General features: G+C 46.3%; 4 protein-coding genes, 1 non-coding gene and 1 pseudogene across 8 annotated transcripts; 5 read left to right on the forward strand and 1 right to left on the reverse strand.

Moving 5' to 3' along the window:
• Positions 1-13522: 13522 nt before the first annotated feature.
• Positions 13523-13593, reverse strand: TRNAG-GCC (transfer RNA glycine (anticodon GCC)). Its single transcript has one exon. It is a non-coding gene; the product is annotated as a tRNA-Gly (tRNA).
• A 655-nt stretch (positions 13594-14248) lies between these two features.
• LOC136468722 (ABC transporter A family member 10-like) lies at positions 14249-37448 on the forward strand (annotated as a pseudogene).
• LOC136476010 (sterol 3-beta-glucosyltransferase UGT80B1-like) lies at positions 17073-23101 on the forward strand. Of its 3 annotated transcripts, none has more exons than XM_066473673.1 (15): positions 17073-17226; positions 17402-17473; positions 17683-17776; positions 17868-18028; positions 18322-18392; positions 18561-18642; positions 19149-19250; positions 19345-19400; positions 19619-19653; positions 19760-19970; positions 20569-20790; positions 20864-20923; positions 22274-22313; positions 22566-22787; positions 22912-23101. In XM_066473673.1, exons 1-15 carry the CDS (start codon positions 17143-17145, stop codon positions 22972-22974), a joined length of 1575 nt encoding a protein of 524 aa, XP_066329770.1. In that variant the 5' UTR covers positions 17073-17142; the 3' UTR covers positions 22975-23101. The 3 variants fall into 3 exon arrangements, with proteins under 3 accessions (XP_066329770.1, XP_066329772.1, XP_066329773.1); XM_066473675.1 differs by having other exon boundaries at positions 20879-20923; XM_066473676.1 differs by lacking the exon at positions 20569-20790.
• On the forward strand, positions 23918-24407 carry LOC136476013 (uncharacterized). The gene has a single exon (XM_066473680.1). The coding sequence runs from the start codon at positions 23953-23955 to the stop codon at positions 24361-24363; it is 411 nt and encodes a 136-aa protein (XP_066329777.1). The 5' UTR covers positions 23918-23952; the 3' UTR covers positions 24364-24407.
• Positions 37449-37847: 399 nt separating the features above from the next.
• On the forward strand, positions 37848-49584 carry LOC136476011 (ABC transporter A family member 8-like). 2 transcript variants are annotated; one of them, XM_066473677.1, is made up of 18 exons: positions 37848-38030; positions 38212-38593; positions 38843-38922; positions 39613-39754; positions 40686-40814; positions 40907-41007; positions 41312-41470; positions 42679-42841; positions 45195-45320; positions 45422-45505; positions 45585-45943; positions 46478-46678; positions 46786-46895; positions 47053-47137; positions 48237-48365; positions 48494-48599; positions 48728-48816; positions 48918-49584. In XM_066473677.1, exons 1-18 carry the CDS (start codon positions 37944-37946, stop codon positions 49188-49190), a joined length of 2805 nt encoding a protein of 934 aa, XP_066329774.1. In that variant the 5' UTR covers positions 37848-37943; the 3' UTR covers positions 49191-49584. The 2 variants fall into 2 exon arrangements, with proteins under 2 accessions (XP_066329774.1, XP_066329775.1); XM_066473678.1 differs by lacking the exon at positions 41312-41470.
• Positions 49585-54005: 4421 nt separating this feature from the next.
• On the forward strand, positions 54006-59559 carry LOC136476012 (ABC transporter A family member 8-like). The gene is made up of 13 exons (XM_066473679.1): positions 54006-54144; positions 54309-54687; positions 54769-54848; positions 54939-55092; positions 55458-55571; positions 55653-55801; positions 56770-56970; positions 57241-57350; positions 57497-57581; positions 58449-58577; positions 58744-58849; positions 58969-59057; positions 59158-59559. Exons 1-13 carry the CDS (start codon positions 54085-54087, stop codon positions 59449-59451), a joined length of 1950 nt encoding a protein of 649 aa, XP_066329776.1. The 5' UTR covers positions 54006-54084; the 3' UTR covers positions 59452-59559.
• The last annotated feature ends 10946 nt before the right edge of the window (positions 59560-70505 follow it).

A 70505-nucleotide genomic window follows, 5' to 3' on the forward strand; every position in this document is an offset into this window, starting at 1 on the left:
GGGCGTTGATTGAGGCGGAGTCTCGCCTTTAGCCATCGGGCGAGGCGGAGCCCATCCCCGGACATTGGGCGAGGCAGAGCCCATCCCCGGACATCGGGCGAGGCGAAGCCCGCCCTTAGCCATCGAACGAGGTGGGGCCTAGCCCTCAGATGTTGGGCGAGGCGGAGCTCGCCCTTGGATGTTGGGCGAGGCAGAGCCCGCCCTCGGATGTCGGGCGAGGTGGAGCCTAGCCCTTGGGGGTCGGGCGAGACGGAGTCTAGCCCTTAGCCATTGGGCAAGGTGGAGCCTGCCCTTAGCCATCGGGCGAGATAGAGTCTAGCCCTCGGCGGTCGGGTGAGGTAGAGCCCGCCCTTGAACATCAGGCGAGACGGAGTCTAGCCCTCGATGGTCGGGCGAGGAGGAACCAGTCTTCTGTCATTCGGGCAAGAAGCGCAGTAGTGCTCTTGTCTAACCGGAAGTGTCAACGTTCGATGGTTATTAGTTCCACCTCATTGGGTACCCCGGTATTAGGTCCCCAACAGTAGCCCTCGAGCCCCCGGGTGATTCGGACAGAATCGCCCGGGGGTGTTTTGACCTGCCAAAGTTAACTCGCCAGAGGGTACACGCGAGCACACCTGACGGGTGTAGCCCCCGAGCCCCCGGATGATTTGGGCAGGATCGCCCGTGGGGTATTTCAATTTGCTAGAGGGTGCGCGCGAGCGCACCCGTCGGGTGTAGCCCCCGAGCCCCCAGGTGATTCGAGCAGAATCGCCCGGGGGTAATTTTGGACCCTTCACGGGTAAGGCTGTAAGATTCAGTTTTTATCAACTGGATAGTTTTTAGGGGAACCCTGGTATCCCGTTCATGGGGATTTCATCCAAGGTCAGTCTAGCTAGGGCTCGACTGCGGATCGAGGCCCCACTAATGCTCGTGTTCCTGCGTCTTAGTCGCTCGTGGGCCCGTCCCTCGTTGGGATGGCCATCAAGACTGTCGGGCTGACCCTTGGACTTTTTGGGACCAAATGTGTTGGAGAAGAACATTTCTAACTCGTATCTCCTCTGTGGGAGAAGAGTCCGATCCGCTTGGGAAGGTAAACCGTCTGGCGTGATTTTGGTGGGAAAGGATAGGGATCGCGGGCACGTATCCCGGGATGTGACGCGGCGGTGTGTCATGGTAGGCTCAGAGATCGAGGCGGATGGTTGCTCTTCTCACATCTATCGCCCCTATAAAACCACAAGGTTCGCCCCCAGGGTTCCGTTCTTTGCCTTTTCGCCTTCGCATCATCAACCTCCGCCGCCAATCGCCAGAGCATCCCGCATTCGCATCGCGGCCACCATCAAGCTCATAGCCACCGTTTGAACTCACATCCGCCCCCTCCCAATCATTTTAATGGAGCTATGGTGCGGATCCAGCATCACCCCTCATCGCCTAGAGGGCCTCATTCGCCGTGGCCTCCTTCACCCACTGACCTCCTCTGAGGAGTGGTGGCTGCCCGGTACTAAGGACGTGTCGTCGCCGCCTGAAGGGTATGTTGTGTCCTTCGCTCACTTCCATGAGCGGGGATTCGCCATACCTGCTCACAAGTTCCTTTGGGGTTTGTTGGATTACTACCAGGTGGAGCGGCAGCACCTTACCCCCAACGGGATCCAGCACATGGCGGCGTTCGTCGCCCTGTGTGAGGGGTTCTTGGGGATTGATCCTGACTTTGACTTGTGGCGGCATCTCTTCGTCGTCAATCTTCTGAAGAAGCGGGTCGGGAAGCAAGAGCTGCATGCGCGCGGTGGGATGCACCGGCATTCACCTCCACAACAACTGGGCAGAAGCGTACTCGTTAATGCGTCTATCGACCTCCAACAAGGGGTGGCATTCGCAATGGTTCTATGTCAATGATGACGCCACCGCCCCCTACCAGTTTTCTCTGGGTGCGTCATCGAGGAGGCCCCGGGGTCATGGAAGTGGGATGTCCCGGTCAAGGAAAAGAAGAACATCAACGACCTTCTCGCTGCCCTCCAAACTCTGAAAGACTGGGGCATGAAGGGATCGGGGATCATCGGCACCTACCACGTGAGGAGGGTGGCGACGCTGATGGCGCGCGCGCTTCCCCTGTACTAGATGGCGCTCGGAGCATCGTTTGAAGGGACAGTGCTTGACGATGAAGCGCTCCCTCCCTCTGAAGTGGCGCAGCGCATCAAGGAGGCGATGGAGCCTTCAAAGGACACTGCTGGCATCATCCTTGATTTTGTGTTTTCGGTGATGGGGCATCCCCTGATGTGGCCGAAACTGGGGTTTATTGACTTCGTAAGTTTTTATTTCTCTGTACTCCTTTTTTACTTGAATTTCCAACCCCTTGAAGCTAACCTCAGGATGGCGGGACCAGCCGAGGGTACTATCCTTCAAGGAAAGCCCAACTCCGTTGCCGAAGGATCGGACCCTGGCGAAAGCGAACCGTATCGTGGTCGAGTGGGACAAAAGGACGACGGAGCTCAAGAAGAAGAAGCTGCTATGGAAGCAGTAAGCACATGATTGAGGAGAGGAAATAGGCAGTGATGACAACGACGACGACGAGGTAGCTGCCGACATGGATTGGGATGTATTGGAGGATGAGGATACGCTGACAGACGCCCACCGGTCAATGCAGGGATCCTTCCCATTCCACGTGGAGGGAAGCGAGTTCGTGAGGTCGGCAGAGGTGGGCCGAACCATCGGCCTGTCCTCGGGGTCGATGGGAGCCAGAGAATCCACCGCTTCACCTAGGGTGGCGATGGAGGATCGGTGGATGGGGGAGGTGGATCTGCCGCCCCCCCCCCCCCCCGAGGTGCTAATGGAGGGGGTGGCTTTGCTGTCGTGCCCCATGAGCTGACGGGGGTGGGTGGATCCGTCGCCATGCCTGAGGCATCGACGTATAGGGGCGCCCCATTGCCGCACCCTCAGAGATAAGGGAGATGAGCCCCTCTACCTGGGAGCAGGGGGTAGGCTCGAAGCAGTCCCGCCCAGACGAGTCGGAGAAGGGGTCTAGGGGTTCCTCCCCAAAACATTCCCACCGCCCAAAGGTGCCAGAGTAGGGCACTGATTCCCCTATTTCCCCCCTTTTTATTTTTCTATTTTGACCTTATGCCTTTTAACTCTTGCAGATTCTTACGACGGGGCTGCTCTCTAGGGCTGGCGCCCAAGAAGAGCCTTGCCCTTTAGGTAGGACGGACACCGCTGTCCGATGTTGCTCCTATTTTGGGTAGGAGCGACGCTGATGTTGCGGCCTTGTCGGCCGATCTGGCGGTGTCCATGGTGGCGCCCGTGCCCTCGGAGGTTGCTGAGCAGGCGGCGGCGGCGGTGACTCCACCATCCTCGTCAGAGCGAACAGAGCCGCTGCCCATGATGGTGGTGCCTTCTGTGGCGGGCATGGCACCGCAAGCCGAGGGTCCAGCGTCATCGGTGGAGGTGGCTGCGACCGCGCTAAGCCAGGAGCAGCCGGATGTAGCCACGGTGGTGTCTGAGGGGGCGGCACAATCTGTGCTTCCAGCGGCCCAAGCGACAGCGCCCAACATGGGCCGGACGGAGGAGGACATGGCCAGAGGGTCCCCAACCTCGATGAGCCAGGTGCAGCCGGACGCAGCCGTGGTGGCGTCTGAGGGAGCAGTGCAGTCTGTGCCACCGGAGGCCTAGCGTGACCGCGACCATGACAAGCCCAGCGCAGCTGGATGTTGCCACGGTGGTGTCCAAGGGGGCGGTGCAATTCATGACACCGATGGCCCAGGCAGCAGCGCCCGAGGCAGGCCGGATGGAGGAGGACATGGTCGAAGGGACTGCGGGCATCATGGCGGTGGTGGAGAGGACCAGTGGGGGGCAACTGCTCGCCCGCGCGGGGTGAGCCGTCGCTCCACTGGATGGATCCCCAAGACCCAACGTCGACTCTCTTCTCGCTTGACTATGCTACTGAGAGCATAGAGTGGGGGAGTCTTGACGAAGGGATCTCAGCGATGATGGGTGTCCTGGATCAGGCCCGGGTCGTCCTGCGCGACGTCATTGTTCCCAATGGCCGGGTATCCGCTTGATCTTTCGTCTCGCTTTCTTCTCATCATCATGTATTTTTTTATTTTTGACAATAGTCTTCTTTTCAGTCCCTCATTGCTCGCAGCTGGGAGAAATCTCGGTTCCTCTATGAGCAGAAGGTGGAATGGGACTACCTCACCGAGGAGGCCCGGCTGCACAGAGATTTGAGTGCCTAGCTCGCCGCCGTCCAGCAGCAGGAAACCAAAGCATGTCGGGACGCAGAGGAGATCCATGGGATGTTTGAGGACCTGTCAGCGAGGGTGAAGCAGGATGAGGAGGCAGCCACCAGGGTCCAAAAGGAGCGAGACGAGCTGCTCCAGAAGGATGCCGATGCTAGCCAGCAGGCCATCAAGCTCCTGGCGGAGCTAGAGATGGAGCGGGATCTCAAGCTGAAAGCTAAGGACAGGTCCGCGGCGCTATAGCAGAGAGCGAACCAAGATGCCGATGTGATCGCTCGGCTGCACAGGAAGGAGGGACGAGCTACGCCGGACCGAAGAACGACTTCGCTCGGAGCATAGCACGGCCCGCAAGGAGCACGATCGGGCCGTCTGAGAGTGCGATGAGGCATGTTGGGAGGCCAGGGCCCTCCGGACGGATCTTGGAGATGTGGTGGCTCAAAGGCTAAAGGCCAAGGAAATTTCCACCAGGCTGGGCACGGAACTCGCCGAGGTGCGGGGGATGCTTCAGGTCGAAAGCGATCAACACGATCTTCTGTGCTCTGCCATCGTGGTGGTCTACGATGACCTATAGGTGGCGCAAGAGGAGGGGACCAGCTCCCTTACGACTCGTGCCACTGGTATCACGGCGCGGGTGGGCCAGCTTGAGGAGGACGCCTTTCACACCGGGATCACCCACGCCTTCACTGTTACCCGTTCTCATTATGATCGGGAGATCAACTTGGAGGTAATGAACCAAGGCTTCACGCTCGGCTATGAAGACTCCGAGCTAGATGAGATTGAGAAGGCGATGACTCCCATTGCGTGGAACCTGGCGAACAGGCTGAAAGACATGGTTCTTCCTTCGAGGAAGTAGTTAGTTAGATAAGTTTGATAAACATTTATCTGTAATATGTGGACAAGTGTTGGTACTTTAGTGTCCAAAAATAGATCCGTGACTTTGTTTCATAATTTCATTTTGTTTGTTTGATCTTACCTTCTTCCCTTTTTGCAATGAAAAAAGATTTATGTGATCCGACCCTTCCGTTTGTTAAGACTGTAGGGCCCGAGGTGTTTAGGGGAAATTTCGATTATACTGGTGAGCAAAATTACCGTAGCTGTCTAGGCGTGGGCTTTTTGCGGTCTAACCTACATGTTCCCCGAACCTTGCCGCCAGTCCCAACGTGAGAAAAAGGTCTGATGTAATGTCTGTTTCGAAAAAAGAAAGGAAGTACTCGTACCTTTATCAGCCCCCGAGTGAGATCCGACCCCTTGCAGTCGCTGGGGCCGGATGTTCCTAGAGATCAGAGAGAGGGTAGCAAACTTACTCTTGCATTCACACATACCCCTTACTTAGGATTTTGGCAATCGCAGCATGACTGTGCGTTTGGTATTATCACTGGCCCGGCCTTCCCTGAGCCCCCGCACGTGGTGGGGATTCGGTCAAGGGTCGGCTCGTTTTGTGACTGTCGTCCCATTCGCGGTTTCTGTAACTAGAGGGGTTAAGGCGATGTCACTTGTCTCGATGGCTTGAGTGACGTGCTTTATGAGCTTGCGAACAGGGATGTTTGAACGGAATCAGATCCCGTTGCTTTGCGACAGGGTCGACAAAGCCCTCAGGTGGCGTTCCGTTGCTCCTTGACTCACCTTCCAACAGATTCCCCCTCAATGGAAATTCTATGGGCTCGGCTAGAGGCTGGATTGAACTAGAAGTTTGAGATGACCCTATCCGCCTCAATGCGGGTCGGGCAAAGGCCGCTGAGGCACATCCACGTTTTCTCCCCTAGCTCTTGTTCAACGCGAGGCGGCCCTGGACCCTTCGCAGGTCGGCCTTTGAACCTCGGTCTCTCGATCTTGGATCGAGCAGCTCGAGCCCCTGAGCCCCTTAGGGTCTGATAGGGGTCGGCCATGTTTCGCGCGTCACCCCATCCTCGGTTTCCGCAACTGGAGGGGCTGAGTTGACGACACTTGCCTCGATGGCTCAAGTGTCATGCTCAACGGGCTCGCTAACGGGTATGTTCGTGTGAAATCCGGGTCCATCATTCGCTAACGGGGTTGGCAGAGCCCTCATGTGGCATTTCACTACTTCTTAACCCACCTCTCGGTAGATGCCTGAGCCATTCGGTAGGGTCAGGTGGCCCGTTGGCCTTTCCTCGGTGGAGATTCTATGGGTTTGGCTCGAGGTTAGAATCGAAGGAGAAAGGTCGAGATGTCCCTGTCCGCTTCTGAGCGGGGTCGGGCAGGGCCGTTGGGGCTCATCTCGGTTTTTCTCCCCTGGCTCTTTTTGATGCGAGGTGGCCTCGAGCCCTTTGCGGGCCAGCCTTCGAACCTCGGTCAGTTGCCACTCATATTGAATGAGGCAGCTGCCGCTTCGTGACGTGACACGAAGCGTTTGGGATGCAGCGATTTGCATATGCAACGTTTGGATCTATGGATTCAATGTATAACTTAATTGAAACAAAAGCGAGGGGTCGATAACGTTACCCTAGTGGTGTGAGCAACAGGAAGCTCTTACCAAACATGTCCATGCGGGGTTCGGGTCCGACGTTTGCGACGAGGTCGGTGTAACCTACATGAGCATCACCATTTTTTGTTTCTGTCTCTCGGTGGTGATCTGAGCCATTCGATTGATTTAGGCGATCTGATAGCTTCTCCTCGAAGGAGATTCTATAGGAGGACCCCTCCAAACCCTTCTCGGGAAGGCGGGAGCTAAGGCTCGTGGTGCGGGGAACTATGAATTCAATTATGCTGGTGAACAAAAACACTGTAGCCGTCGGGGTGTAGGGTCTGGCGGTTCGTCCAGTTGTATTCAAAGTTTCATACCCACACACTATGCTTCCAGTTTTAAATGTAAGGATGGGTCGGGCGAAGAGGATGTCTAAATAGGTAGACACTCTCGGCAGCCCCTGAGCGATGTCCGTGCCCCTACCGTTGCTGGGGTCGGAAACTCGGTAATGAAATTAACATGCAAAGTAAGAAGGCAGAGGTGCTTATCTTTCAGTGGTCATTCGTTCGTTGTTTTACCTAGGCCGTCTGATCGACCTAGGAGGCCCATTGGGCCCCCCTAGATGGGGGTTCCGTTGTCGGGTCGTTTCATGGTCTTGCCTGGGGAAGCAGAGAGTCGCCTACATGCGGGTGCGCCCTGATTCTCACGCCCTATGCGTGGTAGTGGTGGGCCATGCCCAAGCAACATCCTATTTTGACTAGGCGATGTCTCATTGATCAGAGCACGTCCCGTCGGTCTAGGCGCGTCCCCTTGAATTCCCGTCAGCATTGGTTTCCCATCTGCATTGAATAGGGGAAGGCAGAGAGTTTTTCGTCCCAACCTTTCGTCTTTCCTCAGCTGTTGCGCCTCTTCCTTAAATAGGGAGGGGGAGGGGAGTTCTCGTCCCACTCCTTCACCTGCCTGAGCCGCTACCTCTTCTCCTTCCTTTCCACTGAATGCGTTCGTGCGTTGCGGCGGGTCCTTAGTGAGAGAGGGTAATGCTAGGGAGAGAAAAACTCATAGATTCGCTCATGAATCCAGAGCGCGATGTCGAGCTGGAGGTCATCCAATGTAGATGAGATGGTGCAGGCCGCCTTTGTTGACAAGGGGCCACTGCTGTCGAAGGAGGAAGGGCACTGGAGGGTGTCAAGCGTCGTCGGCTTTGCCATCGTTCATTGCGGCCTTTCTTCGGCAGGAGACGCCCCTCGCCTAGACACCGTTGTTAGGGTTGTGGCTGAGGACTATGGCGTGGTCCCTGGATGCCCTGGCGGAGGCGTCGTTGTCGGGGTTGCGGCTGATCACGATGGCGCAGTCCCTGGATGCCCCGACGGAGGTGCCATTGTCAGGGTTGTGGCTGATGATGATGGCATAGTCCCTGGATGCCCTAGCGGAGGCACCGTTGTCGGGGTTGCGGCTAATCACAATGGCGCAGTCCCTGGACGCCCCGGGGAGGGCACCATAGTCACTGACGTGGTGCTCGACGTTGCAGATGACGGTGCCTTCGAGGATCCCATGGAGCAGTAGGGCGTCGCCAATGGAGAGTGTGGCGCGGCGACCGTAGCAGTACTCGTAGTAGGGATGGTCAGAAATGCTCAATGTTCCAAGCATTGGTGAAGACCTCGCCGTCGATGGTTTTTAACTTGTAGGCGCCTGGCCGGAGTACTTTCGCGATTATGTATGGCCCCTCCCAGGGTGGGGACAGCTTGTGGCAGTCCTTGTTGCTCTGCACGAGGCGGAGAACAAGGTCCCCGACGTTAAAGGCCTGGTCCCGCACCCGTCGGCCATGGTACCATCGCAACGCCTACTAGTACTTGGCCGAATGGAGGAGGGTGATGTCGCGAGCTTCGTCTAGTTCGTCCATGGCATCTTTGTGGGATGCCTCGGCTCCCTGTTCGTCGTATGCTCTGATTCTTGGCGCTCCATAGTCGAGGTCCGTTGGGAGGACGACCTCAGAACTGTAGACCATGAAGAAAGGTGTGTAGCAAGTGGCCCGGCTGGGAGTTGTCCTTAGGCTCTAGAGCACCGCAAGGAGCTCGGTGACCTAGCGTGTGCCAAACTTTTTCAACCGGTTGAAGATCCTAGGCTTGAGGCCTTATAGGAGCATGCCGTTTGCGCGCTCGACCTGCCCGTTTGTTCGGGGGTGCGCGACGGCAGCCCAATCGACTCGGATGTGTTGTTCATCGCAGAATCGAATGAATTTCTTACCGGTGAACTACGTGCCGTTATCTGTGATGATGGAGTTCGGTACTCCAAAGCGATGGATGATGTTAAGGACGAACAACACAGCTTGCTTGGACTTGATCGCAGAGATCGGCTGAGCTTCGATCCATTTTGTGAACTTGTCTATGGTGACAAGCAAGTGGGTGTAGCCCCCGGGTGCCTTTTTGAGAGGCCCAACCAAATTGAGCCCCTAGACCATGAAGGGCCACGTGATGGGGATCATCTGGAGTGCCTAGGCCAGGAGGTGAGTTTACCGAGCATAGTACTGACACCCTTCGTAGGTGCGTACGATTTGCTCGGCGTCAGCTACTGCAGTGGGCCAGTAGAAGCCATGTCGGAATGCGTTCCCAACCAAGGTTCTAGGCACGGTGTGGTGACCGTAGACCCCACCGTGGATATTGCTTAGTAGAAGCTTCCCCTGTTCGATAGGGCTACAGAGTTGCAGGATCCCGGTGTGGCTTCGTTTATAGAGTTCACCCTCTACAAGAACGAAGGATTTGGCACGACGTGCGAGCCGTCGAGCCTCCGTCTTGTTCGTCAGTAGCATGTCGCGGAGGAGGTAGTCGAGGTAGAGTGTTCTCCAGTCATCCAGAGGGTCGGGCTCTGTCGCTGGATCCTCTTCAATCTCTATGACATTGGGGCCGGGCGGAGCCATCGATTGGTCAGCCCTCGGGGCTGGATCAGATGGGCCATCATTGGCCCGCTCTAAGCCTTTGTAGCACAACGAGGGTTTGTGTTGGTCGCTAGCAAAGATGCTCGTTGGCACCGGTTCTCATCCGGACACCGCCTTCGCAAGTGCATCGATCGCCTCATTGAGGCACCTTGGAATGTGATTGAGTTCGAGGCTGTTGAACTTGTCTTCCAGTCATCAGACTTCTTGGCAGTACGCAGCCATCTTGGCATCATGGAATCTTGACTCCTTCATGACTTGGTTAACGACCAGCTGAGAGTCACCCTAAATGTCGAGGCGTCGGATGCCCAACTCGATGGCAATGCGTAGGCCATTGACGAGTGCTTCATATTCGGCCACATTATTTGATGAGGGGAAATGGAGCCGAACCATGTACCTCATGCGAACCCTGAGGGGTGATACGAAGACCAGCCCCGTGCCGGTGCCCTTTTTCATTAGCGATCCGTCGAAGTACATCATCTAGTACTCTTGATCGACGACCGCTGGTGGTGTCTGGACCTCGGTCTATTCGACGATGAAGTCAACCAATACCTAGGATTTGATCATCGTTCGGGAGGCATATATGATGCCTTGATCCATTAGCTCGAGTGCCCACTTTGTAGTTCTTCCTGCGGCATCCTGGCTCTAGACGACCTCACCGAGGGGGAATAACGTCACAACCGTCACGGGATGTGACTCGAAGTAGTGGTGCAGCTTCCTCTTGGTGATGAGGACAATGTAAAGGAGCTTCTGGATTTGGGAGTAGTGGGTTTTAGAGTCGGATAGTACCTTGCTGATGAAGTACACATGGCGCTAGACCTTGAGGGCATGCCCCTCTTCCTCCTGCTCTACTACCAGGGCAGCGCGGACCACTTGCGTGGTGGCCGCTATGTATAGCAGGAGGGATTCTCCGTCGCTTGGAGGAACTAGGATCGGGGACCTTGTCAGAAGTAGTTTAACCATGTCAAGCGCCTCCTGGGCCTCGGATGTCCACTTGAAGTGGTCGGCTTTCTTCAGGAGCCGATAAAGGGGGAGTCCTCATTCGCCGAGGCGCGAGATGAATTGACTGAGGGCGGTGAGGCACCCTGTGATTCGCTGAACCCCCTTTATGTTCTGAATCGGGCCCATCCTTGTGATGGCTGAGATTTTCTCTGGGTTGGCTTTGATGCCATGCTCAGAGATGATGAAGCCGAGCAGCATACCCCTCAGGACCCCGAAAACACATTTCTCGGGATTGAGTTTGATGCCATTCGCTCGGAGTTTCGCAAAGGTGTGCACAAGATTGGCAACGAGGTGGTTAGCCCATTTGGACTTAACTATGATGTCGTCAATGTAGGCCTCAACGGTCCGCCCGATGAGGTCCCCGAAGCATCTGAGCATACATCGCTGGTATGTTGCCCCAGCGTTCTTCAGTCCAAATGGCATCGAAACGTAGCAGAACGATCCGAAGGGGGTGATGAAAGACATCGCGAGTTGGTCGGACTTTTTCATCGCAATTTGATGGTAGTCGGAGTACGCATCATGGAAGTAGAGGGTTTCGCACTCTGAGGTAGAGTCGACTATTTGGTCTATGTGTGGCAAAGGAAACGGATCCTTTGGGCACGCCTTGTTGAGGCCCGTATAGTCAACACACATCCTCCATTTCCTGCTCTTCTTTCGTACAAGGACGGGATTGGCTAACCACTCTAGGTGGTGTACTTCCCTGATGAATCTGGCGGCCAACAGTTTTGCTATCTCCTCACCGATGGCCCTGCGCTTTTCCTCATCGAAGCGGCACAGGCGTTGCTTCACCGGCTTGGAGCCTGGATGAATTTTCAAGGTATGCTCGGCGACCTCCCTCGGAATGTCTGGCATATTTGAGGGTTTCCATGTAAAGATGTCTTTGTTGTTACGTTGGAAGTCGACGAGCGCGCTTTCTTATTCTAAGGAGAGTGTGGTACCAATGCATACCGTTTTACCCTCGGAGCTGCTGGGATCTATGAGGACCTCCTTGGAGCCTTCTGCCGATTCGAATGACCCAATCGACTTCTTTGCATCGGGCGCTCCTTCGGCGACCTCGTCCTTGATGGCGATGAGTTCCCCAAAGGCAACGATTGCCGTGGCATGGCCACAACACTTGACCTCGCACTCGTAGGCGCGCTGGAAGGAGGTGCCGACGGTGATGACCCCATGGGGGCCCGACATCTTCAGCTTGAGGTACTTGTAGTTGGGGATGGCCATGAACTTCGCGTAGCATGGACGTCCTAGGATGGCGTGGGAGGTTTCGGGGAACCCAACCACCTTGAAGGTGAGGGTCTCGGTCCTGTAATTAAACTGATCCCCAAAGGTAATGGGTAGATCGATCTATCTGAGTGGCATGGCCTGCTTCCTGGGCACGACGCCGTGGAAAGGCGCTCAGATTGGGCGGAGGTGCGCTCGGTCGACGCCCATTACATCGAGCATCTTTGCGTACATGATGTTGAGGCCACTGCCTCTGTCCATCAGAACTTTGGTGAGGCAGTGCCGCACTGCGGTAGTGCCTCTCTACAAGTGCGGCGGTGCCGCACCACGCAAGACAACAAGGGTAACAATAAAGTGTAGACTGTCTTGGCTGTGAATCTGAGGATGCATGTGTATGTTTTAACACTTGGTAGCACATATTAGCTTAAGCATTGTGTCTCCCTTTATAGTACAACTTTTTCTATATTCAAATTCAAAATATAAAAGAATTTAAATCTTCTTTGAGTTTGAGGCCATCTACATTTGTAATTAGGGGCTTCTCTATTTCATGTAGCATCATTGAACATGAATTCTCTGCTTGTCATCTCGATAAATCTCATTAATTTTCTAATTACGTGATCATTATCACCAAAACCCACAATTAGGACTTGAATGCACTTTCACTTTTATTTTTAGTTAAATGATTTTTTTAATGTTTTTTAGTTTTAGTTTTCAGTCAAGTTTTTTTTAATGTTTTTTAGTTTTAGTTTTCAGTCTCTCTTTTAGGTTTGAATGCTTCCTAAATCCAACATGTTAGTTGTATAATAACTTACCCTCTAAGTTAGCACATTATGCAATGCTTCTTCAAATAGTTTGCTCCTCAGGGTGCATCTTGTTTTATTTTAGGTCGCTACTCTTGTCTTTTTAATAAATGTCTTTCCAATTGTCAGCTAGTCATGTTTCTCGGCTTATATAATGGGTTTTATAATAACTTGTCCCTCTACTTGGCAGCTTATGCAATGCTTGTTTTAATAATTTTCTCTCCAAGTTGCAGCTTGTCTTGTTTTGTATCGCTATCCCTATTTTTTAATAAATGCCCCAAGTTGGAAGCAAGTCATGTTTTCCTGACTTTTTTGTAACGTGTTGTATATTGACTTGCCCGTCTAATTGGTAGCTTATACAATGTTTATTTTAATAATTTACCTCTCCATGTTGTAAACTATTTTGTTTTTGGCCCGTTACTCTTTTAGGGGTTAGTACCCTTACGTAAATATTATATACAAATTTATTATATTTTTATGGTAAGAATCAATGCACATACCATGTAAAAACTTTAGTATATATTTGGAGTAGCAAGTTTAGTATTTCATGGTAGCAACTCATTAAAAAAATCTCCTAGCACGTTTTTACACATAAATTGCTACTAAAATAAAAAATTTTGAAACATAGGTAAGTGAGGTCTAGTTTTGTTCGGCTCGTCACATAAAATATTTCGGTGCAAATTAAATTAAAAACAGATATATCATTCAATAGTTATAGCAATGTAAATAAACTTTTTTGTTTTTTTTATTTCCGTGCCTCCTTGACCACAAGCGATGAGCAGCAGGCTTGTCGCGGGCGCATGCGGCATGCAGTAGACTGCAGGCTTTGTCGGGGCGCGGGGCGCATGCAGCACATGTGGAAGTGGGTCAGGCGTGGGGGGTCGCGCAGCGCAATATCGGTGCCCGTCCAAAAATCCAGTGCGCACAAAAAAAAAAAGGCAACAGATGCACCAGCCGGGAATCGAACCCGGGTCTGTACCGTGGCAGGGTACTATTCTACCACTAGACCACTGGTGCTTTGATGGTTAAAACTAATAATAAGCGCGTGTTTAGTTCCCTAAATTTAGGGATTTGGGCTACTGTAGCGCTTTCGTTTTTATTTGACAAATAGTGTTCAATCATGGACTAATTATGCTCAAAACGTTCGTCTCGTAATTTTCAACCAAACTGTGTAATTAGTTTTTTTTTTCGTCTACATTTAATGCTCCATGCATGTATCGCAAGATTCGATGTGATGGCTACTGTAGCACTTTTTAGAAATTTAGGGCGGGAACTAAACACGCGCTAAATTGTTATTTTTTTGTATTCAACATGGCTTCTCTTCTTGTAACACACATTTCATTAAACAGAAGTAATCCATAGAAAAAAAGGCGTTTGTTCCTTTCCGTTCAGCGGATGACGAACAATGCTTGTTTACTTTACCACGCCGTCCAAATTTGCTGCCGATTACATCATCTATGTAGCATCGAAATGCCAAAGCATCTGAGCTCTCAGATCGTTGTACGGGCACGGCTCGAATTCTCAACGTACAAGTAGTAGCGGCAAGCATGTCGCTACCTCGCCACTGGTTGCACTTGCACTGCACGATCGTGTTCGTGTCTGGTGCCTGGGCACTCGGCACTCGGCACTCGGCACTCGGCAGGCCACGAACGTTCCTCGCCGACGTGCGGACATGGAGCTAGAAAGGCGCGTCTTTCAGTTTCAGGCATTTTTTTTTGCCACGTCTGTACCACTATGCCGGCTCAAACGAATAATAAACAAGCAACAATTCCAATGTAACCAACACTGTTTCTCTAGCTAGAACGATCAGCAATCTCCACCGCAATCCAAGTTCTACGGTAGCACAAGACGAAGAAGAAATCGATCGACGGCGGATGCCCGCGAAACGCCGACGATCTACCGTCTCAAGCTGAGGAGGTGGAGGTTGACGAGGACGGGGAGCACGACGACGGCCACAAGCACAGCGCCGGCGACGACGGCGACGCACGCCCACTTGCGCCCGCTCCTCTGGTACTCCCTTGCGGCCTCGAGCTCGACGGCGCCGCGGAGCACGAAGGAGCTGGCCCGCGCCACGTGGCTCTCGATGTCGTTCAGCTGGTGGCCCTGCGCCTCCACCAGCGCCGCCATGTCCAGGAACACCTGGTGCAGCTCCCTCAGGCTGCGCTCCAGCTCCACCACCGCGTCGTGCCGCTCCTGGATCTCCGACACCGTGTCCAGCACCTGCCCGCGCCCCGCCGCCGCGGCCGCCTGCTCTTGAATCGCCTTCTGCAGGAACGTCTCGCTTTGCCCCGACGCGATCAGCGCCTCCACCGTCCCCTCCGCCGCCTCCTCCCCCGTCACCGTGTAGTACCGCCGCGCCACCGTCTCCTTGTACTCCGCCGCCATCCGCGTCCGCAGGCCCTGCACTCAGTTTCAGTTCAGAGACGCGCGCGTCGCCGCTTTAGATCCACGACTCGCCGTGACCGAGGAAAAGAGCGAGCCGGCTACCTACCTGGAAGTCGTCCATGAGGTCCTTGAGCTTCTTGCCGAGCCCGGTGACGACGGAGGTGCGGGTGCGGTCGGTGGAGGACCCCGGCCCGCAGCCGGGGAGCCTGCGGTTGGCGGCGTTGGCGCGGTCGAGCGCCTCCAGCCTGGCCTTCACGGCCTTGGCGCGGCGGAGCACCTGGTCGACGTCGGCGTCCATGCGGGCGCGGAGGGCCTTGACGGCGCGGGCGTCGTGCGCGGTCTTGCTCTCCTCGTGCGCCGACTGCAGCCGCCGGTGCAGCGCCTCCAGCCCGCGCAGGTCCTCCTTCACGCCCTCCACGTCCTCGAAGAACCGGTCCAGGCACGCGGCCGCCTCCGCCTCGATGCTGCCTCCGCCGGACTCCAGGTCGTCCAGCACCACCTGATGCTTCAGGTCGGCGTACTTCTTGAACGAGGCCGACGTGAAGAGGTCATTCATCTTGAAAATGAAGCGGCAGGGCTACTGGATGCTAACGAAGCACGGCGCGAGCAAGACGACGATGATGGCCGCAGCTGGCTGTGTGCGAGCTTCGAGCTTCAATGGCCGCTTCTAATTGATTGCCAACTGTGACACCGGCAGGGCAGGCACCGAGCCACCAATGCACGCAGCAGCAAGGGCAACAAAAATGTCGCGAGTAACTTCCGGAGCGAGATGTCTTGTTTCTTGGCAATGGCGCAGAGGGAGGGAGGGAAGGACGCCAATTGGCGGGGCAAGAAGGAGTCCACAATTCCCTTCGATTCCTAGAAGAGCTGGCATCCAGCAGACGAAATGGACGTGCCCACGCCGCGTCCCGTACTCTGTTCTGTCTCTCCACTCCACGTTCGAGTTCCAACATGTGTGGTGTGCACGCTGCTTCCACGGGCGATCGCCGATCGAATCTGTGGGTTTTTAGCGATGCGCGTGTTAGACGATGATGTTGTTTGTTTGTTCTTTCTGGCCGCTTGATATATTTTTCAAACCATCGTGGAGACATGCATGGCCCGCATGGGCAAGTGACTTAATCACCAAATACCTCTAATCTCCACAGACCACATAGGATGATTAACCGAACAAGCCACACTTTCTACTTTAAGAATTCCATTTTCACTATCCTGCAGATAAATTTCAATTTCTGTATGTGTACTTAGTCCCTTACACAAAAAATTGGCTCCTTCAACCCGATATAAATTATTTGATGAATTTCCAAGATTTACCCAAGAATATTTTTTTGTCTTCTCTTGTCTTGTATAAGGTGTGTTTAGTTTATGTTTTGCGGTGCATAACAAAAGTTATGTATTTAGAAAAGCCAAAGCGTCTTATAATTAAAACGGATGGAGTATATTTTTGCCATCATACTCATTTTACCTTTGATATTCAAAAAACTATAAGAACAATTCGTTATAAATTCTTAAAGTATTCTTTAATATTGTTTATAATTTCACTTGAGGCAATTACACCAAGTTTACATACTTTGGGAAGTGAAACGATGTAGAACACACAGATGCTTGTGTTGTGAAGTGCTGTAAAGGTTGTTGAATTCATTCCATAAATAATAGGAAATAGAACAGTAATCTATCAACACATACGCTCAATATGTTTTCATTTCTCTCTGATTAATATGGTACTTATTTGCTTTGAGCTTCTCATGTTAGCAAAATCTCTCATAGTTGCGAGAGAAGGGAGTGTAAGGAGAGGTGGGAGATGTGCGCCTAGCCGCCTAGTCCACCTATAAGCATGGAAGGAAAATAGAATAGTGCATGTCTATTGTTTAGGGACATATGTCGATCCTCCCACGTGGATGACTCCTTGCATTTTTCGCAGCAGTAGTAAAGATTGTTGTTATTGTGTAATGCGTGATTTTTTTCACCTTCTATATTTCAGTCAAGCATTTGCAGTTTTGCACACGGCTCAGCAAAAGGCCAATTAAGGTTTTTGGTTGGGTTTTTTATTTAATGAAAAAAAATCAAATTCAGCTGAAAGGTGAATCGGCCCATCAGTAGCCCACAGACAGCGCTCGCCTACGGCCTATCCGCGTCAGCCCGCCGGCGAGGCACGTAGGAGACCCCCAAATTCGCGAGGCGACGATGGCAGGCCGCGCCGGCGGCGGCCGCCGGCCTCGCGCCGTCTTCATGGCCTTCGGCACTCAAGGCGACGTCTTCCCCATCGCAGTATGCTTCTCTTCCTTCACCTCCCCCTCTCGCAGCTGACTTCTGGAGACGATTTTGCTTCCTTTTGCTCCACCTGTTACTGAGCCGTCAGGATACATCGGGATTAAGCTCATGAACTCGATTTAGTTTGGAGGGCTGTGCTTTCAATTTGATTCCATCCGTATTCGTTCTGTAGGCGCTTGCTGCAGCTTTTGCGCGTGGCCAGCAGGAGTATGCTGTGGTGTTCATCACTCATTCCGCGCACCGGGTAAGAAGGCTTGCTAAGGGCTCGTTCGTTTAAGGTGGTTCTGGACAGGAATAGATCCTGGTTGAGATCAGTGTATATAAATTAGATAAGTGTTCCTGGCCGAAACAGTTCCTGACCTCAGAACCCCAGGAACCGAACAGGCCCTAAAGGGGAACAGTTTTCATACTCAGGTTTACTTCATGTGCCATAATGTAATGAACTTGGTGCAGAGTTTGTCAGCACATCTAGCGGCCAGCAATGTGAGATACATGCCTGTGTCAAGCCCGCCTGTCCTCGCTGCCGAACAGGTAGAGAATATCTCAAGTAAGTGCCACTGCCAGGAGGCTAATTGAATCACATGTGGTCCAGTTATTTCCTGGAAAAAAACGATTATTCATGCAACTATCTTTCTTAGGCGATTCTATTCAATCAAATCATGAGCGTGAGTCCTTTTCAATGCGGAAAAAAGCCATTCAGATGGAGCACAGGAAAGAATGCGTGTCTTCTATTGAAGAAGTTTTTGGAAACAATCCAAGCATCAGTGGGGATTTTATTGTGATCAATTTCTTTGCTTTGGTAAGTAACTAAGTAATATCTTTGTTCATGTATAAGTTAGAACTTGGTTTTATTATTTTCTTCAAAATATTCTGTTCAGTTATTAAAAGTGGCGGTAATGACATGAAAACCCTGATTCACAACACATATTGAAAATTGAAATCATGGATTTTATCACACATGACAGAGGACATATCCACGATATTTTTAACCAATCAGTTCTATATTTAGGAAATCAGAATCATTTCTAATAACCTAATTCAGCAACAAAATGCTTTTTATGCTATCATAATATGGGTCATCTCATGATTTAGGAAGGTTGGCACCTCGCAGAACTATTCCAAGTAAAGTGTGTCATTGCTGCTCCCTATTTTGTTCCATATAGGTACTTGGGCTATATTGATTTCGATTTCACATATGCATTTTAAATTATTTCATTAGGGGGTTATCTAATCTTCTACAGTATTACTCTATTAGATATGTATCAGTAATTTTAGTGTGTTTATGCTTCATTTTCAATAATTTAATATTCTAGCACTTGTTTTTTTTTCAGTGCTCCTACATCATTTGAACGTCAATTTAAACAAAATTTTCCTCTACTGTACAAGTACTTCCAAGAAGCTCCTGCAAACACGGTACAGAATAATGCCTCATAACAATGTTTTCTCTCTCAAATCTTCTTTGTCATTGGATTTATCAGTTTCGGATTGGCAAACAAATCTTTTTAAGTTGCTACTCTATTTAACTTATCGGCATGGTGTGCAGATAAATTGGGTCGTCTTCTAGAGACATAGTCTCATGACTATTACCATTTTATGTATTTCACACAGTGCCCATTATTATTATTATATAAGAGGAAACAATAGAGCACTTCATTCTGTAGACACCAAGCCCTGTAGAGCAGTTGGGATATCTGTTAGATCCTTGAGGCTGAACACTTTTACCATTCTATGTAATTATCAGGTTTGCCATAGTGCCATACACCATACTTATGTTATGTGATTTTTATTCTATCTCTACCTCTGTGACATAGACATTGCAGATTCTCATATGTTAGCATCTGAAATGTATGAGAAATGTTGTATGCCTCTTAAGCATTGAGGGGGAAAAATGCTACATTAATGTTGTAAAGCAATGGTAGGTCTGCTGGACTGACATTATCGACTGGATGTGGGCACTCTTCACGGAAAGTTGGGGATCATGGAGAAATGATTGTCTGAATCTTAGCCCTATTCCTTTCACAGTGGGTATTATCTATAATTGTTTTTGTTTGTATGTTTGCAGTCCTGTTTAAGCTGTTGGAACATTACTGAGGTCAGGTTTTCTGATAACTGCAGGATCCAGTAACCAATCTTCCTTTGTGGCATGTGCGAGAGGAGTCACCTTTATTACTGTTAGTATCATGCCTTTGATATATGAAGCCTATGCCTTATATGAGAACAATCAAGTTAATACACCTTCATATTCTATATTCTGTGAGCTAGTGCTTTGACAACGGGAAACTTAGGAAATGAAATATTGTGATTGATTGATGGTACTTAATTGTACAATGATAAACCACCCTTGTATTAGTTTATACTGGATAAATGATTATTAGTTTTGTTTTTCCAGGTATGGTTTCAGCAAAGAAATTGTGGAGTGCCCAGGTGAGCTCTGGTGCCCCCACATCTTTTTAAAATCATTTTAGATGTTTATATTTCTTCAAATTTCATGTACCTAATTTCAGTAATACTTTACATAACATCATGGTAGGATATTGGCCATTCAATGCTCATGCCTGTGGCTTTTGGTTTCTTCCTATGGCTTGGCAATTTTCTTGTGACAAATGCATGGAGTTGTCTGGAAATACCAATTCTTCATCTGGCGGTATGTTGTGTGCAAACCATTTTTCCCTGGAACACTTCCTCACAAGGAATGCTTATTCATCAAGACCTATATTTGTAGGATTAAGTTCCATTGGTAGGTGTGTTTCTCATCCAATATTACTCGCATTGTTATTTTTACTCTTTCTATCCTGGTGCTTGTGCATTGCAATGGATCTCCAACAAATATTGAAATTATGTCTCTACTCATCGAGCTATTCATCGTTCACAAATATTATTTTTTAACCTTGAAGCTACATAGATTTTCTGACCTATCATTAATCCATAACCTCAAAGAAATTCAGTACAGCTGTGCACAAAGGATTCACTGAGCATACACATACGCATGAACAAATCAATGCACAAAAGTCCTCGGAGTTAAGGCATAGTAGAACTTTAGAACTAACCACCACCACCAACTAATCTTTTTAAGTAGTGTATATCAGAGTATGTAGATCGTAGAACCTAAGTTGATCAGCTCTCATTGCCTTATTTTGCTCTAAATGTAGGTGTTAGTAGAAAGTTATGGACATGGCTTTGCACTTTGCAAAACATTCTACGTTCTAGGTCTAGCTTCATTTTACATATCTATGTTCTATGTTTTTAGGAGTTTTTTTTCCTCTTGTCATTCCAAATCTTCTTAGAAATTTCCTAGATTTTTTTTCTTACATATTTTCTTTTATGACCAATCTGGTACAGAATGGGCTTTCTTAGAAATCCTAAAGCATTTTTAATGGTGCTTAAGGCTGCCATAGAGTCATCAGACTATAGATTCATCCTTTTTTCATCTGGATACAAGCCATTGGATTCTGCAATCCAATCCATTGCTTCATCAGAAAATGAATCAAGAGGCGTGGAGTCACCTTCTCTTGGTGGTGACAGCACTCTCCTTTTTAATGGCCGTCTTTTCTGCTTTTTAGGGTGAGTACTAGATTGATGTTATATGCTTGTCCTGCCATGTGGAATTGGTTGTGAGTAATATTACAATTTTCAGATCAATACCGTACAGTTGGCTTTTTCCTAGATGTGCAGCTGCTATTCACCATGCTGGCAGGTAAGAGAGCACTCAATTTTTCTCTCATTGGCAAGTGTCTGATTCATTGTTTTTGAGGCGCCGCGGCGAGGCGCGGCGCCCGACCCCCTTCACAACGCCTAGGCGTTTGTGGCGGACGCCTAGGCGACGCCATACGCATATTGTAAGGCGTTGTAAGCTAGAATTTTATATACTAGTGCAGCACATACATACCTCGTTTGTTGCCAATTCTAGAGCCCATGTTCCTTTCTTTCCTTTCCAAAAGCTCTTCTCCCATGCAGTGCAGAGAGTATAGCATATTCGGAGCAGACAGAGCAGAGCATAGCATAGCATAGCATATTCAGATTCAGATTCAGAGCAGAGCTTGAGGAGGCAAAGCAGAGAGTATAGAGCAGCAGTACAAGCACTCAAGCAGAGCAGAGCAGAGCAGACAGAAGAGTGGGTGTCCAAGAAGCCTGCCTCCGCCACTGCAGCTGCCTCCCGCGGCCCGCTCCACGCCTCCGTCGACGCCAAGCTCCAGACACTCTGCCAGAACATCGCCGCGTCCAAGAAGAAGGGCGCCAAGAAGCCCGCCTCCGCCATTGCAGCTGCTACCACGTCGTCGTCCACCCCCACCAGCAACTGCTCCTCTTCGCCGTCCTCCGACTACGCGTCCTCGTCCTGCCGCGAGTCCGCAGCTGAGTCCCCGTCGCCGTCCGCCTCCCCCGAATCGTCGACGGTGCCGGAGATTTGGAAAAGCAGAGTGGAGGCGGGGGGGCATACCAGGCGGAAAAGCAGAGTGGAGGCGGGGGGCATACCAGGCGGAAGGGGACCCAACGGAGGCGCAGTCAACAGGCGGGCCGACGGAGGAAGATGCAGGCCGGCTCCGCGGCAGGGGCGGCCGGCCGGTGGACACGAGCAGAGTAGCAGCCCAGCGGAGGTCGAGGTCCGTCCGCCGCCTTCTTTCTTCCTCTCCCCTCGCCCGCACTCGCGGTCAATGACTCGCGCGGTCGATTTCCCACGCGAAGAGGCGCACGCGCGGTCGATTTCCCGCGTCTCTTCCGTTTCCCGCGGGCGTGCGGTCGATTCCCCGCGCGGCCGCGCTCTTTTTGGCGCCCTTCCCCTACGACCAGCATCCGGCGTCCGCGGCGCGGTGGTAGGCGTCCGCCCGACGCCATTCGCGCCTAGGCGACGCCTAATCCTATGAGGCGGACGCCATACACGCTGAGGTCGTGGCGACCCCGACGCCCAGGCCCTCGACCACGCCTTGTCGCCTAGGCGACGCCTAGGCGACGACTAGGCGACGCCTCAAAAACAATGGTCTGATTCATAATCTTGCATGATACTGGTACTTCCGCAAACGATTTTATGTTTTTACTGCTTTGATAACAGTGGATCTACAGCTGCAGCACTACTTGCTGGAATCCCTCAGGTGACAGCACTTTCTATAGCTTCATCATGTTTGAGGCTGTCTTTCTGCTGCTCTTTTCTTGTCCTTTACTAAACTTGTGATACTTGGATGTGTAAGAAGCATCAAGCCTAGTAATTCTATAACAAAAAATTGAAGTTCTGATGCTGATTCAAACAAATACGTCATCTTCAAGATTCTGCATTTTCTTGACCATTTAATGATATAGCTACCTGCTTTGGGATGGACCCATTGTACTAAAATCTTTTCATGCAGGTAACATGTCCTTTCCTGCTGGACCAATTTTACTGGGCAGAGAGGCTACATTGGTTAGGAGTGGCGCCTGAACCCCTACAAAGACAAAATCTAGTCCCAGATAATGATGATGCCTTGAGCATCCACAATGCTGCCGATGTGCTAGTTGGAGCTATCAGATCAGCTTTATCACCGGAAATCAAAACTCAGGCGGCCAGAATTGCTGATAGGCTTTCTTTTGAGGTGCGTTGTCTCGATGGAACTCTACAATCATTGTATCAAGGGCATAGCCATATAGACCAATGCTTATTATTTTCAAAAAAAGATTGAAAACTTACTACTTTTCACTTTGTTATATTGTGCACAGGATGGGATTGGAGAAGCCCTCAGGATCTTGAAGGAGAGAGTGTTGACTCAGAACAAAACCTGAGCCATGATATCTGTGTGGCACTATAAATCAGGACCAGAAACATCTAAAATTACTGATCATAATACTCTTAGAAAACAATGCACGCAATTATTGTGTCAGTTTTTGTGTGTGTTTGTGTGTTGGGGTTGAGGGGTGCGGGGTGCGGGGTGGGGGGTTGAGTTGCTTTGTTTCTTGATTGGAAGACGGAATAAAAGGCTGATGCCTCGCCAATAGAGATTGTAAAAAGAAAAAAAAATGCAATTCTCAATTCCGGAAGAGAGAAACAATTTTAACTTTGATCACCTCTATAGGAAAAAAAGTATTAATCAAATATGTATCGTTATATTGATTATGAAATATATTTTCATAGTAAAACTATTTGGAGACATAAATATTGATTTTTTTTTCTATAAAATAAGTCAAACTTGAGAAAATTGCATTGTTTTTGGGCCAGAGGGAGTAGTAGCATAATTGGCAACATATTGTTTTATCTCGTCAGGTAAAGTGACCCAAACTGAGATATTTTCCATCCTTACATATCACAAACAAAAACATAATAAATACTGATTTGAGCAATATGTCTGTTAGAAGCTGCAGTCATTTTTTTTTGGCCTTTTAAAGCTTCAAACTACTACTTTAAAATAGCTGAATTTTGGAAAGGTTCGAAACATAATGGTTCAGTTAGCACTCAAGAGTCAATGCCTGGGCAAGTTGGAACATGCAGAGCTAGCAAACCACTCTCCAGTCTTGGCTCCACCACCAGCTCCATGCAGCTCTTTCACAGGCAGAGCAAGCAAACTACTCCACGCACGAAAAAGCACGGCAGATCTGGCTTCGGTGGCTTGCCGCTATAAATTCATAAAATCCAGCGCGCTCCAACGCCGCAGGATTCAGCCATTCACCATCTAAGGAGCCAGCACACCCACCTGACCGAGTGACCGCTCAGCTCAGAGTCAGAGAAAACACTTCTGGGATTCCACTCCAGAAATTAAAGCAAGCATGCCGCGCCACCTCGCGCTCCACGCGATCGCCGCCGCGCTGCCGGCGGCGTCAGGGCCAGGCAGCCACCTCGGCCCCGCGGTGGCCGCCGCGGCAGCTTTCCTGGCCGTGTGCGCGCTGGCGCTGGCGCTGTGCGCGTCGCACTCGTCGCCGGGGCCAGCTGGGCGGCTGCGGCGCGCCCTGGCCAGCGTGAGCCGGCGGCGGACAGAGCCGGTCATCGCGGCCATGCACCAGGTGCAGCCCGGCGGCGGGGAGGCGTCGCCGTGCGTCTGGCAGAAGGGCATCCTCATGGGCGGCAAGTGCCAGCTCCCCGACTTCTCCGGCGTCATCAACTACGACCCCGCCGGCAACCTCATCGCGCCCGCCCGCCCTGGCCGCGCCGTGCCCGCCGCCATTGGGCTTGGCTGGTGAAAGACTGAAGAGGATTGATCGATCAAGCGGTATATTATAGGAGTTCAAAAAATTCGTGTGTCCATTTCTGTTTGGAGTTCGAATTTCACTGGTCCTGATATTTTGCACTCATTGGTGGCTAATAACTAAAGTTGCCACCTGAAAATCAGTTTGGCACATCTGGTGTGCCAACATGTACGTGTTGCACTGCTCCGTAATAAAGAAAAAGTTTGGTAAACCGACATTGTTCACCCATCAAACTTCTTAACTGGGATTATCAATATCTAAAATGTTACGTAGGTTGATAACACATGATTGACGTTGCTAGATTAATCACGTATGGAAAATCCTTTCATATTATACAATACAACTTGATCTATAGTACTAACTCCATTCCAAATTATAATTCGTTTGATTTTTTTTGGCCCCAAGTTTGACCACTCATTTTATTCAAAAATTCGTGCAAAATATCACTTCTTTTGTTGTGGCTTGCTTTATTAACAAAAATTCTTCAATAATGACTTTAATTTTTGACTATGTTTGCACAAATTTTTTGAATAAGACGAGTGGTCAAACTTAGGGTCAAAAAAGTCAAACGAATTATAATTTAGAACAGAGGGAGTATGTATTTATACAAGTTGCATGTTAAATGTCGTATTCGAGATCATGCCAATGTCCTAAAAATGACTTATATTTAGGATAAGAGACAATGCGAAGAGAATGTTCTCTTATTTTACGACAAATGCATGAATAACATACCAAGGTTCAATCTTGCTCTCACCAGTCACCATAGATGACAATTCCCTGCACTGACGCTACTTTGAATTTCGACTCTTTTTCAATCTGCGGTTCCATGAACAATACACCAAGACCACTCATCATGACACTAAATTTCGACTCGTTTATTTCGCTCCCAATCCGCAGAGGCGCGCCTGCAAGACGAACTGCTGTCTGATCTCGTTCCCGCTGCTCCTCTGCTCCGTCATCGGCGGCCTACAGATCGCCATCAACCACGCATCGTCGTCGCAGGGAGAGGGAGCTGCGAGTCCTGCTACCCATCTCGACTGCAGCTGCAGCAATGTCAGCGTAGACGAGAGCGCGATGGGAGGCATAGAATGCCCAGACGAGTGCCCGTTGCCTCGCGCGCCCAAAGAGCCCCCTGTCCTCAAGATCCCATTTCTCAAGTACTGGGCGGTTCAAGACGGGCTCTTCCCGTTCACTGATCTCCCAGATGCGTCGTGCAGGGTCAATGGGTCTTGCGCGGCAACATTCCTTGTCACTGGCGGCAACCACTCTTTTGTAGAAAGTAAGTCTTTTTTGCTGTCCAATTGTTCATTCTGACAGAGTGCAGTGCAGTGCTAGCTTTCTGTGAGTAGTTTCTGAAATAGCATTTTTCTCCTTGCAGGTGTGATGGATAACATTTTCCCTGCTCATAGTTCTTCAGTGAACTTGTCGGCAGATGTTTCTGCGTTGTCTGATTTTGTTCTGGTAGGCTGCTTCATTCTTTGAGTTCTCTGTGTATGATCCTTATTGGCAGGGCATTTTGTGATGTTTGAATATCTGCAGGAAGATTATGGAGGATCTTTTCTTCAGAACAAGTGCTTCCCTAACTTGACACTTTCTTATCCAGTTCAACATGGCAATCGTACCGTGAGTCAAGGTAACTATTATCCCACTGACGATAAAAATTTCGGTTCAACTAAATAAAAGGTTGCAGTGCCAATGGCTTCAGCTGTTGCTGACACTGGTAAAGATATTTGGGATTAGTACGGTCTTTTAGCACATGGCAAAAAAAATAAATAAATCCACAAGCAATTCTCCTGTCTTACTATTTAGCAATGTTACTACATTTTGCCTATTACTCATGCTTACCGGAACTCTTGGAGTAGATGTACAATGCACAGAAGGATTAGTGCTCTGGCGTGACAGTTCAAGGCTAATTAATGATGAATTATATGGAGGTTATTACCAAGGGAATAATAACCATAAGATCGACGCAATTGCTGCAGGTCATATTTTGAATCTTTGTGCTGTCAATCAGTTATTCTAACTACTGCTCATTGGCATCTAATATGTGGTTCATCTACGTGACGCAGCCAGTGGCGGACTCAGGATTTTACCTCTGGGAATGCGCCGCAAAAAAATTTCTAATACAATTCGGTAAACCATTTACAATTCGGTAAAACCATATTATAATTCATTAAAACCGGTTACATTAAATAACATAATAAGATTTAAATTCAAATATTAAGCTACGAACGACGCCAAATCTTGATATAAATTGTTCAAATGAAATACAAATACTTCAAAATATAGCAACAGGAGAGACTTACAATATTAATTGTTTATCCGCCGCTTTCTCAATGACATGAATGTCTCAATTATATCATCTTCATCAACTTGGAAGAAAATATCCCGCTCAATAAATGTGACTAGACAATCATCCAAAACAGTATCACCTATCCTATTCCTTGTCTTTGTTTTCACTATAACCAATGCAGCAAATACCCTTTCAACACTCGCAGTTGCCACCGGTAAAAGCAATATCAATTTGAGAAGCAAGTACACCATATCATACACTTTGTGCCTCTTTGTTTCAATAAGCTTAACTGAGAGATCAACAATGTTGTCTAGACCTTGGAAGCTAGCATGTTGTCGCATGTCATCAATATAATTATCAAGTTGCAATTCAAGTTTTAACTAATCATTGTTGGAGAAGTCCTTAGGATAAAATTCAGCCAATCTATGTACCTTCCGTGCATCAAAAGAAGCAAAGGAGTTGGAAGGACTGAAGGCTGCCATACAAGAGAGTAGCTCCATATTGATCTCATCAAACCGATTATCAAGCTCTTGACTAATTTGATCAATGACACCAATGTATACTTCTCTTCTGAAATGGTCATCATTTGTTTGGTTTCGGGCATGGACATACCGCGCTGATTTTCCATAAGGCACATAAGCATCATCCATAGCAGGAACTTCAACACCATGTTTAATACAAAAAGAAGTGACCTTCTGAAGAAAATTATCCCAACCATCAGACCTCAACTCCTGCATTCTACTCTTTGCCACATTAACAAGTGAGATTGCATTAAGAATATCTTAGATCCCTTCTCTGCAAGCACTCGGATAACTCATTTGTGTATCCAAGAATAACATACATTAAGTGCACAAAGAAAACAAACTCAAAGGTTTCAAATGCTCCAAGCACAAAATGTATCTTTGTCCAATCTTCCTTATATGCAATATCAACACCAAGTTCAATGAGCACATCATGGATTGAGGAATATATAGTGATGATGCTACATATAGTTTTGTAATGAGAGTCCCACCGAGTGTCACCAGGCCTAGGCAAACCTATCTCTTGATTTAATCCCCTCCCTGTTTCAAGCTCACCACACTCTAGTGCTTTCTTAACATTCTCAAGAATTGCATTTCGAAGCATATCGTGACGCTTGCAAAAAACCCCAACAATGTTCAACAAGATAGATACTTGATCAAAAAAAGTCTTGCAGTCAGTATTTCCCTTGGCAGCAGCGACAAGAACTAGTTGGAGTTGATGTGCAAAGCAATGAATATAATAAACAGAAGGTGATTCTTGCATGATTAAAGTTTTGAGCCCTTTAATTTCTCCTTTCATATTGCTAGCCCCATCATAACCTTGGCCTCTAATCTGCTGCAGACTCAATCCATTAATAACAAGTAAACCTTCAATTGCTTTCTTAAGTGACAAAGAGGTAGTATCATCTACATGAACAACTCCAATGAAGTGCTCACATGGCCTTCTAAGTTTATCAACATAACGCAAGCAAAGAGCTAGTTGTTCTTTATGTGATATATCACTAGACTCATCAGCTAGAATTGCATAGGGCTCATCACCAAGTTCCCCAATTATTTTCTTTCTAGTTTCTATGGCACAACAATAAATAATTTCCTTTTATATGTTTGGGCTAGTCAAAGTGCAATTACCTGGTGCATTGTTCAAGACATACTTGTTCACTTCTTCACTATTTCCTGCAAGAAACTTCAAAAGTTCAATGAAGTTGCCTCTATTGCTAGACTCTTCACTTTCATCATGTCTACGGAATGCCAATCCTTGATGCAAAAGAAACTTGATACATCTAAGTGAATATGTCAATCTTTTCTTGTAAAGACGAAGCTCCTCCTCACTCCACTTGTCAATGTGATAATCAATTGCAACCTTGGGATTAATAAAACCAATGTACCTCTCTTGAGCTGCTTTATGTGCCCTAGAACCACAATATTTAAGAAGTGCTGTGTTTCCTATATTCCAATTATTCCATCCATCAACCACAAAAGTATTTGACCCACTGCCCTTCTTGAACAAGTAGCATATGAAGCAAAATGCAGAATCCTTCTCGACACTATATTCAAGCCACTCATAATTATACAACCATTATATATTGAATCGACGAGGTAGACCTCCAATGTTTCGGTATGGAAAATCATGTATATAAGGTTTGCAAGCACCTTTAGTAATATATGCTCTACGGATTGCATCTTGATCATTAACATGATAATTTTCAATGGGTAGCCTTTCACCTGGATCATATGGAAGGCGATTAATGTCATACACCGGCGGCTTTGATGCGGGGGGTGGCGGTGATGCTAGCGGGGGCGAGGGCAAAGGATCTGTAATTTCTTCAACTTGTACTCTATCTTCTTCTTGATTGTGCTCTTCCACAATACTTTGATCCGGAGCCGGAGGTGGGTCAGGGTTCAAAGCAACAGCAGCCGCCTTCTTTGCTGCATTCTGAAAAAGCGATCGAATGTCTCCGTTTCTCTTCATAATTCAACTATTCAAGAGTTCTGAAAATTAAAAAAAACTCACCAATTAGCAAAACTAATGAACGGACGCCTGGAACTGAGGAAGGGTGGAGACTGGAGAACTGGAGATGGACGGGGAGGAACGAGGATCACCTGTCACCTGATCGCCGATCGGCTGCCTGGTGCCGCAATGCCAATCCACGAAGGCCGAAGGGCGATGGCGGCGTCCGCGACAGGCTCGCGGCGAGAACGCTCCGCGGCCGCGAGCGGAGTCTGGCGATCCGACTCCCTGCCGAGTCCCGGCCTCCCTGGATAGTTCGACGTCTGCCGATCCAACTTCCCCTGCGAGCTGGGCCGGCCCATCGAGCACGAGCGCGCATTTACGCCGCACTCACGTACTACGAACGTCGAACGGACGCCGCACTCACGTACTATGAACAGGACAGCTTGTTTTTTTTTTTCATTTTTTCTATTATGTTTGACTGACGGGTGGGCCACAGGGTGGTCGGTCGACCACCCAGACCACCCACTGGATCCGCCACTGGACGCAGCATATGATTTCTTAAGTTCTGATCAGGGCAACTTCAACCTGATCATCTCATACAACTCCACAAACTATGGTTTTTATGATGAATCAGAACAATCTGTCCCTGTGCTTAATAATCCAGCAGGTCCAGTGCAAAAAGCTAATTCGGATCAAGTCCCACGATTAGCTAATATGGTATCGCTTTTCCTAGTTCAGATAAATAATAGTATATCTCTTTGCAAAACTTCTTTTTAGTTTCTTTCATTGGAACCCCTCTGTTCTTTAAACATTTTGTTCATTCCCATATGCATGTCATTCTTCATTTTCTTTTATAGTGACTTCGTTCATGCACTACTACTCTCTTTGTTGTCAAACTATTTGTGGCACCCTTTCATCATTGTTTTACACTTTATAGAGTTCCAATTTTTCAGGCCTCAAATGCATACCTTTATTTAAGGGGTGATGGTCTCAAGATGTCATTTGAATTTGTTAAAGACATGCCTAGAGCAGCTATACCAGCTGTACACAATGACTGGTTTGATCTGGGTCCATATATAGGGCAGCTACCTTTTGTGTGGACTATGGAGCTTCTTTTTCCGGTATGACATGCCTTTGTATAGATTCTTTTTGTATAGCCAATATGAATTGGATGATCTGATATGTTTTGGTGTCACTATAAGAAGCATATAAATGTGGTTACATTGTTAATATTTTCATATCTCGTGAACCGGTTAGTTGGTTCTGCAGGTAATTTTGACAAACCTTGTATATGAGAGACAAAATAAGCTAAGGATAATGATGAAGATGCATGGTCTTGGAGATTTACCGTATTGGACTATATCCTATTGCTATTTTCTACTATTGTCGCTGCTTTATGTGCTGTCCTTCATGCTATTTGGTTCTGCCCTTGGTAAGATACATTACTTTTAATACTAGGAATGTACTTTATAATAATCAAAATGAAACATAGGATGAGCTTATAGTGGTTCTGATATTATGAGGGAATTGACGCAAGCACCAATATAATTGCAGTTAGATCTTGTCTTTTCTTTATACGAAATTATTTTACTTTTTATGCTAATTTTAATGAAAGGGAAAGAAGCCTCATGGTACTATTATAAATTGGAAGCAAACATAATGATACTTCAATTTCTATGTTCAGGTTTTACATTCTTCCGCCAGAACAACTATGGCATGCAGTTTGTATTCTATTTTGCTTACATGAATTTGCAAATTTCATTTGCATTTCTTATGACAACATACTTCTCTAGTGTAAGGACAGCTACCGGTACGCTTCTGTTAATGTGTGCATTATATCCATTTTATCAGATAATGTGGAGTATCTGTTGTTCTGTACTGAACTACTGATTATCTGGCATCTCTTCATGCAGTGACAGGATATTTGTACATATTTGTGTCTGGCCTTTTGTCACAATTTATATTCAGATCCTATGTTGAAGATGCTAACCTCTCAAGTATGTACAAAGTTCAGTAGCTATATCTTAATGAAGTCGATATGTACGATGTTAGTGATCTTCTTTTTTATGTAAGCTTTTTTCGTTATTTCTAATAAGTTGCTTGGAAATTTTGTGTTTTCTCATTTCAAGGAAGCTGGATCACACTTATGGAACTTTTACCTGCATTTTCCTTATACCGCATTGTCTATGAATTCTCACGATTTGAACGGCATGGAAATTATATGGCCTCCTCGGGGATTCAATGGACTGATATGACTAATCCAGAAAATGGATTGGCAGGTGTACTTATCATTATGGTACTAGAATGGTTTGTATTCCTTTTATTTACTTTCTATTTGGATCGTTTTCATTCCTTCAAAGACGGAATGAGAAAAGCAGCAGTATTTGTTCGCTCCCGCATAAATGGGAACCATGTTGAAACTGCTCAGCAGCAGAACATACAACTTCAGGAGTTCAGAGCTTCCGTTGAAATGGAGAGAACAGATGTCATCAGAGAGGTGTGCTCTGCTCTATTCTTGGGTACACTCCAATCAGTACATACAGCTCCAGGAGTCTTTTTTTTCTTTGTTTTTTTAGAAAGAGCTTCAGGAGTCTGTTGAGATAATTAATGAGGAGTTTGAACTCAACAATGTACTACCTAAAAAGTTACACCTAACATTATTTTCATGTTAGTGGTTATTAAAGTAACTTTAGGAAGCCGAAAATACTAGAACTCATTAAAATACCAGATGTGTTCAAAAAAAAATGGGACTTGCTAAAATTCAGGTGCTTGAATTTTAGCAAGTCCCATATTTTTTAACACACCTGGTATTTTAATGAGTTCTAGAATTTTAGCAAGTCCCTTTTTTTTAACACACCTGGTATTTTAATTTGTTCTAGTATTTTCTGCTTCATACGATGGTTATTGCATATATTTTATACTGAAATTGTAACTTTAGTTCGTTACAATTTATATAGGCATAATGTAGCACCCGGTTTTAAGATTAAAATCAGATACGCACCATATGTGAGCCCATAAAGTCAAATCTCACATATAGCTACAAATAAGGATAATATCAATAGACAATGCTTAAATACATAACGTATTAGTATAAAGAATATAACCTCAGAGTATAGACAGCGTAAAGACAACTCCGATCTTCAGGCGAAGACTCCAAATCCACAGGGACAACTGACTGGTTGATCACAAGCCTAATTCCTCCAAACTCTAGCAATCTGGTACCCATCCGGGATTTTTGTCCAAATAATTAAAAATAAAGCAAGCGTAAATACATGTCGTACTCAACAAATATAACACGGGTTCATGAGGCTTAAAAGGCTGACACTGGTTAACTGCGATTAGCTTTTAATGAGTCATGATTTTAGCAATTGAGTAGCAACAAATTTATCACAAACCCATAAACACATGATCAGGTAAACATGAGTAATGAATAGCATAAACAGTAATCATTAATGAGCATATTCATCATCAGTATCATCCGTGTTCATCATCTATTCCGTAAGGGTTCCAAGGTCGCTCGTGACCGTGAGCATGGCTGATATACCAGTTTTACACTCTGCAGAGGTTGTACACTTTCACTGTGAGTCGTGATTCACCCTTTCGCCCGAGGCGGCCAATCTCTTGACCCACTACCAAGGAAGGTCGGCAGGGTTCACTATGAAGCCTTTCAAAGGTTCGTCTAATAAGTTAGAGCCGCTAGGTTTCTGTGGCCTGCGAATGTAGGGCTCCCCTTCCGGCAGACACAATGACGCATGGCCTATATATTGACGGACAAAGGCCGCACTATATCCAACCCGGAACACACCCCTCTTGCGCCATAAAGGTAACCACTAACAAGCTAGAAAAGGTCCTTATACTGAGCTAAAGCTAGAGCCATATAGCCCTCACAGCTGTACTGTAAGTCCCGGATGATCACTTACAGATAGGTCCTTATGAAGAGAAATCTAGAGCACTATAAATAGCCCAATGCTCTAGCCCCCTTGTTCCATGTTGCTAAAAAGCATCTTTTAGTGTTTATTGCATATACCATTAGTCAAGTTACAAGATCATGGTCTTTAATTGAGCACTAGCATCATACTACTCAATGCAATAACCCAAAGGTATCAAGGTACATGATAACAAAGTACTAGGAAAATTATTATGGTTGCCAAGGTAGACGCATGCAGTATGAATTAAATGATTAAATGTGAATAGGTAACCAGGAAGATCCCATACTATACTTGTCTTAAAATACCGATCCTTCGGTAAGCTTTAATCTTCAGCGTTTTTCTTCTTTTTCTTCTTAATCACCACATATATCTCACCGACTGGACGAAATCATAAAACACCACACAAGCATCCATACAATCATACACGAAGCAAACAATAGATCTAAATTAGAACAGTACACCAAATATAAAATCAAGATAAAAAGTTTATAAAACGAATCTACGTCTCACTACGAACACACAGACGCGAAAAGCACTCTAATCGGAGCTACGGTGAAAAAGATACATCTACCGAAAGATCTGCTCATAAAACTATTAGCTTTATGTGTTTTATTTATATAAAAACATATATAAGATATTTTTTAGAGATTATAATTTAAGTCAGATTTAGATTTGATTTATAAAACTAAAGTGAAACAAATCATATTCTATTTATAAAATCCACTTGCATAATTGTTATTTAAGATATGATTCAAACCATGAAATTTCACTATTAGTGACATGGTAAACACTGTTACTAATGCATAGATCTTGATGCTATGAATCTAACGCAACTTGAATGGATTAAAACGGATCTAGGACGCAGAAGATATGATTTAAACAAGATTTTTTTTAATCGAATAATAGATTAAATCTAATCATGAATTTTAAAAGTTAAAAACATACTGAACAGTAGTATGAACATGTAGATTATAAAATTACGAACCTAACGCAATTTGAACGGATCAAATCGGAGTTAAAACGAAAAAGTTATGGTCAAAACAAAATCAGTGGTAAATCTATAAATAAGTGAAAACGTATTTTGGATCTAAACCGACGAAACTACGCTTTTCAAAGAGGAAAACATATTCTAAAAAAAGTGCCATGGCCTGCGGGTTTGAAAATAGAAAACTGGAGGGGCTCTTTTAAAAGAAACCAGCGACGACGGCGACGGTGACGGCGAGAGAAAGAGGAGAAAAATATAATTTACCACACGAGGGATTTTCCAAGCTAGGGGCTCCCCTTACGGTAGTTTTGGTGTGCTTTGCCCAAGGGGTTTGTTGATATATATAGGAAGAAAAACTCCCCACATCCATGTCAACTAGCGATATGGTACTAATTGATGTTGCACCATCCACATTTACTAATGGGCCTAAATAATCATTAAAGCCCATTAGTAAATAAATGCATGGGCTTTTATGATTTATTAGGATTATTGCACATGGGCTTTGAGGGTTGGGATAAATGAGAGATTTATTATTTTCGGAATTAATTAATTTTGTGGATAAAATAATTCTAGAAAAGTCCAGAATTGATATTTAAGCCACGAAAAATACTCCGGGACCTCTGAAAATTTGGGGAAAATTTCCAGAGACACTTTGGAACATGATGAACCCAAATAAAGTATTTGGAGCTCATAAAAATATTGTTGGGAACTTGGAACATAAAGATTAAGGTGAAGGAGGTAGGAATTAAATTCCAGAAAGAAGCTGTAAAATTCCTAGAGATAGATATTTGTCTCCTAAACGTATAAAAAAACACACATTTTGCACATAGAAACACGAGGTGCGACCGGCATGAATGCAACAAACACGTTTCTACCTTACGATAAATTTTAAATTAATGAAAATTTTATTTTCCTATGTTTTCATGTGCTCAAAAATTCAAAAATAAATCATTTTAACTCTATTTTTAAAAGTGACAAATTTTGGGGTGTTACACATAATTTGTAATTTTTGGTTCTAAAAATAAAAAGCCCTTTAGATAAAACCAAAAACTCAACAAAATCTGATTTTTGTTGGCATAAAGACAATTAATAATTAATAATTATTTCTATAGTATGGACAAAAATTTGATATATTATGATACAGAGGCAAATAACAAATTACAAAATAATAATTTACTTATACTAGTTGGTTGTACAAAGAGTGTGCCAGAAACCATCTTAAATCAGCCACCTCACCTGAAATATAGGAGAAATGAAAAAATATATTAAAATACCAGATCTTGAAATATAGAATCAGATTAATCTATATTCAAAGTCACTTGTGAAGTAGTGCATATCAATTTATCATTTTCACCTTTCTTTTCAGAGAGAGATAGTTGAACAGATATCAAAAGAATCTCGCAGAAGCTATTTGAGTCATATGCAACAATCTTGAGAAAGTGTACTGTGGAAAAGATGAAAATGCAGATAAAATTGCACTTAGAGGGATATCCATTTCTATGTCACGTGGTCAGTGTTTTGGCGTTCTTGGTCCAAATGGTGCGGGAAAGACCACTCTTATTAACATGGTAAGTTCAAATATAGATTTGGATACAATAGGTTATGGTATGTAAGTATAGGTCAATCTCTCTATTTAGAGAAGGTGGTTAATGACTGCAATTATGTGTTCCTTCAAAAATCTAAGAAAAAAAGTTTGGGTGCTCGTGTAGTAATAAAACTGAACTCCAGAGTTTGCCTCCTATATATATTTTAGCTTTTGCAAATATCCATCGGTTATACTGATTATCATGTTTTGAGTACTCTTAACCTGTCAACAGCTGACCGGATTTTGTAAACCTACCGCTGGCACCGCATACATTGAAGGGATGGACATATGCTTCGACATGGACCAAATATATACAGGAATTGGTGTTTGTCCACAGGATGAGTAAACTACTCTGTCTCACTCAGATGTTTCTGAACCAGTTTTTCAGGTTAGCTTATTTAGTTGCGAACTTGTGATGACTTTCCACTTTCCTGGATGACCTGATGCAGCTTGCTATGGGAAAACCTGACTGGTCGCGAGCATTTGTTGTTCTATGGCAGGCTTAAGAGATTAAAGGGTGCAGCATTAGCTGAGGTATTGTTTGACCTGACTGCTCTAATATTGTGCTGGGTTATTTTGATGTTTCTGTTTCTGTCAATATTGATCACTTGAAGTACTATCAAGAGTAGATGAATGGAATTAAAATACTAGTCACTGTAGTCTGTAGGGTTATTTCCAGGCAAGAATCATTTGTTGTTTGTGTCCTCTACTACTCTTGTACAAATCATTCAAGCTGATCTACAATCCAATAAAAAATTATCTGGTTGCAAAATAAACCAAATCATTGCACAGTAGAATCTACTAAAAGCATCATAGGATGATCGCTTACTTCCAGGCCATTGAACAATCTTTGAGAAGTATGCACTTGCTTGCCGGTGGTGTTCCTGATAAACTCGTCGGAAAGTACAGTGGTGGTATGAAACGTCGTCTCAGTGTTGCTATCTCTCTAATTGGTGATCCTAAGGTATTTTTTATTGATCAACTGAAATCATGATTTAAGGAACACCTGATATTCGTGCATATATAAGTATAAATAAATAAATATGTTTGTGGAGTGCTTTTATAGGTTGTTTATATGGATGAACCAAGCTCTGGTTTGGATCCAGCATCAAGGAAAAACTTGTGGAAGGCTGTGAAGTCTGCGAAAGAGGATAGGACAATAATTCTCACAAGTACAGTATTTGACTTCACCTGTCATCATGAGATTGACAATCAGATGGTGAAAACATTGCTTGAGTCTTTCTATTTTCAGCGCACTCGATGGAAGAGGCTGATGTTTTGTGCGACCGGATTGGAATCATCGCAAATGGTAGCTTGCAGTGCATTGGGAGCTCCAAAGAGGTACACTACACACTTGATCGATCAAATTTTCAGACAGTATCAGCCAGTGATCCGGAATTCTGACATGGCCATCCTATTTCTTGATTGTGTTTCCAGCTGAAAGACAGGTACGGAGGCTCATGTGTGCTGACAGTAACAACTCCGGCCGGCGAGGAGGAGGAGGAGATCGAGAGGCTGGTCCAGTCCATCTCGCCCGCGGCCAACAGGGTGTACCGCGTCTCGGGAACGCAGAAGTTCGAGCTGCCGAAGCAGGGTATGAAGATCTCCGTGGTTTTCGGGGCCATGGAGCAGGCGAAGAGCAGCCTGCACATCCTTGCCTGGGGCCTCGCTGATACGACGCTGGAAGACGTCTTCGTCAGAGTGGCCAAGCAGAGTGACATGTCCACTGTGACCATGACTGATCCGACCCTGGTGTGGTGCATATATTTGCGGTATGCGCTGTTTGAATTCTCTGAACTGAAACTGGTGTGGTAACTCGTGCATGAGCATGAGGGAGATGCAGTCATGCAGATCCAGAATATATCTATGAATCACTATATATGGCAGTCCACTGAGCTTGTTTGTAAGACTTGAATGAAATTGGTTCAGTTTAGGCGATGAATGCGACACAGATTTGAGCAGCCTGGACTTTTGCAAAACCTCGCTAAATGCGCTCGGTGGAGTTTTGGAGCTCCCCGCGCCTGCGCGCGCTGTGGGCCGTGGCAGGCGCGAGCAAGCGGATTCCACGGCCGGGTCCACGACACGATCGAGCGCCTGCCACTCTTGGCGGCGCCGGAAACGGTTGAGCGTGCGCGTGGCGGGGCAGGAGCATCTGCCGCGAGCTCCAAGGCCAGGACCATCTTTCTTCGATTCTACGCGCCCGTCCGTTGGATTGTTAACTTCCTAATAACTGCAGCAGTGTAGCGTACGCACTCTCGCCGGCGGCCTGCCTCGATCGGGCTCTCTCTCTCTCTACGCTCCTTGAATTGCATGATGGCGGCGAGGTCGACGACGATGGGGGCGGCGGACTTCCAATCCCAGGCCGATGCGCTCTTCAGGAAAAACCTCGCGATCCACGTATATATCCTGTCATCTTGCTCATTCCATATCCATCCTTTAATTACCTTCTTCCGTTCTTTCTGATCGATGATGGATCTCGATTGCCTTTTCTTCCTCCTTCTTCTGCATCGTTCTGGATTATTCCAACAATTAACGTACGTTGCCTGTCAACAATAACCACCTTCGGGTATGCATGCAGATGCGCGCTTGCAAGGCCAACTGCCGCCTCATCCTGTTCCCGGTGCTCGTCTGCGTCCTGCTCGGCGGGCTACAGACGTTCATGGACAACCTGTTCAAGAACCTGGGCGGCGACAAGCCCGACTGCAAGGGCTGCGACGGCCGCACCGGCGTGCGGCTCAGCGAGGACGCCGTCGGGGGCCTCTCTTGCTCCCAGTCCTGCCCGCTGCCGGTGGCCCAGCGATGGCCCGTCGTGCTGCTGCTTCCCGGCAACAAGGGGGATGCCCTTAACTTCTCCGCCCTGGTGGAAATGGACAATAAACCGCCGCCGTGCGTGAGCCCGGAGTCGTGCACGGCGCCGGCCAAGTTCCTCGTCACCGGCGGCAACAAGTCATTCGCACAAAGTACGTATGTATATATCACCAGTGCAGTGCAGGGGCTTCTTGTTCAGAATTCCTTTAGGCCTCGTTCGGTTACGGTGGAATGGACCTAGTAACCATTCCACCTGATTTAGGTTATACAAATTAGTCAACCATTCCAGCTGGGAATCATTTCAGGGCATCGTTCCTGGATAACCGAACGATGCCTTAATTGGTCACTGCAGCAGTGAGCCCTAGACCTGATGACGCTACCTCTTTGATCTCGTCTTGCAGGTCTCACGGGCAACATGTTCCCGCCACACGCCTCGCCGAACTTGACGACTGACATTTCCGGCTTGGCTGATTATGCGCTGGTTCGTTGCATTGGATTCCCATTCTGTATTAATTGTGCATTAATTGTGTCATTGTGTGGTGCTCGACAGTTCTGTCAGTCTAGGTTATGTTTAGATTGGGGAAAAGTTTTCTCAAATGGGATGGACGGATGGTCTATCGAAGGTTTAGTTGAGGGGATGTGTATGTCTAGTTGAGTGGACGTGATTATTCAAATAGGAATAGGAGAATACATCACTATTTTTCATACGTTAAATAACCATCGAGTGAGGTCTGGATTTCATCATCTTTCACCTTTTTCTTCCTCTTCCATACCTTCGGCCTCTATCCCTGCCCCATCTATATCGTTGCCATCCATCCACTGTCATCTCTACCACCGCGCCTTAGCGCCCCAAAACCCTCCTAACTGCGGTGGGGCAGAGCTTGCGTCGGGGCCAAGCTCGTTGGGTCACCTGCCCATGCTAGAGATGAGGCTAAGGCCGCTAGCCCGCACCCGTTGCCGAGCTCGGCCGTTGGAATGCCAAAGAGGAAGATGAGGATACACAGATGAAAGAAAACGACATCAGGAGGGACTAGTGCATATCATCAATTTATGGGGACGGGTGTCTCTCCGGATGTAGAGGAATAATTAAGAACGACGACTAGTGAGAGTCTCACGCTTAAAGCAAACGCCATCCTAATTACTGACAAAACTTCTGACGGAACTTTTGCAGGCAACTGATGGAACAGGTTTTGGCACTAATACTTATGAAGCCGCCTTTGATACGGCGGCCCTTTATTTTCTTCAGAGCAAATGCACTCCAAAATCAACACTTTCTTTCCCGGTCCAGCATGGTCCAAAAATGGACAATAAAGGTGAGATATGTTACTGGGCTATATACGTAGCTAGAGAAAACAAATAATAACTTAAGTATTTTAATTTTCAACTATTTGTGTAAACTTTTTATGAAAATAAAGATTATAAGCACTATGGGAACCGATAGCTCAAATCAATAGTGCTAATTAGTTTACTGAATCAATTAGCATGTCCTACATATGCTTAACACTAGTAGAGAACAGACCTTTGATCCTCGGCTAAAATGGGCTCTAGTCCCGGCATTTTTTGCGTCCGGGACTAGAGAGACCTTTAGTCCCGGTTGGTGGCTCCAACCGGGACTAGAGAGACCTGCCCAACGGCTACTGCGCCAGACAGAGGTGGCAGAGACCTTTAGTCTACCCCCCTTTAGTCCCGGATGCTTGCTCCCGGGTGGGGAACCGGGACTAGAGGGGGTTCCCCACCGGGAGTAAAGGCCGTCTCTGTACCAGTGTAAGATATGATGGTACACAACATAAATTACAAAATATATATTACTACATCCTTTTTAATTAAATATATGACTAGGACATTTAGGTTAAAGGAGGGAGTAATACTTTGTAATTTCTATTATATTATCTTGAGTAATGCGACCCGAGAGATGTTAATTAATTATACAAGTTTGGCTTGTTTGGTGGATGGCATAATTATTGCATGGGTTAGAATATGTCCTCCGGTTCTTTGTCATGCATGATTTTTCATCCAAGCATGATTACTATTTGTCATGCATGATTTATTTGCTCCACATGTAAAGAAACGATTTCTTTTTGTTTCATAAATGACCTGCACATCTCATTGTGTTACACATAATTGTTTATAATAGGAAGCTAATAAGAATACTCCTATAAGATACAAATTAGACTTTGGAAAGACCTGGTGAAATTATTATTAGATCGACCCTAACTGCTATTGTTAACTGAAAAAACTGAACAGAAGCAAGATGTACTCAAGCATTGTTTGAATGGCGAGAGAATTCAGTAGTCATGAACAATGAATTGTATAAAGGCTTCAGGGAAAGCAAGACCACGGAAAGGATAGAGAACAATAACGACATTGTTTCAGGTTTTACCATCGCACTATCTATTCCTTTTCTGCTTGTAATTGATATCTCTAGACTCGAATTGGCTACATAACATATATTCTTCTGTTTACAGCATATGATCTCACAAGCTCAGACCTCAAGCACTATAACATGATTGTCCAATACAATCCTGAAAAATCAAACATGCTTCGGGTTGCGCGCTTAATGAATCTGGTAATGCCCATTTCTTAAATTGAAAGAGAATACCAGGTTATACATCCCCTACTACAAAATAATACTACTGTTTCCCCAACCCTTTAGACCTTGTTTGGATGTAGTCGGATTTACATCAATCCACATGTGCTGAAGTGGATTGAGACACATGTGTATTGAGGTGAAACCGTACATCCAAACAAGGCCTTAGTAGGTCATTTGTACATGCCATAAAAAATAATCCGAAGTCCAAAACATCAGTTAGTGCATTGCCTTTTTTTGTTTATCATTTTGTCGTCTTACGGAGTTTCTAGATATTGTGCAGGCCTCAAATGCATACCTTCAGTTGAGGGGTAACGATACTAAGATGCGATTTGGGTTTGTTAAAGACATGCCTAGAGATGGTCACCCTATTAAGGCTCCTGATATGTCTTTTATAGTTGGGAAGCTGTTTTTTATACAGATTATAATGTTCCTTTTCCCGGTATGATCTTTTTTTTACTATAAACTAATGAAAGTTGAAACCCTTTTCTTTTGTAACATATAAAGTGACTATAATTACTTGGAGAAATATGCTACTATCCCAAAATAATGCATTCCAAATTGTAAGTTATTTTAGCTTTATCCTACGTCAAATTTCTCTAACTTTAACCAAATTTATAGAGAAACGCACATATATCTACAACATTAAACAAGATTCATTAGAACACCATGAAATGTATTTTGATAGTGTGTTTATTTGAAATTGTATATGTGAATATAAACTTAGTCAAAGTTACAAAAAGTTTGACTTATGACAAAAGTAAAATGACTTACAAGTTGAAATGGACAAAGACACGGAGTATGTGAAATAAGGGCATTCTAGCGCCCTCTATCAGTAGGCCAACACAGCAAAACCATGACTCAATTTACTCTCCCTCAGCGGTCCATGTCCACATCGCCATAAATAATCCTACAGCTGGTTTCTAAACCCTATTCTACTAACATGGTCTGATTTTGACTGGAACAAACTTGTATCACCTACCAAGTCAACAAAATGACATGTAAAGTAGGCCAAGCCAACCTATGCCCCCACCTACTATAGTCCAAGCCCAGCTACTTCCATCTCCACTTCTCACATCTCCCCCTCCCACACTAGTGTCACTGGCGCCGTTCTTCTTGTTGCTCGTGCTACCTCTGCTATCGTAGCCTAGGCAATTGGCCTTCCGAGCCATGCCCCTTCCAACTAGATGCAGATCTAACCTAATGTAGAGCATAACTGGTAAAAAGAGATCGAGGCCAGGTAGACACTACTTGTTGAACACCCAATAGTTGTGTAATGGGTGTATTAAGGAGGATGAGGATTGGCGGCAGTGGAGTAGACAAGTCAGTTTGGATGAGCATTGAGCACCAATGATGTGCTTAGAGAATGAACATGTGGTGGGCTAGTGGCGGATCACATGAAGTGCATGTGGTGGAAAGAGGACCGACTAAAGGAGAGATAATAACCCAACTCTAGATCGTTTTACTCTAATTTTATGTTGTAAAATACCACTTGCGTATTCATGAGAACTCCACTCCGAATACATATAAGTATACAAGTAAGTATACTTTGAATATGAACAAAGTACCTTATACATACAGGGGCAATACAAAAAGAAGAAAACTAACAAACCAATATATTTCTCTAAAAATGACATACTAATATTGCAGGTCATCCTGAGCAGTTTAGTGTATGAGAAACAAGAGAAGCTAAGGGCTATGATGAAGATGCACGGTTTAGGTGATATGGCATATTGGACTATATCCTATTGCTACTTCCTTCTTATATCATCACTTTATATCTTCTTACTGGTTACATTTGGCGCCATTGTTGGTAAGATGATATATACCACTCACAGTTTTATGAGAAAAGGCTCCTTATAGCACAATAAATAAAAGAGTAGAATGCACTGAAGGTCCATTAACTTTTGTGGAGGTGTTATCTAGGTCCATTAATTTTGAAACTGCATTTTTGGGTCCTTGAGCCTTTAAAGTGGTTCCCAGTTCATTATAGATCCATACCCCTTTGTTTAACCTTAAATCCAATGTACATTTGCAGAAAACTTCCTATCTTTCTTTGTCTTCTACGCGCTCACCCTTCCTGCTCAACGGTCAACGCACCAAGGGAGTAAAGAATGGCGCATGCCAGTAGGTGAGCACTGCGACACGAGCATGCGAAGTCGAGTCGTCTAGCGTGGCGAGGGAGCCGCAGCGGGAGCACGCTGTGGCGCTCACCCTCCTGTGCTCATGATGCCCGTGGCGACAACAGCCCGGCACCGCGGCTGGTCGGCTACAAGCTTCTCTTATTAGTACCCGGCTCATGACCCAGCTTCTTATTAGTGCTCGGCTCCTGTGCGAGGCTTGGCCTCGATTGTTGCTCGCCTTCGGTCGCTGCCGCCGCCGCCTTTCTCCTCTGCGGCTGCAGTGGCTCTCTCCTCCCCCATGGCCTCCTCTCTGGTTCCGCATGGCTAGCAAAGTTCCCTGGCACGTAGGACGTGAACCCACACATCAAAGCTGGAACGTGACTATCGTCCATGCCATCATGTTCGCCAGCATGCGCAAACTGTGCCACCCAGTGCCTCATCGCAACGCAACGAGGCCCTTGGCAACGGTGATCCTGGCGGAAGTGAAGGCGAACGCGCAGAGCGACACCCCGACCTGCTGCTCCGGTGTCTCGTGAAATGAGCGTCTCCAACAAGCAGCAGACGGTGGCCGGCGGGATCGAGGCCATCAATGCGTCCCTCCGGGGTTTCAACGACTCTTGTTGGCTCGGTGGGCATCCTCGTGGGCCGCAGCCTCAGCAACGCGGGCACATGGCGAGCGTGCACCACGTGACGCTGCTCTTCATCTTTGGCGGGCCTGACGACCGCGAGGGGCTCGCCTACGCGCATCCTATGGTGGAGCACCCGGGCGTCTGCCTCACCATCGTCCGGTTCATCCCGCCAGACTACAAGGTCCCCCAAGTGCCCACGCCCAACGTCCACATGTGCGCCATCACCATCTATCGTCCCGTAGGCCACCAAGAACGAGCAACAGATGGACGAGGAGTACCTGAATTAGTTCCGGACACGCAACATTGGCAACGACGTGGTCCCGTACATGGAGCAGGTGATGGCCAACGGCGAGGAGACGCTGGCGGCTGTCCGGGACCTGGCGCCCCTGCGATCCGAGGGGTATGGATCTGGCACCACAGGCGGCCATCCGGGACCTGGCACCCTCGCGGCAACGCGCACGAGCTGTACAACGTGGTGTCCGTGTCCATGATGGATTACCTCGTCCGGCAGTACGTGACCAACGCCAACCAGCGAATGTCGGTGGGGTCTCGGCCGGCAACCAGATGCACAACTATGCGTCGTGCTTGGACTGCTACAGGTTGCGCCGCTTAGGCCAGTCTCAGTGGGGGTTTTATGGCCCTGTTACCAATGCATCCATATTTTGGAAATAGTGCAGAAGAGTTTCATCCCCATGAAACTCTCTCTACTCCCATGAAACTCTTATCATCTCTCTCTTCATCAATACGGTGCCACATCAGCCTATTTAATGCCCATGAAACTCTGATGAAACCCCATTGAGACTGGCCTTATAGCTGACTAGCCGCCGCGCCTGGTGCGGTACACTGTTGTCGCCACGGGCATCACGAGCACAGGAGGGTGAGCGCCAGAGCGTGCTTCGCTGCGGCGCCCTCGCCACGGTGGCTGGCTCGGCTTCACGTGCTCGCGCCGCACTTGGCCGCGTGTGCTCACCTACTAGCATGCGCCATTGTTCACTTCCTAGGTGCGTTGAGCAGGAAGGGTGTGAGCGCGTAGAAGATAAAGAAAGGTAGGGGGTTTTCTGCAAATGTACGTTGAATTTAAGGTTAAATAAATGTGTATGGACATGCAGTGAACCGTTTTAAAAGTTTAGGGACCAAAAAATACAGTTTTAAAGTTGATGGACCTATATGAGATCCCTACAAAAGTTAATGGACCCCGGTGCATTTTACTCTAAATAAAATTAGCATGACTTTTAAGGTGGTTGTGGTTGCACAAAATTAAAAAAAAGACTACACTGACTTAATTTTCCTTTTATTTCTCTCGTTAATAATGACTACTTTATTATTTCTACAAATTTTAATTAGTGTACCTTCCAAAGCCCACATCAGGAACCTTATGTGCACTTTTAATCATGGGAAATCATTTTTCTTGCAGGTATAAAGTTATTTGCAGTGAATAGCTACATGCTACAATTCCTAATCTATTTTATCTACATGAATTTGCAAATTTCATTTGCTTTCCTTATAACAACATACTTTTCTAATACCACAACTGCTAATGGTATGTTTCTACTTGAGTATTTCATATTTTTTGTTCAAAAGATGGTTGCAGGAGCAATGTATCTACTCTTGTTAGTTATTACATGGATATGTTTTGTGCAGTAACAGGACATCTCTATGTTATTGGGTCTGGCTTTATAGGAGAATATTTGTTCAGGCCTTTTGTCGAAGACACCTCTGTCTCAAGTCTGTGCCCAACTTTCGTCTTGTATATGCTCTTATTATTGCTAAGTTTCAGAAACTTCTATTTCTTCTTATGCTTCAGGAAGCTTGATTACGTTGATGGAGTTGTTCCCACCGATTTCTTTGTACCGCATACTCTATGAGCTCTCTCCACCTCCATCAGAGGGATTTTTTTCAGACTTCTCCGGTGTACACTTGGGAGACTTGAATAAACCAAAAAATGGAATTTTAGTCCTCCTAATCGTAATGGTACTTGAGTGGCCTATATTTCTTTTCTTGACATTATATTTGGATGAATTTGGATGCCTCCGAAATGGAATTAGAAAGTTGTTGACAGCTTCTCGCCCCGACGGGAGCTATCAGACCCTTCAGAAGCTATCCACACAACCTCAAGAATTTGAAGCTTCAATTGAAATTGACAGGACAAATATTTTGAGAGAGGTGCAACCCAAATATTTCTATCTGTATGTGTTATGTTTTGTTAACCATAGGGCTTAGGAGAGGGATTGCAGATACTGTTAAGTGTTAACCCAAGTCCATAAGAGATGCAGTTGTGTGCCCATAAGTCATCTAGGTATTAGATTTTGGAAGTTTTTTTTCCTCTTTCGTCATATGGTATTTTGAGAGTATATTAATCCATTTCATTATTTGCATTGGTGTCAAGTAATTCGTCATATATAAAGAAATACAATCTATCAATAAAAACATGAGCAAGAGCATGAATGGTTATTTTAATCCCTCTAGTAGTTCTAGACGCATAACAATATGAATTTTATGTTATGCTTAACTTGATCTTTTAACATTGACTCCCCTCCCCAACAGATACACAAAACCAAACTTGGACGTTGTACATAGTGTGATATTATTTAAACTAAATTTAGGTACTGATGGTATTGTCTGAAATTACTCTTGCATAATGTCTTTTCTTCACTAAATCTGTTACATTATGATGCAGCTTTCCCACTTTCTTTTCAGAGAGAGATAGTTGATAGATTCTTGCAACAACCAGATACCAATTATTCAGTCATAATCGATAACGTTAGGAAAGTGTACCCTCCAAAAGATGGAAATGCAGAGGTAGTTGCTGTCAAAGGCTTCTCACTTTCTATCCAACGCGGACAATGTTTTGGACTTCTTGGTTCAAATGGTGCCGGAAAAACCTCTCTCATTAGCATGGTATGTATTTGTTGAGCCTTTTATTGACCTTGAGAAGTAGCTTGTTAAATAGAAGTTATTTTTTTATTGGTACTTCACATTACCAAATTTTGTTAACCTAACAACAGCTGACTGGATTTACTAAACCTACATCTGGCACGGCTTATATTGATGGACTAGACATACGAATGGACATGAGCGAGATTTATACAAGAATAGGTGTTTGTCCACAATTCAAGTAATTGCAGCTCTTCACACACTATTCTTCTTCTTCTTCTTTTCAAAATGTTAGAAAATCCCTTACAAGATTCAAACTATATATTGTCTTACGATAATATGGTCTAATGTGGAATGTTTTTGACTTGTGATCACTACTTTTTATATTCTCCATGCAGCTTACTATGGGAAACACTGACTGGCCGTGAGCATTTAATGTTCTATGGCAGACTAAAAAGATTGAACGGTGCTGCATTAATTGAGGTACTACCTGTATGCAGATATACTTCCATTTCCAAGCTGAAACACCATGCAAATAGTTCCATGCATTACCAACTTTATTTGACTAAATATGTATGCCATTTTTATATTTTCGAGAACGTGCTATGCACGTATTCCATTAAGAGGAGGAGATGCGACCCATAGAAGTACAATACAAAATAGATATGATACAGACCAGCATGTGAAGTGCCTAGGAAGCATAAAACAAAGAGAGAAAGAGAAAGAGAAAGAAAGAAAAACAGACCCAAACCACACAAGGGCTCAAGCTACACTTGAAACTACCTCTCCCAAAACCGCTATACAACTGACAAACAGATTAACGTGGCTTGCAACCAGCAACCTGCATCCTGCATCCTGACCTCTTCAATATCTTTGTCCAATTACACCGACTAATGCAATTGTCCTCTAAACACCAGAGCATTGCGTTTCTTCCGGATCCTCCAAGAGATTAGGATGACTAAGGAATCATTGAGAGTTTAGAAACCATCACTGATAACTTTATCATAGAGGATTTTGGAAACATCGATGTAATCATCTTAAAAATTATTAATAAATTCTTTCTTTATCAAAAAAGGGTTACCATAGACACAAATTATAGTTTGTTCAAAAGCCGCTGGTAATGCAGCCTAAGAATATCTTGTGTGATGACCCTATTAATGAGTCAGTGATCTGTCTTGAGCTGACCCTCAATTTGAAAACTCCAAATTCAAAATGCAAGGTTGCTGTCATACATATGCATATTTGTAACTTCATCATATATCCATAGTTTATAAATGGAAGTTCAAATTGCTCTCTCTTTATCTGAATGAAAAGAGATAGAAGAAGTTCTCATATTCTGGATGGAAACCAAACTAATGTCCTGGCGTAGTAGGTACTCCCTCCATTCTAAATTATAGAACGTCTTAGCTTTTCTAGATACACAACTTTTGCTATGCACTTAGATATGCACAATGCACTATGTCTAGATACATAATAGAAAACAATGTATCTAGAAAAGCCAAAACGTTTTATAATTTGAAATGCAGGGAGTAACAACAAGGAAGTAGTCAAAAGCTCAAAGCTTTCTATTTCTTTTCTCCAGGCTGCAGAACAATCTCTAAAGGCACTACAGATATTTGAGGGTGGTGTTGCTGACACTCTGGTTTCACAATACAGCGGTGGCATGAAACGTCGTCTCAGCGTTGCTATATCCCTAATCGGCGACCCTAAGGTTAAACTTGTCCTGTGCAGTTATCCATGATCAGTGAAATAGACAGCATTTCTTTTGGAGACAGAACAGTATGCAATTTACCCAATTGATTAAAGGTTATATATTATTTGGGGCATTTTAATTTGTAGGTGGTTTACTTGGACGAACCAAGTACAGGATTGGATCCAGCATCAAGGAGTGCCTTATGGAACGCTTTGAAGTTTGCCAAGAAGGACAAAGCCATAATCCTCACAAGTAAGATTAATTTTCTGCACTTGTATTTTTCAGACACTAGCTAACCCACTTTCATAGTTTTATATCTGCTAGTAATCACAACATTTTCACTGAGCTTGAAACCATGGAATGTCTTCTTCAACTTCCAGCGCATTCCATGGAAGAGGCTGAGGCTCTATGCGACTGGATAGGAATAGCCGCCTATGGACGTCTCCGGTGCACCGGAACCTCCAAAGAGGTACACACTCGTGCCGGCCAGGCCAGCTAACTCTGTTGCTTTTCAGAAACGACCACTGGCCTACGGTGCTAAAGCCATTGCACGCATGTTTCTTCTCCCAGCTGAAGGCGAAGTACGGAGGCACGTTCGTGTTCACGGTGACGGCGGCGGCGGGCGAGGACGAGGCGGTGGAGAGGCTGGTCCGGTCCATCTGCCCCGCCGCCAAGCGGACGTACCACATCGCAGGGACGCAGAAGTTCGAGATGCTCAAGCAGGGGGTGAAGATCGCCGAGGTCTTCCGCGCCATGGAGCAGGCCAAGCGCTCGCTGAACATCGCCGCCTGGGGCCTGGTCGACACCACGCTGGAGGACGTCTTCACCAAGGTCGCTTGCTAAGGAGATCGATCGCTGCGCTGCGTGGAGCCGGCCGGGATCGCTCTGAGATCCTTGCAGGATTTGTTTGGCAACGCGTGCGCCGGCCAGTCGGCCACCAGCCCCCCTGTGCTTGGACACATTCGGTTGCTCTGTTCGTTGTTGCAGAGCGAAGAGGGCAATGACGCAACGCTGTTCCTGCCACGGGATCGACACCAAAAGCGCGTGTGCAGCACTTGCGGATACGCTTCCGCAACCCAACTGAAGATTGTTTTTTTTTTGTTTTTGTTTTTGCGACGCCAACTGAAGATTGTTTTTCCTTACATCTGTAGCATGTGACAACTTCAGAATTATATAGCGTGTATCCCTGATATATTGGGTCGTTTTGATCTCCTGCTGTGATTAAGGATTTCTTAGTTTTTTGGGCTTCCTGCAGTTAAGGATGGACAGGTTTTTGTTTTCTCTATCTACACCACTGAATCTGGGATGCATATTGTTTTTTTTAAAATCAGGAATGCACACATACTTGAATATATCTATATGTTATATAGAAATTGTGATAAAACCTGGCCCATTTCGTATAAAGTTACACCTTTTTGCCACATTTCGACATTCATACTTTGTTCCCATCACTAGACCACAAAACAGAAGTGTACACCGCGTGCACACATAAAAGAACCACCGAAATTAGTACAGAACGAGGCAAATGCATTGCAAATTTAGGAGGAAAAAAGTTTAGTTGGACTAAGGTTTAGTCACTTAAAGTTTAGTTAGGGGCCGTTTGTGAGAGCTCTAGCTTCAGCTCCTCCAAAGATAATCACTCCCAACCAGCCAGCTCAAAATGCCAACTGACTCGGGTAAGAATTAGCGTAGAATCACTTCTCCATTTATATTCTGGTGGGGATCGGTAGGTGGGGATCAGCAGAGACTCAATTCTCATCAGCTCCCCAACCTGCTCCCTCCTAGTAATCCAGTGGAATCACTCCATCAGAGAATCAAGGAGCAGAGCTAAAGAATCAGGGAGTGGAGCTCTCCCAAACGGGGCCGGTGATGTATGATACCATCTAAACTTTAGGTGAATAGGCTACACTAAGATAGGAAAGGGTAGCTAGGTGGAAGGGTATTTACACATTTTCACGTTTATGTTAGTTTTTAGTTCGGTTTAACTCATTTTCGGTAACTAGTAAACTAACAATTAGTTGGAGTTGAACTAAACTTTAGGCAATCCATTACTAGGACTACAGTTTAGATGACTAGCGATTAGTCCGGTGCATCAAATAGGTTACGAGAACAACCCACCTAAAAGGTGCACATTTTACTTAAAATGGCGAGGGGCCATATCCATAGCAAACTCAATTGTTAAAGGGTTAAGTCTAATTTACACCCTCCAACTTGCAGCAAAGTTCGGATTTCAACCTCGAACTTCAAAACCGGACAATTTTGACCCTCCAACTCTCGAAAAAGTTCAACTTTCAACCTTCTGTGCGGTTTTGTGGGTGAACAGTAACTTTTGATATTTTCGAGAGCGTCGAAATTTTATATTATTTTTTCGAGCATCTTAACGTCCTCAAATAAAAAAACTCAAAACTACAAAGTTGTAGATCTCATCGAGGTCTACAATTTACATATAAAAACTATCTTCATCCGATATCGTATTGAAGGGTTTTCTATTTTTTGAAATTTGAGTCTCATCACGCGATAAAATATGGTGCTGAAATTTTATATTATTTTTTCGAGCATCTTACTGTCATCAAATGAAAAACTTAAAACTACAAAGTTGTAGATCTCATCGAGGTCTACAATTTACATATAAAAATTATCTTCATCCGACATCGTATTGAAGGGTTTTCTATTTTTTGAAATTTGAGTCTCATCACGCGTGAAACAATTTTGTCGCGTGATGAGACTCAAATTTCAAAAAATTGAAAACCCTTGAATACGATGTCGGATGAAGATAATTTTTATATGTAAATTGTAGACCTCAATAAGATCTACAACTTTGTAGTTTTAAGTTTTTTTATTTGAGGACAGTAAGATGCTCGAAAAAATAATATAAAATTTCAGCACCATATTTTATCGCGTGATGAGACTCAAATTTCAAAAAATAGAAAACCCTTCAATACGATGTCGGATGAAGATAATTTTTATATGTAAATTGTAGACCTCGATGAGATCTACAACTTTGTAGTTTTGAGTTTTTTCATTTGAGGACGCTAAGATGCTCAAAAAAATAATATAAAATTTCGACGCTCCCAAAAATATCAAAAGATCCTGTTCACCCACAAAACCACACAGAAAGTTGAAAGTTCAACTTTTTTTAGAGTTGGAGGGCCAAAGTTGTCCGGTTTTAAAGTTTGAGGTTGAAATCCAAACTTTGCTGCAAGTTGGAGGGTGTAAATTGAACTTAACCCATTGTTAAAACCCATTTCAATAAATACCATATCTTCTTCTTTTTTGGAAATGCTCCCTATAGGGTGTCTGGCCGTCCGAACGACGGCTTCCTAGGCCCGTGCAACGGATGGGCCCAATAGGCCCGCGCTTCTCTATATAAAAAACAACTGCTGGATGTCGATTCCCCAATCCTCCTCACTCGCCCGTCGCGGCATTCTTCACTGCCACACCACGCCATCAACCGTCGCGGTAGATTCCACCGCGTTGCCCGTCTCTCGCCTTCTCCAGTGCAGGGCCACTCGCCGCGATGTTCTCTAGTGTGGGGGCGCCTCGCCGCGGACACGCCACCAGCCCGCCACGACTTTCTCCAGCAGTGGGGGCTGCCTCGCCGCGGGAGGCCACACCCGCCTGACCACCGCTGCTGCCTCCACTGATTCCAGCGTGGTCCACGACGACCGCTGCGGATTCCAGCGTGGTCCACGACGACCGCTGCGGCGCGCTCGGGCGCCTACTTGCCGCCCATCCTTCCTCTCTCCACCGCCCCAAGCCTCCCGCCATCCTCGCTCGCCACTGCACTTGAGCGCTTGTTGGCTACCGCAGTTCCCCATAAGGTAGTCCGTGGGCATCGGCGATGTCGTATTTTAGGTGTTTCAGATGTATGTGTTCAAGTGTTTTATCTGGATGTTGCGTATGTTGCAATGACTATATATGCATGTTGTAAGCGTTTGTTTCATGTTGCAAGCATATATTTTAGGTGTTTCAAGTGTTTCATCTAGATGTTATAGAAGTATATCTGGATGTTGCATAACATGCATGTTGCAAGCGTATGATTCAAATGTTTCATACGTATGTTGCAAGTGTTTCATTTGGATGTTGCATACATTTTTGCAATGGATTTCAAGTGTTTTCAGGTATTTCTGACGTATGTTGTAAGTGTTTCAGTTGTTTCAGACGTATGTTGCAAGTGTTTTCATCTAGATGTTGCAACCGTAGATCGAGATGTTACACATGTTGCAATGAGATCCACCTGCTGCAAACGCCTTCGCTGCTGTTGGGGCGCCGCCGTGGGTTACCGTGTAGGGGCCTAGGGCTGGTAGACGCCTCTGTAGCCGGGGCAGGTGACTGGACCCATGTGGGTTTCTCGCGTGCGGGCACGATAGTCATCGGGCGAAACAAAGCGAGCGTGATGGTGGGGAGGGAAGTAGCGTGGGGTCCACGTGGTGGGGGGGGGCGTGAAACTAGGCGGACACGGACTCTCTTACGTGCGCAGTAGCGTCCGAACGCTAGCGCCCCAGACGGACATACGGACGGTAGCAAGTCCGTTTTTTTCATGGGATTTCCAAACATTGATAATAGTGTTCGGCTGGTATGGATTATTACTGTTCATGCTGGAAAACACTGTTCATGCTGTAATGTTGTGAGAGAAAAACACTGCTCCGTCTGAAAAAAGAAACCGAATAAGCCGGCTTGTTGCTCCGCCGAACAAGCTAATCTACCCACCCCTGCTAATTCGATGTTGAGCATAGCACCCTACTAATTCTGACCATGCACAATAGCCAAATCCACTCAACCCTATAGAATTAAGAGACTTTTCCCTGTGTGCCATTATAAAAGATCGTAATCCCCTGTGTGTCCCGAAAAAAATTCAGCGGTCTTCAACTACTCCAACTTTTTCGTGTCATCCATGCCACTTCCGTCAGTTTGGGCTCTAACGCCGTTAAACTGTAGGTGTAAAAAGACGAAAATGCCTTTAAGTTCAAATATGTTATTAATTTTTTTTGAGCATCTTAACGACTTCAAATGAAAAAACTCAAAACTAGAAAGTTGTAGATCTCGTCGAGATCTATAATTTTCATATAATTTTTTTTTCATTTAATTTCACAAAAAAAATAATATGATTTTTCTAAGATATATTAATCATATCAAATCATATTTTTTTTTGCGAAATTAAATGAAAAAAATTTATATGAAAATTATAGATCTCGACGAGATCTACAACTTTCTAGTTTTGAGTTTTTTCATTTGAAGTTGTTAAGATGCTCAAAAAAAATTAATAACATATTTGAACTTAAGGGCATTTTCGTCTTTTCACACCTACAGTTTAACGGCGTTAGAGCCCAAACTGATGGAAGTGGCATGGATGACACGAAAAAGTTGAAGTAGTAGCGCTGAAGACCGCTAAATTTTTTCAGAGACACACAGAAAATTACGATCTTTTATAATGGCACACAGGAAAAGTCTCCGAATTAATGCTACCGCATCCTTGCTGGGCACTGTGATATCCTGATGCTGTTTCCCGAAATTGACCTTTCTTCGGAGCAAAGGAAGGATGCTCTAAATGCAGATTGCAGAGTTGATGATCCGCTGTGGGCAAAACCGTCTTTTGCACGTGGAAGGCCACAGCTTATGTAGTGCTGCACTGCTGGTGCGTGCCTTGGCACGCCTGCTCCCAGTCCAAGTGTAGCAGCAGAGTCTTCTCTTCTCCTCGAGCTCTCCGCTTCTCTCCAAGGCGAGGAGCCGAGCGGCGATGGGTGCCAACTGCCTCGCGCAGACCAATGCACTCTTCAGGAAGAATCTCGTGATCCAGGTGATGCGTCCCCATCTCCTGATCATTCAAATCTCTCTTCGTATTACTGGACTCCTTGTTGGTAGGAATTTTTTTTTAGGTTTGCCTCTGCCTGTGAATTCCGAGGAACTGTTGCTTTTCGCTGATGAACCCTGACATGTTCTACTTACACTGTCAATCTGCAGAGGCGCAACCACAGGTCGAATTGCTGCCTCATCTGCTTCCCGCTCCTCATATGCCTGCTGCTCGGAGGGGTTCAGATGATCGTGGCGATAGCTTACTACGCCAGTTCGGCGGCGCACAGACCCCAGACCGACTGCGGCTACTGCACCGCTAGCACCAACAGCTCCAGCGCTGACACGGTAGGAGGGCTCGTTTGCCCAACCGAATGCCCCCTGCCGATAGCGCCGAAATGGCCGCCGGTGCTGCAGCTGCCGCCGGCACCGGACGACATGGACATCGGTTCCTCGACGTCGACCAATCTCACGGGCGCTTCCATCACAAGGGCGAAACCCCCCGCCGCGACGTTCCTTGTCACTGGTGCCAACCGGTCATTCTCAGAAAGTATGCTCGCACATCTTGAATTTTCGCAGTAAAATGCTGTTGCAGGTTTGGAATGGAATTTCAGATTTCTGATTCTTGTAGGTGTCATGAGTAACACGTTACCCAAGCACGATGAGTTGAATTTTGCAGCCGACATCTCCACCATTGCTGATTTCGCACTGGTTGGTTCCCTAAATTGAGCTTTGTGTGATGCTCTGCTGCGCGCTTGTTGAATTGAGCCATTGATCTAACTTCCTGCGAAACATTTTCAGGGTACAGATGCAGTGCGCTTTATCTCTAATGGCGCTGAGGAACTCGGTTCTGATTTTGACCACCGCAACCACCTTGTTTTTCTTCAGAGCAGCTGCACTCAGAACGTGACACTCTCTTTTCCGGTCCAAGAAGGTCGCAGCAATTTCACCAAAGGTGAGGTTCTTAACGGCTGCCCAGGAGCTATGTACAGAAGATGATTTAGTGTTTACAGAGTTGAGCTTGGCACAAATCTACTGGTAAATATGAAATTCTGTTCTGATTTTTTAAGGAAAATAAAACTTTTTTTCACAAAAAAAGGAAAAGGAAAACAGGTGCCTAGGAGTAACATTTAGTGCATTATTATTATTATTACTATTTTTAGAATGGAATTTACCAGATATTTTTTCCACAAATATTCGACGATTTGGTTGAGACATGATCAGACAGAGTACCTTTTCTGAAATATGACTAGGCTAAGTCATTGTGAAATAAGATGAACCCTAACAGCTATTCTTATCTGAAAAACTGGCCTGGATCAGATGCGGAATGTATTGAAGGATTATTTCTCTGGCGAGAGGATTCATCAGTCATTAACAGTGAATCATATAGAGTTTATTACAAAGAGGATATGCAAGCCAATCAAATTGCTTCAGGTTTTACCATTCTTCTCCTTGATCATTTCCTTTCCCCCCTAATTGACAACTCTAATCAACTTTATATTGTTCTGTTTACAGCATATGACCTCACAAGCTCAGACCTCAACAAGTTTAACTTGATTGTCTCATACAACTCAACATACAAGGGTGCTACTCAATTGTCATTGTCGTTATCCTCACTTTCATTTTCACCAAGCTTGCTTCGAGTTCCATGGTTACTGAATCTGGTAATTATTTCTTTTGAATGAAAAGTATAATTCTCCAAGTGAAGCATACTTGCCACAACATACTGGCCCCGTTCGCTTGTCTTAAATTTGGTTTGTTCGGCTTGTTTTTTCAGCCGGAACAGTGTTTTTCTCTCACAACTATTCAGCCGTAACAGTGTTTTTCAGCCAATTTCAGCCAAAATTCAGACCAGCGAACGGGGCCACTATCGTTTTGCCCCCAACACTCAGCTCACCATTATATAAATTTCATGAATTAAGATGTACTAGTTTAAAACTTCCTTGCTTTCTATTTGATAGCTTCTGCTATCTGTCACCGCATTCCTTTTGGAGTTCTTCTGGCCATTTTCTTTGTACCGCATAATCTACGAGTTCTCTCCACCTCCATCGCCTTTGTATCGTACAGACTTTTCTGGAATACACTGGGAAGACTTGAGTGATCACAAGAATGGAATGATAGACATTCTCATCATAATGGCAGTCGAGTGGGCCACATTCCTTTTGTTAACATTCTTTTTGGATGAATTTGGTACCCTCCGAAACGGAATTAGAAAAATAGTATCAGCTTGTCACTCAAGCACAGATTGGAGCTCTCACACTTGTCAGATGCAGACTATTCAGCTTCAAGAATTCCTATCCTCAGTTGAAACAGACAGGAATGATGTTTCGAGAGAGGTGTATTTCCATACTATCTATCACCATTACCCTTGTGCTTATACAATTATATTTTTGTACGCTTTTATGTTTTGCTTGATTAAACCTGAATAATAGAATAAAGTAGCTGTGTGGTAACTTGATATTCTGAACACTATATCGACCCAACCACAACCCATCCCACCAAACTTGGATGTTGCAGATAGTGTCACACAGCAAGTTGAGATAAGAATATTATTTGGAATTACTCCTGCATGAATATTATCTTACCAAATTCTTTGCACAATAATATTGCTTTCCCCTTTTTCTGTTTTCAGAGAGAAATAGTTGAACAACTCTTACAAAAATCGGATAGCAGTTATTCAGTAATATGCGACAATCTTAAGAAAGTGTACCATGGAAAAGATGGAAATGCAGAGAAAATTGCTGTCACAGGGTTATCACTTTCTATGCAACGTGGGCAGTGTTTTGGAATTCTTGGTCCAAATGGCGCTGGAAAAACCTCTCTCATTAGCATGGTAAATATAAACAGTCTTAGATGCATAAATCAGTAATGTATACAGGATATTTCACACTGTGGTTTCTCTTTCCCAGGAAATGTCACCAATTTAGGAGTGTTGCTATACCCATTTGTTTAAATGAGGAAACATCATGTTTAGAAGTTCCTGATTTCCTCTTTATTCCGGAAGACTAGCTATTGTTCAATAGTTCATCGATCAGCATATATAATTTATTTTTCATTGCTACATCACACTATCAAATTTGATTAACTCTTAATCTAACAACAGCTGACAGGATTTACTAAACCTACATCTGGCACGGCTTATATTGATGGAATGGACATACGATTGGACATGAACAAAATCTATACAGGAATTGGTGTTTGTCCACAATTTGAGTAATGTTAACTTCCTGTTTCTCACTAAGCTTCTGTTACAAAAAAAGTGACTCGTATAATTCTGAACCAATTTTCTTGCAAAGTTTAAGGTGGGCAATTTGTTTACTTGTGATCGCTACCCTTTTTCGTTGATAATCTCCATGCAGCTTGCTATGGGAAACACTGACGGGTCGAGAGCATTTGATGTTTTATGGCAGACTTAAGAATTTGAGGGGTGGAGCATTAGATGTGGTAATGTCTGGCCACAAGTTAACTTTTACTTGTTTATTTTTGGCATTCTTTCCATGAAACTGATAAGTTCCATTTGCCACCCTAACTCCCTAAATTGTATGTGACCTGTATATTTATGATTGCTTTGTTGCTGACCCGCACCAGTACGTAATAGCTATATGAACAATGTTCCAAATTGTTTTAACATACACATACTGACAGTAAAAACTAGGTGTTTAATTGTTTTATTGCAATTCCAGAAACAACACCTTTGGCTACCAGTTCAATTCCTGTTGGCTAAGTTATCGTGTTAAAATTACACATCACTAAAAGTACCAAAAGAAGATCTTTTCAAATGAATTTGTTGGTAAAAGGAGTGCTGTGATTTATCAGAAATTGGTACATCGACGTACTAAAAATTGACCATGATTATGTAGGCCCCAGTTAAAAACATCCCTCTCGGCAAAAAGTTGAGTAATGGCTATTCTAGATACTAGATTATGCCAGACAATAATTTGTCACCAATTAAATCTCTTCGAAAAGAGATAGTAAGAGGCATTGAATTCAATACATTCTCAACATTAGCATGTAGGTAATAAACAATATTATACATGCTAGAAAAATTCTCTTTTAGGTGTGTATAGCCTATCCAAGTATTTTTCCCATAATCTAGTTTGTGAGCTATCTCTTATTTTGAAACTCCTACATTGCAGAAAATCTTTTTTGAGGAAAAAAAACATTGCAGAAATCACCCTGGACCTTTAAAAGACCTTTCCAAAACTTAAGAGTCACCTATCTTATTTTGTATTCTTGTTTCAATAACATCAATCACATTGACCATTATGTGCTGTGTGTCAATTAAATCAAACTACTGTTTCTCTCCTCCAGGCTGTGGAACATTCTCTGAAAAGTGTAAGGCTATTTGATGACGGTATTGCTGATAAGCGTGTGGCAAAATACAGTGGTGGCATGAAGCGTCGTCTCAGTGTTGCTATATCTCTAATTGGTGATCCTAAGGTGCTTGCTTGTATTTACATACCTGACCATAATTCTGAAATAGAGTTCATTTCTTGTACAATTATCAGAAAGAGTTGTGTTTGCGGCAAATCAATGTGGAATGCTGTGATGTGTCTTTCTTGTACAGTTCGCCCATGTAAAAATCAATGTGGAGTGCATTTTGTAGGTTGTTTACATGGACGAACCAAGTTCCGGATTGGACCCAGCGTCAAGGAGAGCACTGTGGAATGCTGTGATGTCTGCCAAAGAGAACAGGGCCATAATTCTGACAAGTACTATATTCCACCTGTATTTTCAGACACCACTCCATTCTCAGCTTCCCTAATGACAGTATTTTTTAATTAGCTGCCATCTTGAACTTTGACAACATGATTGTGCCTTCAACTTTCAGCGCATTCGATGGAAGAGGCTGAAGCTCTATGCGACAGGATAGGAATCATGGTAAACGGGAGCCTGCAGTGCATTGGAAACTCCAAAGAGGTAGGTCTTATCCATGTAACAAGTCTGTAGTTCTGTACTGATCTACTACCAACTTGCTAAAAGATGTCCACCACTTCATGAGTTCATGACATTCTTCCAGCTGAAAGCCAAGTATGGAGGCACATATGTGCTCACAATAACAACTGCGGCGGGCGAAGAGGAGGCGGTGGAGCAGCTCGTCCGGTCCCTGTGCCCTGTGGCGAACAGAGTGCACCGCATCTCTGGGACGCAGAAGTTTGAGATGCCGAAGCAGGGGCTGAGGATTAGTGAGGTGTTTGAGGCCATGGAGAATGCCAAGAGCTGGCTGAACATCGCTGCCTGGGGCCTATCTGATGCAACGCTGGAAGATACCTTCATCAAAGTTGCCAGCGAGAGTGACGTATCCTCCGTGTAGGCTGTAGATAGAGGTGGTATTTGGACTTCTTTAGATTGGAAACATTCGATCGACTATATGTATCCTGTGATAATATTAACCGTATCGTGTACTGTTTCATCTATTCTCACTTTTAAGTCGTTTTAGCTTTTCTAGGTCGATATGGCTAGTGTTCGGACATCCGGACGGGATGTACGCGTCCGGACGCCTGCGCAGCCTGCCCCCGTCTGCTAATTGGCCCCGCCCCGCGCGCACCCCGCCCCTGTCGCTGTGCCCGCGTGTTCGGACTACTCGCCTCGCACGCACAGTCCCCCCCCGTCTGCCTCAATTCGACCCACCCTGCACGCACACCTCGTCCCGTCACGTCCCGATCGCCGGCCCCCGGCGCGCCGCGTGCCACGTCCGCCGGCCCCTGGCTCACCGTGTCCCCATTCCCCGGCGCCCGTGTCGTGCCACCATTGCTCCCTGCGCCACCTGACTCTCCGAACAACATGAAACACTTGAATGCGATATACGTCTGAAACAGATGAAACATTTGGAACATACACTTGCAACATATATGTAAAACATATGCAACATCCAGATAAAACACTTGCAACTTGCAACATAAAAAACTTGCTGCAACATAAGATTGAAATAGATTAAATATTTGAAATATACTATTGTAACATATGTATGAAACATTTGCAACATCCACATCAAAACGCTTGTAACATACGTCTAGATAAAATATTTTGGACAAACGCTTGCAACATGCCTCTAAAACACTTGCAACATATGTAATATGTGCAACATCCTCGATCTACTTTTGCAACATCCTTATGAAATAATTGCAACATACTTATACATTTGCAACATAGGGGAGGGAGAGGCCTGGGCCGGTTGATTTCAACCGTCAAGGTGGGAGCCGGCGGCGAGCGGTGGCGCATGAGCACCACTAGCATCCCGCCGCGTTCGTTGGTGCCCTTGGCTCGGCAGGGGCGGCTACGGCGAGGCATCCCAGTGACGTTGGGGGTTGGGGAAGTGGCCGGGAAGACGCTCTATTGTCAGTGGACGCGAGATAGAGAGTGAGAGATGGGGAGAGTAGAGGCAGCGCACGCAAGATGGGGCGCGGCAAGGGATGGCCGCGGCGGCCGGGTCACGTGACGCGCGGGTCGAATCTGCGCTGGCCGGGCGCGTGACGGGCGGGGCAAGCGACGGGAGGGAGCAAGTGTCGCGGGCAAGGCACGCGTCGCAGGTGGGAGCGAGCAGCGCAGGCGGAAAGCGGCGAGGCAGAGTGTGGCGCGCAGCGTCTTGATGGACGGACGTCCGTGTTGAAGCATTATCGTTTCTAGATACATAGTAAAAACGATGTATCTAGAAAAGTCATAATAACTTATAATTTGGAACACAAAGGGACTACCATCTATGCGATGTTGTTCGAATTTAGCTAATATTTAGCTGATTTTTTATCAAAATTTGATGAAAAGACACAAGAGGAACCGAATGAATTATATTTTTTTAATACAAGGAAGAACTTATGGGTTTATTTGAAGTCTAGACTTGACTGCCTAAAAATTTGAATTGGGCCGCAATTTTAGATCGTTATGATGTTGTTTGAAGTTTTATTGAGACAGATGAATTTCACCAAAATCCAGTTATTTTAGACTAAATCCCAAAACCCTACTTCACACACGTCATAAGGGAAGTCTCATTGAAAGCACAAATCGCAAGACAATCCGAGGGCTAATGAGAACTCGAAACACCAATGCGTCCAAACTCCAAAAGTGCTGTAAAATTGCTTATGATCCATCTCACGTAGGCATAGCACCTCTCTTATACTTTTCTTGTCACCTAATGTAAAATGGTTAACTTAAAAGTACTACATTGAAATGACATGGATTATAAATTAGCCTGAAACTATTTAAACAGCCCAAATGAGATTCATTCTACAAAAACACGACACATGGCCCACGACAGGTTGAAACCAGAACACTAACAGGCCGGGATATTACATTGTCTTCTGCTTTAGGGCTAACACCCTCCTTCAAAGTTAACGCCCTTGGCGAGAATATTGGTTCTAAATATTGACTCCATGGAGTGCAGAGGTATTACACGTGCAATAGCAATGGACTGCCCTAGGTTAATCTAGCGCCCCTAGGACCTTTGTGGTTGGCTGTGGGGGTATTAACCCCTATACCCTTACGGCTAAGCTTGGGCTGGCCCGGATCGATGGGTTCAGTCCACTCGAAAGACGACGTGCGGCCCAGTTAACCTGATCGGAGTCCCGCACAAGGAATCAAGGCGGATTTGGTGACCAAGCAGGATCTTAGTCGGTTAGAATAGGAATCCTTATCCGGCCACATATGGCAATTGTAACTGACTAGGATTAGTTTCCAGATCTGTAACCCTGCCCCCAGACTATATAAGGCGGGCAGGGGACCCCTCTAAAAAACATCTCTCATTGATATACAACAATACAAATCAGACGCAGGACGTAGGTATTACGCCTTCTTGGCGGCCGAACCTGGATAAAACCTCGTGTCTGTCTTGCGTCACCGTCTTGTTTTAGGGCTTGCGCATCTGTCTGTCGATAATCTACTACCTTGGGCATACCCCTAGGTAGACTGCCGACCATATTTCGTCGACAGTGGCGCGTCAGGTAGGGGGTGTGCGTACTGCTCTCCAGGCAAACAAGATGGTCATTATCTCCGGCTTCATGGCTACGCCCAACGGCCTCACGTTCACCGTCGGCCAGATCACCTAGACTACCGGCCCCGACGACTCCATCGCCAAGGCCACGGAGGAGGCGTGGATCCAACCTGCGCCGACGACTACTTCACCTGCATCGGCTACGGCTCCGACCACGGTGAACACGGCTCCGACCACGGTGAACACGGCTCCGACCACGGTGAACACGGCTCCGACCACGATGAATCTGGCTCCGACCACGGTACATCTGGCTCCGACCACGCCTACAGCCACGCCGACAACCCGTCATCCGCTTCCCCGCTACAGAGGCAAGCAGATCGACAACACCGACCTACTCGACTCTATCGATCGGGTCGGCATCAAACTCGCTGAAACCCTAGCTCTGGTAAGTACGGTTCAAAGCCAACCCAATGAGCAGGTAACAGCTCCCCACAATAGATCTATCCGACCAGCTCGGACCAGTCGTCCTGCGCGACTTGGAACAGATCTCGTGGTCGTGTCTACTCCTGAGGGGCGCTTCGCTCGTCGCCAGCCAGCCCTTGCAACGAGTCTTCGACTCTGCGAGTACGAAGTCCCGACGGAGAACCACCAGGTCCAGCCCTACGGCCTGCAAAATGCTGCCTCCAGCTACGCGTACAATCTATGACGCTGCTCGGATCTGTGTCCTATACACCGATTTCAGCCAAAGCCTTGCAACATCGTCAACATGGTCCGGATTGAAGATTATCAAGAAGGATCCATCCACACAGTCCGAGAGGGCGACTCCAGCTCCTCATCTGGCATCGCATCCAACGCATCTGTCCACACCGAGCTTCAGCGTCACGAAGATGAAGGCGTCCAATACGATCTGGATCTACCAGACCACGCCCCGGGTTTCCCCCAATTTCCATCTTTCCCGCCAAGACGAGGGGATTTGATCCATGTTGTCAGCAATGACGAGCCGCCAGCAGTTGGCGAAACAGAACAAGAAAAGACTGCGCGCGAAGCACGCAATATTGACCGGTTTAATCGCCGGCAAATCGAAGCTGAAGCAGACCAGGAGGCACGACGCATAAGGGTCCAACCGCGTGATCTCAACAATGCTTTCGACAGGGTGGGGGACAAGCAAGTCTTCAAGACCCCAAGCGCCAACGTAGCCGTCGCCATGGCGACAATGCAGCGGCTGCCCAACACTCCCGAAACCCAAGCAGTCCATGATGACATACAAGCTTATCTGACGGCTGCTATGGCTCAGACCGCAGAGATGAATCAAGCCCGGGCCCCATCCGTTTCAGTGGAATCAAGCTACAGCCGCCAATACTCAAGTCGCTCACAGCCGCTCAACCGACGTGGCTCATGCAACAATGACCCGTCGGACAACCGTCAAGGCGGAAACGGTGGTCATGATGGTGGTCGGGATGAAAACCGTCGCCGAGAGGATAACCATCACGACGTTCGAGGTGACAACCGCCGAGATAACCGCGACAATCGCCGTGATAACCACGGTCGCAGAGCCAGTCCAGATGGCAATCGAGATCGCCGCGACGGCAATAACGATCTCCGCCATTACCTCGGTGGACGTGATCTATGTGCTCGCATCAACCAGAGAGCCAACGATCGTGCATCCCATGAAAGCTATCGCCGTATGGAGTATGACACCACCCACGGCCCGCCGGGTCTGAAGCAGTTCACTCCACACCTTCGCCAAGTCATATGGCCCAAGAATTTTAAGCTCGAGAAACTTCAGAAGTACGACGGCAAGGAAAACCCTGAATTATGGGTCATGCTCTACGAAACTGCGTGCCGATCAGCCATGGCTGACGAGCACGTCATGTCTAACTACTTCCCAGTCGCTGTTGGTCATGCAGGTCACCAATGGCTGGTCAGCTTGCCGGCAAATTATTTTGACTCTTGGCAGGAGCTCAAGCAGGCCTTCATCGACAATTTCATCGCTACTTGTGAACAACCCAGCAACAAGTACGATCTGCAACGGATTCGAGATCGGAAAGACGAACCACTACGCGAATACGTTCGGCGTTTCTCAGAGATGCGCATCAAGGTCCCATCAATCTCCGACAATGAAGCAATCGAGGCTTTCGTCACCGGCCTCCGCTTCCACGACGCCCTAAGAGACAAACTCCTCCGGAAAAGACCTGAATCAGTCACAGCGCTCTTGGCCACCGCTAAGAAATACACAGACGCTGACGACGCTAAAAAGATAATCGTCGAAGAAGCAGCAAGGGTTCCACGCTCCGACCACCCTCCACGCCGCGACGATTACCGCGGCAACCGTGGTCGGAACGACAATTTTGACCGCCGCAACCAGCGCAACGACTCCCGCGACCACCGTGACCAACGTAATCAGCGGCGCAACTGCCGTGACGATTACAGGAGCAAGCGTGCTCGGGAAGACGATGGCGAGGTCAATACCGTGAAAAAGGGCGGTGGACGTCGTAACTACGAGGACGACTACGCCAAAGCATTGAAGGGGCCCTGCTAGCTCCATCCCAAGTCGAACCACACCATGGAGAATTGCCGCGTCCTCAAGACTATCTACACGCGTCAATAGGCTCCGGATGTGTCCGACAAGCCTAATGACGTGGGGGAACAGCGCAACGAGGACAACGACGACGACGATGCAGACCCTCGTCATAAATATGTCAAGCCGACTGATCGCGTGCACACCATCATCGGCGGCAAGGTGTCCATTGAGACCAAACGAGAACGCAAGCTGCTCGCCCGCGCTTGCTTGAACGTGGCAAAGAGCGACAACCTTCTTACTGATCCGCGGCTTCCTCCGTGGTCTCACCGTGAAATCTACTTTAGCAGGAAGGACCAATGGGCCACCATACCTGAGCCAGGGCGTTTTCCCCTGGTCCTTGATCCTTGTATCAACAAAGTTCAGTTCGATAGGGTACTGATTGACGGTGGCAGCTCCATTGATATACTATTTAAGAACAGCCTGCCCGCCCTGAAAATATCCAAGGCAGACCTGAAGCCATACGAAGCACAGTTCTGGGGCATTTTCCCCGGACAGAGCTCTACACCTCTCGGGCAGATCACGCTACCCGTGCAATTCGGGACCCCGGACCACTTCCGCACTGATTACGTCAACTTCGTGGTCGCTGACTTCGATGGCACCTACCATGCTATTTTTGGTCGACCGTCGCTCACCAAGTTCATGGCCATACCTCATTACAGGTATCTGGTGCTCAAGATGCCTACCGAGAAAGGAGTTTTAACCCTCAGGGGCAACGTATATGCAGCTTATACCTGCGAGGACGACAGCTTCAAAATAGCAGAGGCCCACGATCTCTCTATTCGCATGGCCGAGACCATGCTCGACGCTAAGAAAACCTCGGCCGACCACCTGGAGATCCCAGAACTCGAGTCTCCGCGCAAGAACATTAGGTCCAAGGAGCACAAGACGATCCAGCTGGTCGATGGCGATCCCAGCAAAACGGCCCTCATCGGGGCCAACCTGGATCCCAAATAGGAAGACGCGCTCGTCAGGTTCTTGAGGAACAACGTGGAGGTGTTTGCATGGAAACCTTCTGACATGCCCGGTGTACCTCAGAACTTGATTGAGCACTCCTTAAATGTCAACAGCAAGGCCAAACCAATCAAGCAGAAGCTACAATGGTTCGCTCGTGACAAGAAGGAGGCGATTAGGGTAGAAGTTACACGGCTTTTGGCAGCCGGATTTATCAAAGAAGTGTATCATCTGGAATGGTTAGCCAACCCGGTTCTTGTACGCAAAAAGAATAATGAATGGAGAATGTGCGTTGATTACACTGATCTCAACAAACACTACCCTAAGGACCCCTTCGGCTTACCTCGCATAGACGAGGTCGTAGATTCAACCGCCGGTTGCGAGCTGCTCTCCTTTCTCGATTGCTACTCTGGTTATCACCAGATCGCTCTCAAAAAGGATGACCAGATTAAGACATCTTTCATCACGCCTTTCGGTGCCTACTGTTACACGACTATGTCGTTCGAGCTCAAAAACGCCGGAGCTACCTACCAGCGCGCTATACAGGCCTGCCTCAACGACGAGATAACAGACGGCCTCGTCGAGGCTTATGTTGACGATGTAGTTGTCAAAACCAAGGAAGTACGTACCCTCGTTGACAATCTGGAACGCACCTTTGCAGCCCTCAATACGTTCCAATGGAAATTAAACCCAAAGAAGTGCGTCTTTGGCGTTCCTTCTGGCATACTGCTCGGCAACATCGTCAGTTACGATGGCATACGCCCTAACCCAGAGAAGGTCAAAGCTGTCTTAGACATGAAGCCCCCAAAAAAGGTGAAAGATGTCCAGAAGCTTACCAGATGCATGGCCGCTCTAAGCCGTTTCATATCAAGGTTAGGAGAAAAAGGGCTACCGTTCTTCAAACTGCTCAAAGCATCCGAGAAGTTTGAGTGGTTGGAGGAAGCAGACGCTGCTTTCATGCAACTAAAAGAATACCTCACATCACCCCCGGTACTTACTGCTCCCAGAGAAGACGAAACTCTCCTACTTTACATTGCGGCAACCGATCGGGTGGTTTCCACTACAATCGTGGTCGAGCGCGACGAGCCGGGCCACGCCTACAAGGTACAACGGCCAATTTATTTCATTAGTGAGGTACTCAACGAATCCAAGACCAGGTACCCACAGATTCAGAAACTGCTCTACGCCATACTGATAACATCCCGAAAGTTGAGACATTACTTCGACGGATATCGTGTGGTGGTCATGACCGAGTATCCTTTGAGGGACATCATTCGCAATAAGGATGCGAACGGACGCATCGTCAAATGGGCAATGGAGCTATGCCCCTTTTCCTTGGAATTTGCAAGCCGTACTACAATCAAGTCTCAGGCACTCGTAGATTTCATCGTCGAGTGGACAGACTTAAGCACGCCTGCCTCTCCGGGATCCGACGAATATTGGGCGATGTACTTCGACGGTTCTCTTAACATTGACGGTGCAGGAGCAGGAGTTCTTTTCGTGTCACCATCCAAGGAGCAACTTCGGTATGTCCTCAGGATTTATTTCCCAGCATCTAATAACACAGCCGAGTATGAAGCATGCCTGCATGGTTTACGCATTGCGGTTGAGCTTGGTGTTAAATGTCTCTATGTCTACGGAGACTCGGCTCTGGTCATCAACCAACTCAACAAGGACTGGGACACGACCAGCGAAAAGATGGACGCATACTGCAAATCAATAAGAAAGCTAGAAGGTAGGTTCTATGGCATCGAGTACATACATGTGGTCCGGGACAAGAACCAGGCAGCGGATGCGTTGTCAAAGTTAGGATCATCCCGAGCCAAAATCCCACATGGCGTATTCGTCCAAGACCTGCTCACGCCTTCCATCGAAAACAAAGATTCTACGGTTGACAAAGCTCCAGACCAGCAGCTAGTGGCTACGGTCCCGGCAACAAGCACAACCGAGCCACTTCCGACCACTCATAAGCCAGACTGGAGGACACCTTTCATTAAGTATTTAACAGATGGCAGCGGTTATACTGATCGAACAGAAAACGAGCGACTGATGCGTCACAGTAAGCAGTATCTGCTCGTCGATGGCAAGTTATGGCGCAAAAATGCAAAGGAGGAAATCTTGATGAAGTGTCTAACCCAGGAGGAAGGTGAGCATCTCCTGGACCAAATCCACTCTGGCTCCTGTGGCAACCACGCGGCCTCAAGAACACTGGTCGGTAAGGCTTTCCGAGCAGGGTTCTATTGGCCGTCAGCAGTAGCCAACGCAGAGAAGTTAGTTCGCCGCTGTGAGGGTTGTCAGTTCTTCGCCAAGAGAACCCATGTACCAGCACATGAGATTCAAACGATTCCAGCATCTTGGCCCTTCGCGTGCTGGGGATTGGACATGATCGGGCCTTTCAAACCGGCTCCTGGAAAATTTACATGCGTCTTCGTGCTAATTGACAAATTTTCTAAGTGGATAGAATACATGCCTTTGGTACAGGCATCCTCAGAGAAGGCTGTCATGTTCCTCGACCAGGTCATCCACCGTTTCGGCGTACCCAACAGCATCATTACTGATCTGGGTACTCAATTCACCGGGAATGCTTTTTGGGACTTCTGCGATGAAAGGAGCATAGTTGTAAAATACGTCTCGGTGGCGCACCCTAGAGCTAATGGACAAGTCGAGCGGGCAAATGGCATGATCTTGGACGCATTGAAGAAGAGGATGTACAGAGAAAACGATAAAGCTCCTGGAAGATGGCTTAAGGAGTTGCCAGCTGTGGTCTGGGGCCTCCGGACTCAGCCCAGTCGTAACACCGGCGTCTCACCATACTTTATGGTTTACGGCGCCGAGGCAGTCCTCCCACCAGATATAGCTTTTAGATCAGCACGGGTAGTGAACTACGACGAGGGCAAGGTCAATGAAGTACGGGAGCTAGAAGTCAACAGCGCAGAGGAGAAAAGGCTCGATTCTTGTGTGCGCACGGCCAAATACCTTGCTGTTTTGCGCAGGTACTACAACAGGAACGTTAAAGAGCGTTTCTTCGTGGTCGGGGACTTAGTCCTGAAGTGGAAGACGAACCAGGCTGGTGTCCACAAACTTGCAACCCCATGGGAGGGACCCTTCATGATCAAGGAAGTCACACGTCCAATGTCTTACAGGTTAGCTCACCTGGATGGCACGGACGTACCAAACTCGTGGCACATCGACAAGCTTAGACATTTCTATGCTTAACCACTGAGATATGCACTCTACTTGTATTTTTGATTTACTTTAATAAAGCAATTATGATTTCTCCGACCACTCTAATGTGTCACTCCGAATTTTATGGCTATTCTAACTTAGCCAGTACAAGCCGACCACCACTCCTTCTATGGTTTTTGGAGCAGGCCCTGTCTCCGGTTCCTCCCAACACGTGCACGGGATCCGCTCTCTACGTTGCGGGTGATCGGCAGGTCCCCCTTGGTTTGACTTGTCTGCGTCCACGTGTGCACAGGTCATAGTACCTCACACTCTGACCACATGCCAAACTAGGGCCGCACAAACTTTTCGGGATGATGTGTCGAGCAAAACGGTACAACTAAACAGAACGTTAACACGTTCCCACTTAGTTACACCAACAAAAAATTTCAAGCTTAAATACGTTTTGTATAAAGCAAACGAGCTTATAATGATATACAGTTATGTTATTACAAGCTTGCCTGAAGAGGCTCCAGTTTACAATAACACAACTATGTCCTCCTTCTACAGCTCTAAGCTTATTACATTGGCTAGTCGGGGCGCATGGCATTTGCTGCTCGCCTCCTCTGATACCCTACTCGAGTCTTGGGGACTATTGAGCTGGTCGAGCTGAAGGGGATGGCCCTGCCGGTGCCTGGCTGGTCGAGACCGCAGGCTTCGTTGGTTGGCTTATAGATGATGGCATTTCCGGCTGGCTCGTCGATGGCATACCCTGTACAGGTGCTGTCCCACCTCCACATAGGTTAATATCGCCAATTATCTTTGACGACAAGTCCAGCTGGGCCGTCCGAAGCTCTTCTACCTTGTCTGGGTCTATCTCCTTCGAGTACCCAGTCTCCAGGCGTTTGAGATCGATCAGGGGGTAGTGAGCACGCACCATGCTTAGCACATGGGCACCCGTGTACTCACCCGCCTCCTTCACGAATTCTTGAAATCATCCCCATGCTTGTCTGCATCTCTCGACCAGTCCAAGCTGGGGCGTCCTTAGTTCTTCTTCCGTGAGCACCGGATCGATAAGGTCGAGGACGGGCACAATACCAGTTGCCATTTCTTGGCATCGCTTGTTCCACGTGTCTCGCTCCTCGGTGGCCTTGAGGCATCGTGCCTTCCAGTCGTCACGCTCCTTGATCACGGCCTCTAGGTGCCTCTTGGCATTGACTTTCAAAACTGAACGCAGTATAAGACATCAAACGTGATGACACAACAAGGCAAGGTGGGAATGAGAGAAGTGATCTGGAATGCTTACTTTTTAGGTCCTCCTTCATTCTGGTAGTGTGGTCTTGGAGTTTAGACTGGCTGCGTGCCAGTTTCTCGTTGTCCTCCTTCAGGCGACCACATTCTGCGGTCACACGGCTATTTTCCCCCTGGAGGCGGGTCATTTCAGCTTCTAAACCTGAATTACAGCTGTCACTGCCGAGAACACAATAACACAAGTCTTGTACTTGCTATGATACGGTGAAAACTTACTTGTTCTTTCCCGCTCTTTGTTATTGAGCTGGCCGACCAGGTTTTTGTTTTGTGCTTCTCGGTCTGTCCTCTCCTGGTCGGCGGCTTCAAGTTGGCGCCGTAAGCGTTCCACTTCAGCCGTCAGCTCTTTATTGGTCGTCGTGATTCCTTCTATCTGGTCGAAGCACCTTTTTCGGTATCTTGCAGTTTTCATCAAGTCCTGCATATAGACAAGCTACGTCAG

Source organism: Miscanthus floridulus, chromosome 8, assembly GCF_019320115.1.
Source record: "Miscanthus floridulus cultivar M001 chromosome 8, ASM1932011v1, whole genome shotgun sequence".
Lineage (NCBI taxonomy): Eukaryota > Viridiplantae > Streptophyta > Magnoliopsida > Poales > Poaceae > Miscanthus > Miscanthus floridulus.

Excerpts from the sequence above, each read along its gene's own strand:
- LOC136476010 (XM_066473673.1), top strand. The coding sequence starts at position 17,143 with ATGGCAGGCCGCGCCGGCGGCGGCCGCCGGCCTCGCGCCGTCTTCATG. Across the intron at positions 19,401-19,618 it reads GAGGAGTCACCTTTATTACT|GTATGGTTTCAGCAAAGAAA; the intron begins GTTAGTATCATG and ends TTGTTTTTCCAG. Across the intron at positions 22,788-22,911 it reads CTGATAGGCTTTCTTTTGAG|GATGGGATTGGAGAAGCCCT; the intron begins GTGCGTTGTCTC and ends TATTGTGCACAG.
- LOC136476013 (XM_066473680.1), top strand. The coding sequence starts at position 23,953 with ATGCCGCGCCACCTCGCGCTCCACGCGATCGCCGCCGCGCTGCCGGCG.
- LOC136476011 (XM_066473677.1), top strand. The coding sequence starts at position 37,944 with ATGATGGCGGCGAGGTCGACGACGATGGGGGCGGCGGACTTCCAATCC. Across the intron at positions 42,842-45,194 it reads TACATTTGGCGCCATTGTTG|GTATAAAGTTATTTGCAGTG; the intron begins GTAAGATGATAT and ends TTTTTCTTGCAG. Across the intron at positions 47,138-48,236 it reads ACGGTGCTGCATTAATTGAG|GCTGCAGAACAATCTCTAAA; the intron begins GTACTACCTGTA and ends TCTTTTCTCCAG.
- LOC136476012 (XM_066473679.1), top strand. The coding sequence starts at position 54,085 with ATGGGTGCCAACTGCCTCGCGCAGACCAATGCACTCTTCAGGAAGAAT. Across the intron at positions 55,093-55,457 it reads TCGCAGCAATTTCACCAAAG|ATGCGGAATGTATTGAAGGA; the intron begins GTGAGGTTCTTA and ends GGCCTGGATCAG. Across the intron at positions 59,058-59,157 it reads GCATTGGAAACTCCAAAGAG|CTGAAAGCCAAGTATGGAGG; the intron begins GTAGGTCTTATC and ends ACATTCTTCCAG.